A 72,089-nucleotide genomic window follows, 5' to 3' on the forward strand; every position below is an offset into this window, starting at 1 on the left:
CTAACCAATTTGCAGGAACAGAACGTGTGACATTTGCTCCATCAGCAAGTTTACTAATCGCCGCTCTACCTTTAAAATATCCTCTTGGGCTATAATACATTTTTACCATGATAATAATCGTTTGATTAATTACCGGCCCCTAATACTAGTTTACCTTTCATCGCAAATTTTGCCAGAAATCCGGCTAATATTTCTCTGAGAGATTTTTTTAAAATGGAATTTAACGAGTGAATCAACTTCACATCCTCAGTATGTCGTTGTTGTAGATTTTGATTTATATACGCTACATCATGAAAGTGGCACGCTTGGCCAATAGCATTTATTGGATACTCTCCAGGTCTTGGTTGATCTAGCTCGTCAAGTCGGATATCAAGTCGGGTTCCATGACCACAATAATTATATCCTATATCCAGAAAGATGTTTTTCTCCTGGATATTTAGCCCATGGAGCTCCTGGTAATTTTCCCAGTGAAGTAGCGATATCACCACCTATCTTCAAACGACACGAAATAAATTTGTATTTTTTGTACCACATTTTACACACTTACCTGTAAGTGCACGCCTTGTTTTTTTTTTTTGTTTTTTTTTTTTTTGTTTTTTTGTTATCATTGTTGTTAATCCACTTGTCCCACCGATGGTGGGAGTATATGATTTGCATCGAACACAATATAAATCCATATTATTTAAATATTCCTACAACATGGATATCATTCTTTTTCAGCGACTCGAAAGCAAGATTCAGGAAAACATCATCCGGTGCTACCAAATTCTATCTGAGCAATTATCATAAGTCCATCTGGATCTGGTAATACGCAATTATTACTTAATCTGATAATGAGATGGCTCAAGTGGGATAAGTTATTTTTAGTGGCACCATCTGTAGATGATCAGAGATGCTACAATGTGCTTAAAGATTTTAATGAAAATGCAAAATTATTGGACGAGGATTCTATTGATATTGAGTTTATCACCGATATTGATGACGCTCCATCCATAGATGATCTTGATGGATTTATTAATAATCTAGTAGTATATGATGATGTGATCTGGGTAAACAATCAAATCCAGCTAGAATATTTTTTGAGGCAGACATAAAAATACTGATGTAATTTCTGCTACTCAACGATATACACAAATACCTAAAGTGATCAGAGATAAGTGCAATATTTTAGTTGTATTTAATGGTGTTGATACATGGACATTGCTAAACATTCAACATACTTGGTGTAGTGGGGACATGGATATGATTGACTTTAAAAATTTCTTTTCAAAAGCGCAAGTTACCCCAAACGGATTTATGACGATAAATTTATATGATACTCGGTCGCGATATCTTGATAAAATATTTGGATAAAAAGACAGCAGCAGAGAGGATGCGATAAAAAAAAAATGAGTGTCCGACGGGTAAACTAACACACATACAAATTTGAAAACAAACGACGAAGATAAAGTAACAAAATGAGCTAACCCAATTAGAGAAACTCTCGGTCGGTAAGAGGCTTCGGTTTGGCTTTATTACGCTTATATATTTCATTTTCATAGAAAGCTTTATTTTTCATAAATAGACGTTCCAGCAAATGGTCTGTTCACCCTCTCTGTTGCTAAGATCGAAGACCGATCCACCGCCGGCAAAGCTAATGCTAACACGGCGGCAACTTAATAAAATACGACTACAAAAACCGTTTATCTTAAATTTATCAGCGGTGCCAGTTATTACAATGGCCAGATCGCAAGCGATCTGTCACGGTTTTCTGAGACCTCCACTAGCAGTTATTATGAAAACGGTACTACAAAAATTACTTCCAGTTCTAGGAATATTACGGATAGCTGCTGCTTATGGGGAGATATTCGAAGCAACGAAAAAGGCTGTTTCCGATGATGGTATCAAACAGTTAGTAATCTAGTGATTTTATCTAATAACAGCAATAAAAAAAGCATGGTAAACGTAAAGAAACAACGAAACGTAAAACTAAAAAATGGAGAACCTCAAAGACGAACCGGAAAGCGGTCCAAGGTGGATTCACAATGACGCTGATAGCAGGAATAGCTGGAAGTCTACTTCCCAGTCTGCTGTGGATACGACGTGGGAGAGGACTAGTGTTGTCTTGTACCCACCGTTGAGCAGCTTTGAGATTCGATATAAACTTAAAGATATCAGCGGATTTCAAAGAGTATTTTCTACAGATCATTTATCACTTCAACCCAAAACACAAGGGTTTTCGCCAACAGCTTCAGCAAACTGTGTAATAAATATTCAAAATTTCAACGATGGATCTGACACGCATTGGGTAGCGCTTTATAAAAACAACTATTTTCGTTTGGGTGCTCTCTTGATTTGGTGCTGTGAGATTTGATGGAGTCTATTACACTAAGTGAGTCGCTGATGATAACTGCTTTTGGAACTTTTTGGTCTTTAATCCATTTTAATGATTTTATTATTGCCGAGAACTCTGTGGTGAAAGTAGAGAAGTGGCCTGGTAATCTGGATCCCATTTGTATGTTGAATTCGGGAATAACCACTGCAGCTGCTGTTCGGGGGTCGGGGGGGGGGTCGGTTGTTTTGGATCCGTCAGTGAAAATTTACGAAGCCAGAGTAAGTGTCTTGTATTTCCATTGCTAGGATGGTTTTGAGTTTAGATTCTTGTTCCAATTTGTTTCCATAATTGGTGACTGTAGTGTTGATCCTAGGGATAGGGTTTGTCCAAGGGGCGGGGTCAGGGGAATGATTGTACTCCTCTTGTAGAACAAGTGTTGGCAGCTTTTCCCTGAGTTCTATGATTTGTTTGCCACCTGGTGGGTTAAGAACTAGTTTGCGGCTAAACGGTTGGTCGCATTTGCTAATGGTTACTTTTGTAGGATGCTAGTCGGGGTGATTTGTTTATCGATTGGAGTATCGGAGGAGCATTTCCTGTCTTCTTATTTTTAATGGCAGTTCACCGGTGAGGACTTGAAGTTCGTCCAATGATGTCGATGGTATAGTGCCAGTGCAAACAGATAATGCTTTCCTTTGGATGGTATCCAGTTTGTTCAGTAATGTTTTTTTCGCAGAGTTGCAAACTTGGCATCCATAATCTAGCTTCGACCTTATAAGTGATCTATAGATGGTTAAAATGGCTTTTTGATTGGATCGACAGGTGGTCCCTTTAAGATTTCTTGAGAGATTAATATCTTTGTTGCAATTTTGAATTAGTTGTTCAATCTGGTGTTTCCAAGTTAGATGATTATCGAAGAACATACCTAGGAACTTTACTTCCTTAGAATATTTGATTAACTGGTTTTGAATATACAAGTTGGGGGAAATTATCCGGTTATTGCGTTTAGGGGAGAAGATTATTCCTACCGTTTTTTCATGTGAGATCTTAAAACCCCATATATCTGCCCATCTCCCTATGTCATCTAGGCTTTTCTGGATTTCTTTGACAACTTGATTGCTAGCCTGCCCTCCAGATGCCGCTGTCATCAGCGAATTGGGAAATGTTAACCCGTTTCGTCGCTAGATTGAGGTCAAGGTCGTTAATCATAATGTTGAATAGCGTAGGACTGAGTACACTCCTTTGTGTGGTACCGTTTTCAAGGGGTATTCTTTTGAGGTGGCGTTTCCTACTCTAGTGATTATTCTGCGACCTGTTAGGAAGTTTTTGATCCAGTTAAACATGCGTCCAGTAATTCCGAAGTGGTTGAGTTTTGCAATCAATGCTTTGGTCCAGACAAATCAAACGCTTTTTCAAGGTCAAGGAAGACTCTTATAAGTTGTCTGTTTGATTTTCTTTTGGAGTTGAAAGCTAGTTTGATATCCACTTCTAGTCTTAAAAGTTGATATGTGGTGGAACGCCTGTTAAGGAAGCCACATTGGTTTTCTGATAGGAGTTTTGTTACTTTCTAGGTGGCGTTTTAATCTGTTGGCTAGGATTGTTTCCATCATTTTACATTTTATTAGTGAGGGAGATGGGACGATACGGGGAGTTAATATTATCAGGGTCTTTACATAGTTTAGGAATCGGGGTGACAATTGCTTGTTTCCACCTGAGTGGTAGTTTTCCACTTTGCCAAATTTGGTTGAGCAGTTTTATAATGGTTGTTGTAATGTTGGTTGGAAGATTTTTGTATATGATATATCCAATTTGATCTTTCCCAGGTGATGTTTCTATTTTAGACCCTAGCGCTATTTTCCATCTTATAGGTTGATTTCGGAATTTAAATCTGAGTTCTTGAACCCATGGTCTTTAAAAAGGTTAGGAAGTGTGGCTTCAGCTTTCTGTCTGTGTTCTTGGAAGTTCCTAGTGTAGTTGGTATTACTGCTCATGGCCGAGAAATGTTTAGCAATTAGGTCAGCTTTGTCATGGTTGGTTGTAGCATTTTTCAGCTTAGGTGTTAAGTTAATAGCTTTCCCCAGGATAGGTTTTATTTTGTCCCATACTTGTTTAGAGTTAGATTTGAGGTTCAATTTGGAGCAGAAGTGTTGTCATGTTTTTTCTTTGGCTAGTTTTATGATCCCCTTAAGGTGTTTTGTCTTTTTATTGGATGAAATCTATTGTCTCTTGTTCGCTTATATTTGTTAAGTGCTTTTTTTTTTATCTCTGTGTGCTTTTTGACATTGATCATCCTACCATGGTACTAATTGTTTATTTTGAGTGTTTGTTTTGTGGGGAATATTTAGGGTAGCAGCATTAAGTATAGTATTAATTACATTGTCATGGAATATTGGTATTGCTGGGTCTTCGAGCTCTTTGGTATTAATAGCGGCTAGGGTGTTTCTAAAGTTATCCCAATCAGCTTTATCATATCTCCATTTAGGTGGGGCTTCATGGGGTTGTGCTGAACTGATATTTGGAGGGAGACATTGACTCATCATCGTTACACGGGGCTTTGGAATCCACTCAATACACATCTTGATGAAAATGACAATCCAATCCCGGGTCAAAAACCGTATAACCAGGTCAATGCAATCGCAATGCGTCATGACGTATGTTCCCGTAACAACGTAAATAATAAATCTGGTTGCGAGTGTAATATGCTTGATGAGCTAAAAAAAATAAAAAATAATATAAAACCTAGTAGAATAGGAAAGCGAATTGATCGTAAGCTAGTACAAGGTATCAGTGGAGCGAAATATAAACTCGGGCTTGGCAGGGCTCATGCGACTCAACCCCGGCTTGGTTAAAATGCACTGTATGACAGTGGACTGCAGAGCGCTCTAGAACATGAATTTCACATACCAAAAATATTCATCCACGAAGGGGTTATCGCAAATGCAATTTATGATATATGGGCAATAGATCTAGCTGATATGTCAAATATTTCACAGTATAATGACAACAAAAGGTATCTGAGGAGCGTAAATTATATTCTTTAGTAAATACTCGTTTAGTGTACCTGTTGAGGATACAACAGAAGAAAAAAACTAATATTTTGCGAGGTATTATAATCAGCACAGAAACAAAACTAAAAAAAGTAAGGACCAATCACGGGACAGAGTTTTTTTAATACACAATTCGAGAAGTTTATGTAACAAATCAACATTAAACATATCACCGGGAATGAGGGAAAAGATGTTACAGTCAAGAGATTTAATCGCACGTTGAAAGAAAAGATCTACAAACAAGTCATAGCCAAAACACTAACAGATACGTTGATGATCTGCCAAAGATTGTGTCGGATTACTATAACACTTAACATAAAACACCTGGAATGTCGCCCAACGAAGCTGTTCATAATCCAGTACTAGTGAACGAGAATATGTATGGAAGACACAAATATAACGTTGGTGATCGTGTTTGAATTTAGTTACTAAAAATTACGTTTGATAAAGGATTCACTCCGAATTGGTCCGAGAAAGTATTTGTTGTAGATATAATTTTAACAACAATATCAGTAACTTACACAATGAAAGATGCATCAGGTGCAGGAATTACTGGAAGTTTCTGCAAACAAGAGCTTCAGCGGACAGAGCAAGTGAGTGATAGCAAGAAAAAGTGAGTCAAGTTTGGTTAAATGGAGAGAATACTTTGACAGTTTTAATTGCTATATACCAAGTAGCGAAACTAAAATTCTTTAATTAAATCGCTAGCGATCCAATCTGTACATAGTAAATCTTTTCATATTTCAAACGGACATACTTACATTTCCCTGGCCTGCACAACGATAGCAATTGTTGTCTTTTCGTGGAGTGTAAAGCGGAGTGCTTGCACTCTCCCATCAGGTTAAAAATCTTAACAGAAAATCAGATTTTATATTTTCTTGACGGCCATAAACTTCTAACTGTCCACGATTCATGAATAGATTTAACAACTCCCAGAATATATTATGTTCAGAGACAGTAAAATGAAACTTTTTAATCTTTCTGGCGAGGTGATATTTAACATTATACCGTGATTTTTCTGCGATATAAACTTGCTCATATTCTTGTACTATACCTGGCTCAACGGCAAATTTATCCTCAATGACAGGAAACAAATACGTTGCTATATCAAATTCGGAGTGTAAAATAACCAAACTGATTCTTCGAATCCTGATGCGCTGCAGAATTGAGATTGCTGAAGTCCAGTATTGTTTTGCATGACTGTTAATAATATTGGAATTCTAAGAATTCTGATACGCTGCAGTATTCAGATGCTGATGCGCTGTATCACGATTGATATCAGAGTTAAGATCTCACCGTCTTTTCGCGAACAAGACACTTGTTTCAGACATCCTATACACGAGAATTTTATAACATACGAGTGCACATTTATATTTCAGTTCGGGAAAAAAACAAATTAATAAAATGAACCAACCCAATTAGAGAAGCCTCCACTGGTGATTAGAAGGCTTAATTTTAGCGTTATTTACGCCATTTAATAGTCTTTTTTACGAAGGTTTATTTCGGCCTTTGGACCCTTCAAACAAGTGGTATGTCCACCCTCCCTGCTGCTCATAGGGGCAATAGATCTAGCTGATGTCAAATATTTCACAGTACAATGACAACAAAAGGTACCCGATAAACGTAAATGATATTTTTTTAGTAAATACGCGTTTAGTGTTGAGGATACAACAGGAAAAACTGTAACTAATGCTTTGCGATGTATTATAATCAACACAGAAACGAAACCAAATAAAGTATGGTCCGATCACGGGGCGGAGTTTTTTTAATAAACAATTCGACCAGTTTCTGGAGAGAAAAAAATATTAAATATGTAACCGGGAATGAGGGAAAAAAGTGTCACAGTCAAGAGATTTAATAGTATGCTAAAAGAAAAGATCTACAAAACAACTCACAGCCAAAAGCACTAATATACACGTTGATGATCTGACAAAGATTGTGTCGGATTACCATAACACTAAAGATAAAACACTTATAATGTCGCCCAACGAAGCTGTTCATAATCCAGTGCTAGTGAACGAGAATATGTATGGAAGACACAAATATAACGTCGGTGATCGTGTTTAAATTTAGTTACTAAAAATTACGTTTGATAAAGGATTCACTCCGAATTGGTCCGAGAAAGTTTTTGTTGTAGATATAATTTTAACAACAATATCAATAACTTACACAATGAAAGATGTATCAGGTGCAGGAATTACTGGAAGTTTCTGCAAACAAGAGCTTCAGCGGACAGAGCAAGTGAGTGATAGCAAGAAAAGGTGAGCAAAGTTTGGTTAAATGGAGAGAATACTTTGACAGTTTTAATTGGTGGATACCAAGTAGTGAAACTAAAATTCTTTAATTAAATCGCTAGCGATCTAATCTGGACAAAGTAAATCTTTTCGTATTTCAAACGGACAGACTTACACTTCGCTGGCCTGCACAACGACAGCAATTGTTGTCTTTTCGTGGAGTATAATGCGGAGTGCTTGCACTCTCCCATCAGGTTAAAAATCTTAACAGAAAATCAAATTTTATATTTTCTTGACGGCCATAAACTTCTAACTGTCCATGATTTATGAATGGCTTTAACAACTCCCAGAATATATTATGTTCAGAGACAGTAAAATGAAACTTTATCCACCCACCATATGCAAGCTTAAGAATTGGGGTTACCCCCTCCACCCTCCATACATATGTACTAAATGGACAGCCCCTAACTGTAGTGGCCACATTGAAGCACCATTTTATTCATGACCAACTAAATACAAAAAGTAGTTTTATGAAAATCAAATGTTATTTGACCGTCCATTCAGGAGAAGCAGCAATAACAAGATTTTTTTTACGAAGAAAGCTCAATAAATATTTCCTCAAACACTATGGAAATAAATTTTTATTCCTCTCTATTCATAAAATCTAGTTTTCCAGTTTCTCTATTGCGAGGATACCTTTTTAGTTGTGTATTCGAGTAGGTTGTGTGTGTGTGTGTGTGCGATTCAAATTACGATCTCCTATTCTGATCGGGTTGGTGCAAGTTCAAAATTGTGAATTTATACAAGGGTAGAACAAAGTCTACGAAAACCAATGAAGATGCCAATTGCAATTTAAAATGATCAAGGTAAGGAAAATGATATATGGTACAATGGTCTCCCTCATGAACAGCCCTCCTGACCAACAGGCACCCACTTATTACGGCCATAATCCCTTGGCACCTACGAGGTTGTGTTCAAAAGTATCCCTTAAGAAAGGCCACCCCTCTAACCGAACCAGCAGTCAGAATATTAGTGCAAAAATGCCAACTTGATACTTCAGTTCTCCTTCTAATTTATCGGCAGGCATTCCTGCAGCATGGTGCATCATATGACAGGGACAACCTGATTATGTACACTGACAGACATTTTTCAAAATATAGAATGCAACTGCTTTATGAATTCCAGTTATCACAGCTGCACTATCAGTTGAAAGCCTCATACAGTTCTGCCAACTTATGTTTATTAAAAGCATTATTGGAATCTACTGTTAATACTGGTAATGAAAGAAGTGCACTCGGACTTTGTGCTTTTCGTGGTCAAAGTCTCTTACACAGAATGGTTACAACTTTCTGTCATCATAATCACTGCTCCTGTCTGATGCAATACTAAAAGACCAAATTTTCATGGCTTCTGCAATTTTAAGTGAATTATCTTCTGCTAAACACCAAACAATATTAGATGATTTTGTTCTTGCACATGCATATTTTCTGCAATTTTGGAATCAGGAAACATTCGTTGGAACAAACCAACGTAGTCTTCTATTGCTAGGGGTAGTCAGAATTCTATTTCAAAATTGATAAATAACACCTCTGCATTTATAAAATTCGTGTCCACAATTTCGTTCTGCTGTAAAACAGAAGTTACCTTAGTACTGGAGTTAGTAAAACGAGCTAATTCAAGATTTCCTTGTTTTTACCAACATGACCAATACTAAAATCCTTTCCACACTGCCTTTAATGGGCATGAAGCTGCCCTAAAATGGAATGCTGAATAGGGTAATTCATGCATTCATCTTTGAATTGGTTTTTCATCTTTTTCTAATCCATCTGTGAAATTAATTTAAAAACATTTTTTCTCTAACACATGCATCGACTGGAATATTTTCAGCGCCAAATACCTACAGACTGGTTCTGTACTAGATTTGAATTAGAACAAAAAATCTGCGAGCAAAGATTAAAAGTTAGAAAACCAGTCAGTTCTCTCCTAAGCCACACAGCTGCTATAAATAGAAATCAGCAAGTTTCTTGGAAATAGGGCAGCTGCTATAAATAGAACATAATACTGTCAGAAAAGTGCATGCGTACTCTTATGTTGTAGTTACATAGAAACGCTCTTTTCTAGAATACGGTCTGAAAGATTAATAGGATGTTAATAAAAATGAGAAAACAAAGTATTAATTTGTTTGGAAGGGAGATTTACTGAAAATGCTGAATCCAAATACATTTACACGTAAGGCGTAATTTAGTATAAAAAACAATGATTATGCCAAAAATGTAATAGTTGGCATGTATGACACTCGTAATAATTTCATGTGGAATCCAGTGTCTCTTCTGCATCCATATTCTTGTTGGTACAACCAATGTTTCTGTCAAACCTTTAACAATGTTGATATAGACACCAACAATGGAAATGTGACTACTATATTTTACTATGCTTATCCAGATGAAACAAAAAGCACTCCTAAAACATGAAAAATTTATCTGACAAAGACAACAATGTTCAACTCTCTCTTCCACACTGATAAATAAATAAGAATCTTTCAAAATCAAAAAGCAGCACCCCAAGATCATCCCAAACACTGGAATCTATAACATCAATATCCAAAGTCTTGGATGAATGACATATACTGCAACTTGATGAACATGTGCTTTTCTTTACTTACTGACAGGATACAGCTCTCCATCATTATAACAGTAGTTGGGGTCCATAACTGACAGAACTATAGCAGAGCAAAAATTATCAAAGTGTGTATGTGTTTGTGTGTGCATGCATGCACACAAACAAAATGCCAGATAAACATAAAGTAATAATTTTAATTTATGCAAGTGAAATGTATTTTTTTTTTACTGGTATTTTTACATTTCATTTTGTAAGCTGTTAGTATCATTTTTACAAGTCTTTGGTACGACTCTGCTGGGGTTCAAACCTGTGACCTCCTAGGTGGACGCTCTGACGACTAAGCCACCGAAGTGGTCAATACAACAGTCCAATTCAGGCCCATGATTATTACAACAGAGTGTTATAGTGAGTATAAAATGTAATGTCAGTACCAACAAAAACACATTTTATGTCTTATTTACTGAGGCAAGTTTCGTCTGGCACTAAGATTCAGTGCTTGCTGTATGCAGGGACATTTCCAGATTCATCTACAAATGTTTCATTTTGTAAAGTATGTGCATTTTTTTGCCTGCAATTCAGAACTTTTTAACGTAAAGTGTACTAATTCAGGTGAATGTTTACACAACACGTGCAAAAATAACCCCTGCAGACAGTACCTTATCAGTGACAGAAAAATGGAGTGCTACCTGGTTCATGTTATTCTCTTCTTCCTACAAGAAAAACCCAAAGACATATTAACTGCCAATAACTTGAAAACATCCTATAAAATCTCTTGTCTCTTTCCAATCCCATTTGCATTTCTCTTTCCATCTACAAGACCATTTGTTCCGATAGAAAAACACGTATACTTACAATCATGAGAAAAGAAAGTTCCACAGGTATAAAAATGAAAAATTATCTACCAATGGTCTCTAAAGTACAATCTTCAAACTGAATTCAGCCACTGTTGCAGCTGTACAAGTGTTTGTCAGGTCATAAGACATTAGCAGTCAACTAATTGGATTAAAATTTATTACCGGTTTTAATGTCTGGTCAATCAACCTCTAATGATGTAGCATATCACAATTAGCTGATTACTCCAGTACATGCTATTCATTTGCTATGCTTTATGTTTAACTTGTCCAACATGTTCAATGCAAGACATTGTCCTAATATCAATGCAAGACCTAGTCCTAGTATCATTGCAAGACCTTTTCTTAATAAAACTGCAAGACATAGTCCAAATGTCAATGCAAAACAGTCCTTATGTCAATGCAAGACATAGTCCAAATGTCAATGCAAGACATAGTCCAAATGTCAATACAAAACAGAGTCCTACTGTCAATGCAAGACATAGTCCAAATGTCAATGCAAAAGTCCTAATGTCAATGCAAGACAGTCCAAATGTTAATGCAAGACAGTCCAAATGTCAATGCAAGACAGTCCAAATGTCAATGCAAGTCAGTCCAAATGTTAATGCAAGAAAGTCTTAATATCTATGCACAACATAGTCCTAACATTAGTGCCAAGACATAGTACCAAAATCACTGCAAGACAGTCAAAATGTCACCACAAGTGTACTAATATCACAGTAAGACAGTCCTAATACTGATGCAAGACAAAGTCCTAATATTCAATGCAAGAGAGTCCTAATATCTATGAAAGACTTAGACCAATATCAATACAAGCCATAGTCCAATGTTGTTTTTTTAAACCTTTCATTTTCCAAGTTACTCAATCATAAGAGAATTTTGAGAAGGCATGAACTTTCCAGATTCTTTCCCACATGAGACATCGCAAATTGAGAAACCAATTATAATATATATTTCAAAAACTGACACAACTCCATCTCCCAAAAGGTTATTTAAGCTGGACTGCAAAGTTAAAATTTTGAGAAAGATGATCATTCTGATGCAAATAAGTTATCGATACTGAAAACATTGTCTTTTTAAAAAATTCAAACCATGAGATGTATTAAATATATATGATGAAAGTTTACATCATGAATGTAATGATTATTACAATGGTTATTCAACAGAGAGTTGCCTAAAAATGAAATTACAAGATTCATTCCAATTTTCAAAAATACTTCAATTCTGAAGATTTTCCATGTATTAGTATGATGTCCATTCATACAAAAAAGGACATAATATATTTACATTTAAAATATGTACAAATAAGACAATCATTAAATTTCATTTTTTTTAATAGAGCATTTTTTTTCACCATAATTAGGTCCTTTGTTCAAACAAGGGACCTAAGTGGGTCAGAGACTGCTCACCTACATGATATCCAACATACAGACAAATGCAAGAATAGTTGAAGAAATCTGATCAGTACAATGCTTGAAATTTCTTTTACTGATGTTGACTCTTTGAAGGTTTCTCCAGTTTTCATATCTTCATGTATATTTGATTGTATATCAGCATCATTTGCCTTATACTGAGCCCTTTATGCCAGGACACATTGTCAAACCTTGACAATTTCTGACAAAGCTTTTTTTAAAAAAAAAAGTAATACATCTGTTTGCTAAATTTTTAAATAATGGCAGCCATATTTGAAGATGGCTCGATATTATTTCGAACAAGAGTTCCTTGAAGGGCATGATGTTCCATAGGCTGAAAGAACTTCAGGAATTCAAGACCACTTCTTCCATTTAACTACTGAGTGCTGAAACCATCTGATATTCTTCACTGATAAACATTTTTTCATTAGTGGTTGTGGAGGATATAATCAATGTCAGACTAGCACCATTTTTATTTTAAGACCAACAAAACAAGACATCATGAAAAGTCTTCTAATGAAAACCCCATGATGATATGACTCCCTTTTTTGGACTAGTACCAACAAGATTTTCGAGATAGCTCCATATAATGGATTTCTGATAGGTGCACTTTTCATTAAAAACCAACTAGATATAAGTAACACTAATAAGATTTTTCAAGATGGCTGCTGTACAAGACATATTGGATATCAAATCAGTACCATTTGCATTTAGGACCAAGGAGATATCATAAGAAGACTTTTCTTTAGTGACAACCTTATTTCAATACACCCATCCATTCAGAAGGAGTAGTGCCAGCAAGATTTTCAAAATGGCCTCTGCGGCAGCCTTATTGGACATCAGACTGGCACCATTTTCATTTATAATTGACTAGCACCATACCATAATGCAAATTTTCTGTGATCTTCACCCCAGTGTCAATGGGACAGGTGAGTGTGTCACTGAATAAATTGTCTATAATCCATAAAAAATAATAAAGAAAAACTATAAAGACTTTGACCCCAATGAAAAAGGGGTGAGCAAACATGTAGCAGAATGAACTGTCAGAGCTTTTTAATGACCCCTGCCAAGTATGATGTGAAATCTATCAAAAGATGCATAAAATACATACATATGAAAAACTTCAGCCAAAATCATAACTTTTGATCTGGACTTCTGCAGCCCATTTACCACGTTAAATAGAACCTGGATGAGGAAAATAGTATCTAGATCAAGAGTACCTAATGAATATGCGCAGATCTCACTTATCATACAACTTGTTTGAAACCCTAATACGAGTATATTTACCAAGGTGGAGCAAATCCAACTGAATTCGGTTTCCAGAGTGGTTAACATGCTTAGTTAAATATAAGATTACCTCACTAAAATGTCTCAATCTTGATAATAACCAAACACATCCAATAAGACTTTAACAAGCTGGATCAAAATCTAATCAGCTGTCAGAATGTTCACAAGGTCTGCCAATCAAATGTAGGGTCACAACATTAATATGCACAAGTTTCATTCATAATCACACTCAACCAAGATCTTGATGACTTGCCAAGTCTGATCAAAATACTATCAAAATTACTGCCTTGATAGTTATAAAAACTCAATCAGATTCAAGATCATCTCATAAATACAGACCGTTATTGCTCATAATAAAACATGTTATAATGTACCTTTATCCAAGTTCAATAAAAACAGGTATCATCATAGTCGCCATAGTGTTGAAAGGCAGAGCCAATCAGATTTAAAATCACATGATAAATCTGACAAGCTCAGCCAATCACATGCAAGATCATCTTAATATACACAGATCCTATGTACGATCACATCATTAGTATGTATATCATGCATTATCAAACTGCTCTGAGCACTGATTTATATAAGCAAATAATTCAAGTTTTACCAAAATCAGATTATAAATATGGACTTGAGATAGTCATCAGATAATTACTGCCAGACAAACCAAAAAATGACTGAGGACAAATGATGCACGATGGATACAGGTTTATACCACAAGTCTGATGCCAGGTTGGCTGAAAAGCTTGTGACAAAAGTCAAATGGCAACTATTAAAAGTATGAAAAAGAATACTATGGTCATGAACTCCTTCCTCTAGGTCTGTAAAATATGAGCCTCAATAAACAGAACTTCTGTTATCGAAGATAAGTATTGGATAAAATTAAAATCACAAAAAAGCTTTGCTGACATAACTTTACTCTTGCCTCCTCCTGCATCCCAACTCTACCCCAATTATCGAGATGAATCAATCGACAAACAATGAACATGACCAATGAAAAGAGCGCAAGTAAAATGATTTGCAAATATCCTTGTCTCTGATGACCATATGTACTAGGTTTTACAGCAATCCACTAAAAACTGCAAGAGAAGCTGCATTCACAAAATTATGATTCACATAGCATCCAGCAAGTCAAGATAGGCAATAACTCTTAATAAAATCATGACAGCAAAATGATTTGTCCAATATGTGCATCTTCAGATGATGAACATGTGTACCAAATTTCACAGCAATTCCCAAACACCACCAAGATAGCTGTCCTTCCCAAACACCACCAAGATAGCTGTCCTTCCCAAACACCATCAAGAGAGCTGTCCTTCCCAAACACCATCAAGATAGCTGTCCTTCCCAAACACCACCAAGATAGCTGTCCTTCACAAACACCACCAAGATAGCTGTCCTTCCCAAACACCATCAAGATAGCTGTCCTTCCCAAACACCATCAAGACAGCTGTCCTTCCCAAACACCACCAAGAGAGCTGTCCTTCCCAAACACCATCAAGATAGCTGTCCTTCCCAAACACCATCAAGATAGCTGTCCTTCACAAACACCATCAAGATAGCTGTCCTTCACAAACACCATCAAGATAGCTGTCATTCAGTGGTTCTGCCTTACATGGCATTCAGCTCCAAAACATAAAGAGCAAAATAATGACCATCCATTGAGGGGGAGGGACAAAAATTATTTACAAGACGGCCTTGCTGGCAAAGAGCACCTTGTTCATTAAGGACCAACTAGACATCATTAAAAGTCTCCTGGTGAAAACCCAATGACAATATTACTTTCTCTCTGGAGGAGTAGTAATACATTTTTTTTTAAAATGGCTACATTGTTGACCATACTGACCTTTTTGATCGGCATCATTCTCATTCAGGACAAACTAGACACGGTGTTGACAGGCAGAGCCAATCAAAATCACATCACAAATCTGCCAAGATCTTGGACATAACTGTACTTATCCAAGATCTTGACGACTTAAGCCTATGTACTAAAACTGGAAATAGTCATTTGAGTGGTAACAACAAGATTTTCAAGCCAACTCCTGCGGTAGCCATTTGGGCACCAGATCAGCTCTTTTAATTCACGGCCAACTAGACAACATATATGAAGTCTTCTGGTGAAAACCTCATTTCAGTATACAGAGTAGCAATACAATTTTCAAAATGGCTGCTTTGGCAGCTGTATTGAACATCAGATCATGACCTTTTTCATTTAGGTCAAACTAGACATCATCAGAAGTCTTTCCTTAAAAACCCATGTTGATATGACCATCCATCCAGGTGAAGTAGCCATAACAAGATTTATGAGATGACAACTTTAACAACAACATTGGACGTAGAAGTGGCACTATTTTCATTAAGCACCAACCAGATCATGAAATTAACGTGTGCAGTGTCATGGCAATTCTCCAAGAAGTGTAGGAAGAGTTCTGATAAACGTATTCTAGTGGATAGATAGACAATGAGACAACATACCATCATAAAAAGTCTTCAGCTCTATGGCCGATAGAACTAAACACCTCCAAGAATCAACAGAGATTTAAATTTCAGAACATGAACATCTTTAAATGCTCGGGTGTAATTACAATAATTTCACACTAACCTTTTATGCATTCTATGAAGAAAAAAAATATAAAATTGTCTAGACAGTAAACCTGTAGCAGTTGGTAGAAAAAATGAACCAAAAAATTCATCTGGCAATCTGAAATGAGCTACAAATTTCTATTTTGAAAAAAAAAGGGGAGAAAACTAAATACACTAAGGGAGAGAAGAGAAAATGAATACAGATGCATCATTTTGTTCAGTGGCTACTGTATTTTTGTTTGCATTATACATTGTGGCTGAGATGAAGTATCATTTTTAATCATTTAATAAAAGTGACTTAATAAATATGATTTTTTTTCCTTTCCTGCTTCTATTCAGAAAACAGAATTAGTATAAAACATTTTTTCCATCATGCTGTAATGGAGGAAACTCGACCCTGGGATGCATCCCTTGATTAAAGTTCCAGCTTAGAACATCTATACCTTTTTAAGAGTTAATGTATTAAAAAAAATGACTTTGCATTTAAGGATTGTATCCATTTTGCCTTTGTTTTGAATGCCTTTTAAGGATACCTAAATTTACACAGTACCATACAGATAGGACTGTGTTGATGTGCCACTGAATCATATATATTTCTCTTTGTCAAGAGGAATAAATGAAAGCAGACTAATGAGCCTCCATCGGTAGAAGGCAGAGTTCTAATCTGAACTTTATCAAAGTTTTTCATTAAAGAAACTACAGAGCAAGAGAAGGAAATATATCACAGCCAAAAAGGCATGTAACCCTTCGTTTTAATGTACAAGGAATTTTTTAATGTCTAAGAACAACATTCATCATTGATGTGCACACTGAACTTGTGGACCGGAATGAGCTTCATCTTGGTCTTCATCATATGCCTCACCCCTCCGGCCACTTGCACCATCCTGTGATCTGTCCCACTCCACCATATTCACTTCTTCAACATGCTCTCCTTCAGGGATTGTTACCTTTTCTCTAACTGGAAGTAGTTTCTCAAGTTTCTACAGGAAGAGAAAAAGTATCATTCATGGGACTACTGTATCAAACATATAGATCTGTTTAATTTCAACAGATGATCACCTTATTTTTTTCAGAATTTCCTGAAGACAACCAAATGCAAAGTCTGATCAATTCACAAGTCACTGTGTTCATAACTTCAACAAAGTACAAAATTGCAAATAAAGGCATTTGACTTGACCCCAAGGTCAATTATGTCTGGTTTTTAAAACTCCTTCATAAAAGTGCTGATATGTTGAAGGTCATATCTGTGCCATTTTCATACAGAAACAATTAAATATTGCAAGAAATGTTTTAGTGCAAAACCCAGATGTCAATAAAACTAATCATAAAAGAGCAGTAATATTAACAAGATTTTTGTACTGGCCATGTAGGAGGTCAGATGAGCACATTTTGCAAAGGACCAACCAAAAATGGTGGGAAAAAGATTATATCAGTTTACAGGGATCGTCCTGGGCTTCGCCAATGTCGCAAATTGCGATTTTTTTTCCTTATTGGCGACAAAAATATCCCATCTGGCGATTTTTTTGGCGACATACTTTTTGGTTATTTAATTTGTACATACAATCATGGATTTGGACTGGATAAATTAAAAGGCAGAACGAAAGGAAGCCACAAACTTGACTAAGCAATGCATTGGAATCAATCTGTTACACAAACGATCCTTTGTTCTTATTGACAACCCCATCTTTACAGTGCATTGTTACATCATAATCTGCTTATGCTGACATCTGGGCTGAGGACTGTATGCTGCGATACAGTCAATCATGCTACCGCATTATACCTACAACTGACCGACTTCTGAAGACGCGAATAGAACAGATACAATTAATTGTATGGCTAATCCTTCTGTTTTTTTTATACATATACCAATACAATAGTTTTGCTGAACCTTCATAGAAAACTGATAACCTTTGAAGTACCGACTACTGTGTATAAATACAAAGCAAATGGAAAAAAATCTCAATCACATTACATCTGTCGCCAGTGCAGCATTTTACTCATTGATCTTTTCCTTTTGCCATCAGTCCCGTGTTACGGCTGCAGAGACTTAAACTCCGCAACAAGAAATAGCAAAAAAAAAAAAAAAAAACAGTTTTGCATAATTAATAATAATTATTTATTTCTCAAAATACAGGAGTGAAAGAATCCCTAAATTGGGTGTGAATTTATGCTTATATATACGGTCCAGTATTGCCAGGTGTTGACTCGTGTACGTTTCATTCGTGGGAATGGAGATCCTATTTTTCTTGTTGAGAAAATTTATACAGCATTCAGTGATCATTCTTGGGAGTTAGGAAGCAATTCGCTACAAGCTTTGTAAAGCTAGCCATGGGGGACGGGGCTGCTGAGAGACTACTGGTGTCACCTGTCAGCACTGTAGACTGTGAACGTGGATTCCGTATGATGAACCTCATAAAAACTGACATCAGAAATAAGCTCTGCATCTCATCTCTCGAGAATTTAATGAGAATCAGCATGTACAGATGTGAAAAATTAGACTTTGAAACTGCATTCAACAAGTGGGCAGCCCTAAAATTGCGACGGATCTTCATGTAACACTTTGTAACATTTTGTTAATGCTTGTTGTAATTAAAGTATTAACTAACCCATCTTTTGTAATTTTCATTGCCTGTTACATTAATAGACTAAATTAACACTTGGAAAAATGTACACTACTTGTTTTGGCGACACTTTTTGAAAATTGGCGACAAAATATTGAGGTTGGTGATTTTTTTTGCGACAGCTTTTTAAAAGCCAGGACCATCCCTGGTTTATCTGCGAAGGTGGACCAAAATCCTATATAGATCTGGTCTCCAGACTGCTAACTTGCTTACCCAATCAGAGTATCTTATTATTATGAATAGATCTTGCTCATAATCACTCATCCAATATCTTGAGAATACAAGACTACTTATATGAATTTTAGACAAGATTATATTCAACTAAAACCTTCATTACACAGGCCTATTTACCAACTATGTTCAAAAACCCAAGGAAAAAAATCTTAAATGGTCAAAAAAGACCATCAATCAGATGGAAGATGTAATTAATATGCACGTCTCATTTAAAACAAAAATCATCCAACATCTTGACAATAATAGCTTAGTTACGAAATTTTATTACTATCCAGCTCATGTGAGTTCCTGATCATATAAGCCAATGTTTGAAGTCTGTTATAAAACAAATCAAAACACATTGCTTCCAGAGTGACAAGCAGCTTAGCCAATCAGAAGCAAGATCATCTGATTAATATGCACGGATCTTGCACATTATCAAACTTGCCCAAGATTTTGATGATATAAGCACATACTCAAGAGTGTGATCAAAGACTTCTGATCAAAGTGAGATCAGAAATACAACTTCCAGAGTGAAAACAAACCTGTGGCAATCGCATACAAAATCACTTTATTAGTATGCAGAAGTCTCACTGATTATCTAACTCATCTGAGATTTTGACGATACAAGCATCCAATCAGAAATCTGGCCTCCATAGTAACAAGGTCAGCCAATAAGCTGCAAGATTACCCCATTTATATCTGTGAATCTTGCTATTAATGAACCAGTACAAGGTCTTTACAATATAAGCACATATTTACAAATTAGAATAGAAATTTGGCATCCTGAATCGTAACAGTTTCAGTCAATCAGATGCAAGATAACCACAATAAAATGCATGGAGTTCCCTTATTAATGAACTCATCCCAAGATTTTGATGTTGTTGTTGTGGGTTTTAATGCAATTTTTCAGCACACGATAAGCTATGCATCCCGGGAAGAACCACCGACCGACGAGAAATTACTGGCAAGCTTTCTCACATGCCCACATTGGTTGAATCCTAGACTTGAACCCATGCAGACAGAGGTGAGATGGCAGTGATCCGTAATGGAAAGCACTTTAGACCACTTGGCGCCCCAGATTTTGATGATATAAACCCATTCAAATTTTTATCAAAACTGTATTAAGAAATATGGACATCTGAGTGTAAACAAGCAGTTGGTGATTAAAGATTGATGAATGACATACTTGTGCCTGACACATGGTCATACCAATGGCAAATTAAAAAATCAAATTTAATGGCATGGAAACAAAATAATTCATAGCATTCATAACAGCAGTCCCTCAAAGGAACTGGTGCTCTATGGATAAAAAGAATGTACAGGGGGTTTAATTTCTGTTCCGTTTTCAACATGTACTGCTTGCTGATGCTATTTCTTCAAATTCTATAATCAACAGTTTGATCATGCAGACGCTTTGCATGAAAAATGTGTGCAGTTTAACGTTAGTCTGGTTCCCTGCTTCATGTCACTAATATGAAACAGGGATCCAAATCAAATATGGATGAACCAATTATCCAGACTTTTCAGCAACAATCATTTTTCCACAGTTTTTGCTTTTATTCATAAGTCTGTATTTTAAGGGTCATTTTCATAAGTCTTACGGCAAAATCATAAGAACTGGCAGGTTTGTAAAGGTAGTGAAATTAAATGTGAACTATTATTACCTGTAAAAGGTAGAACTGAACAATGATGTCATAAGAGAAGAAAAACTGGTGATTACAGGATTATAAGGCCTAAGGCAAATGTATGAAATTTTGTAATCTACATGCAATGAAAAGGTATGTACCTTGATTTTTTCCTCTGTTGTAAAGTTCTGAGGTGGGAAAACAACATCAAATTTGATAATGAGATTCCCCTTCTCAAAAGGGTTTTTGAAGATTGGAAAACCTTCTCCTGGGATACATTTTACTGCTCCTACAACAAAAATTGCATAATGATGTACAAAACAACCAAGGCTAATAAATCTGTATAAAATATATTAATGACTTCAGGTATGAGTTGTAAAATACAACAGATGCATATTACAAATGCTGCATAGTTACCAGATTCATCTATTGAATAACAACAGTCATGTTTATCTGAACAATGTCTATCAATAATTTGTCACAGTCTATTCGTAAATTTAACAACTTGTCCGTACCTATGCAAAAACTAATAGTTTGTCCATCATAAACAATCTGAAAGTGTATCATGAAATACCAATGTGGTTAACTTCAGTGTTTCAATTTTCTACATAATCTGCGAGTGTAGTGTAGTGACACTGCAATGTCAAAATGGGTATTTATCTTCCAAAATAAATACATATTTTCAAGTACAGTAAAAACTGCTATGAGCGACCCCGTCATTTCCGACCACAATCGTAATGCATGGATCGATTTTATTATATAAATGCTGTTATGAGCGACCACCTGCAGAATGCAACCAGCAGCAGCAATGTCTTGGCTAAATATGTATTTTTACACTGCTATGAACGACCACATCTCAAAAACAAGGACACACTCGACCAACCTTTATTTAATCCCTGGAAAAACAAACGCTCATACCATTCTAAATTTTAAAAAAATTTAAAAAATAGGCTGGCTAACGATGTCTGAATTTGTTTTAGCTATGCTTATAGTGTTTTATACTTTTTGTTGTAAATGAGACTGAAGTTTATGAAGATTATTTCCAAGTCTGGTTCCCTGCTTTGTATGCTCCCTGCATTATTCTCTGCTATTTGCTATGGGGTGAGCAACACAGGGAACATAAAAACTAGGGAATCAGTCTAATTATTCCCAAACTTAACCTGCTTCCCCACCTTATCATAGGACCCGGCATCCCTATCAACGACCGTATCATGAGAACAGACAGACACTACTGACCTATATGTAACCAAATGTTACAATGACCAAAATCAAACATAAAAGGTATATAAACAAAAAGATTGTTGCTACCAGTGATAGATGCAGCAGCTGTATACCAGGCTAATGTACATGTCATTAATTGCCATTATAGTGCCAAAATTGACATATTATTCACGCATATTGTTTATCTTTAGAGTTAATTGTATTGCTGGGGATGAATAAGGTCATTGTCTATTAAACCAGCAAGAGAAAATCATTTGTGGGATTCGATTGATAGTGTTCAAGACTTGTGATGTTTGTTGTATTTCCCTGATGTTAAGTGATTACATCCCAATCACAAAGCTGTTGTCTATTCAAGTTGGCGCAACCAGGTTACACACTTTGCTTTAGAGTTAATCCCTGTATGTCATCTTTGAATTAAGCCACTGACTTTTGTCTGAGTAAATGGTTCTGTTTCTAGATGAGATAACTGTTTCTTTTTATTTCATTAATTGTTAGATATGCAACGCACATGTATAGATTTTTCATGTTTTCCCACAGCCCAGTCAAATAATTATTGTAACTGCAGAAAGTGAAAAAGGGCAGACCACTCGCAAAAAAGTGGTTTAAATGTCGGTAAACAAATTTAGGTTGTTATAAAGGAAAACTAGTGATTCAGAAACGATTTCACATGCTAAAATATGTGATCTTCAAATGTAAATGTGATTTCATGTTTAATGATAGAAGTATATCTTTATTGCTATATAATTTTGTTTTTAGATAAATAAATACAATATTTTAGCAAGAACTATTAATAAAGAATAGGAGATAAGTACAGTGACTGTGGTTATTTTTCTTGAAATTGTTCTGAAACATGACCTTGGAAACTTGTTCTTTTCGTACTACCTGCTATGAGAGACCACCTGTCTTGAGAGACTGCTTTTTGTTGGAAGAAGGGGTGGTCTCTCATAACAGGTTTTACTGAGCAAAACATCACATATCTATTGTCATTATGTCAAAATATAAAGTCTTGGCAATACACCAATCAATTCAAGTTTTGGGCAATGTTATTGCTTTAGATAAATTTCAGAATTTTCCATTGCCCACAATACACCCATGTCATTTTTGACATCTACATAAGGAAACAAATGAATGATTATATCACTATGTTAAATAATGCAGGATATGGGTCAGAATTAAATCACATGTATTTGTTGTACCTGGATGTATGATTTCTCCTGGTGGGTTTTTGATTAACAAGTCTCGACCATCCAGCTGTTTGATTGTAAACTGGAATCCACAGAGGGCATCCGTCAGGCTAATACTGTGTTTGCAGATCAAGTTATCACGGTCACGAGTGAACAAGTCATGATCTTTCTGTTGCAGCATAATTATCACATCACCAGGCTCTACGTCGGGCTGCAATGTAACAAAAGTATCATCTTTAAGACGATTTTCTGCTTCAGTCATTTACTGCTTTTGTAATTTAAACAGATCCCTGAAAAGCCTTGACCAAAAACAAATCTGAATGAACCCACAAGAAATCCATTTCTTCCATTGTATTCTTGATAAATGACATATGAAATCCTTTCAATTTTCATTTAAATATCAAATCTGGTCACAGAAGTATTCTATGCCAGTGTGCTATCAAATTTAATGTGATGTGATTTGGAGTTTTAACATAGCTTTAACAATTTTTCTGTCATATCGCTACAATGTCTGCAGTGTATGGTGACGTCTAGCACTGGGGCATCATAACACAGACATGTAGCATGATGTAACACCCAGTCACATTATCCTGACACTAGGCCCACCTCTTAATGCTGAGAGCCAAGCGAGGTAACTGCTAGTAGCATCTTTAAAAGCCTTTGGTACGACTCGGCCATGGTTCGAACCCACAACCTCCTGCATCTGAGGCGGACACTCTAACCACTAGGCCATTGGAGTGGTCATCAGATTTAATAAAATTTTGTTAAACAGTTTTAGATAATGAGTTGTTGAAAGGTTGGTCTATTTTTAGTAATGGTGGTGGATTAGTATCATGTATGTGCAAGGTCTTCAAGACAGGATGCTATCTGCAAACTTTGAAATTTGTTATGCGTGTGGTACTGGAGAAGATGAAAACAGCAACTGTTGAAGGCAAGACATAACATGCACAGGCCCATTAGGCAAAAAGAAAATGTTTCCAGTCATGCTGGTTTTAAAATTATGGTAGGTAGATTACATTTTTTCTTTTCTTTTTTTATAGACATAATACATATTATAATGATAAGTATATAAAATGTACTAAGCACTTCTAAGTACTGGACAAAAACAAATCTATTTAGGGAATTTTTTTTAAGCATCGGGGAAAAAGTGATACGGTCAGCAATGAGAAATTGCAATGGTCAGCCAACCAAAAATACACAAATAGATTTGGGGAGGCTTGATTTTTACAAGGGCATTTTGAGAGGCCACAATGACAAAATTAAAGATGTCAGTGGGTATCCAAATACATGGGTACCTGCCCGTTGATAATAATGCGGATAATAAAATGAGCCATAGTGTATCCATTCACCACATACAAGTTTTCTGCCAGTGCTTGTTAAAGCTGCACTCACTTTGCTTTCACACTGACAACCCTTTTGACTGAGCCATAAATATGTGTACATTTTCAGTGCCAAGCAAACGTCTGACTCTTCCAGTAAATAATTGAACTTGATCCCATAGCTTGCTTTCCTGTATGACAACCCCTGAGATACATCTTTTCAGTCTTCTGTCTGAAGGGGTATAGCTACCCTAGCCGATTTCAACTACTTGGGAAACTGCTCTATAGGGTTGTTATTTTCCACAGTTCAAAGGTATTGTCTGTTTGTTATCTCTGCTCCAAAATAAGATTTTTCACTATAAGTACAAGTTTCATTAATCTGAGCATTGCTGACTACTCTTCCAGTTTTATTATCTGCTCCACAATGTATTAGGGTCTTAAGTAATATCAATTTTAAAGATTACTAACATGAAAACTATTTGGTGAAGTCAAGCTAACACCATTACATCCTGAACAAACTATTCACCCTAAGAAAAGTTCCTTAGAAACCCCACGTCAATAATGCCATGCATTCAAGAGAAGTGGCAATAAAAAGATTTGCCATGGTGGCCACTGTCTGGTCAGATTCACACGAGTTTCATTTGGAACCAAACAAAAGGCATAGATTACCTTTTTTTGACCACATATACTTGCATTTTTTTCACGAGTAAAGATATCAACTTGCAAAAATGTTATTTCTAATGGCAATTATTTTACGCAAGTTACTTTTAATATTCTTTAATGTAATCCTGCAGTAAGAAGAAACCATAGGTGAAATTGTATAAAACCGCTAATACCAAAAACCCAATGCCTCCTCATGGTCAAGATGCTGGTAATTCTGAACCCTAACTTGGCTAATTTTTAAGGCATTCTGGAAAACCACTTTTTGGAGAAAAATGTTTCTTTCATAACACTTAATCATAATACATTAGGAATATGACCTCGCAAGACAGCCCTCCCAAACAAAAGTTTAGTCATAAGAAAGGTAAAAGCGATCTCCTGTTGGATAGTGGGATTGGCACCAAATACAGTCAATACATAAATTAATGGCAGAGTGGAATGCAAGCTCTACCAGTAAATGTAATACAGTGGTTGGTAACCTATTTTACATAGCATGCCACTTTTTTTCCTGGATTAAATACAAAATGAATGAGCACATGCCACCAGTAAGAGAGTAACACTGTTCAAATTGATGTTTTTTGCTGCCCTTCACATGCCACACAAAACCTCTTGAAGTGACACTTTGTTGCATGTGTGCCATAGGTTGCCGACCCCCTGATGTAATGGCTGGGTGGTTGGAAGGGTGTATCATTATCGTGTTTGGTTAAGTATTATTAAAAAAACATTTTATTCCAAAAAATTCATATCTGGTATATTTTACCTGGTCATAAGGACCATAGGAGAATCGATAACATGTGGAAGAGGTCACAACCCAGATCTGCCAACCCCGACGAGTCGATCTCAGTAAGGGATCTGATTTTTTTCCGCAAGATTGACCAGTTTTCAGTAAGGTGTAAAAAAAAAATACCAATAACTGCTATTTTAAAGTGGGAAAACATAATTAAAAGTTTGAAGCTGCAACGATAACATTAAATTCAATTGAAAAGTTTTGTAAAGTATGTGTAAGCCTTATTTACCACTAGTACAGTTGCACAAACTTTAGTTCCAAACTTAATGCAACTCTATGGCTTGTTGCTATCTCTCAACTTTACATAATTCTTGAATTCTTTTTCCATTTCATAGAACAACGGCAATCATATCTCCTGCCACAAGACATACTCAAATTGGCACGTAATGTCCAATAAACATAACTGTGTTCATAAGAATCTAAATATTCCTTTTATTCTTCTGTGTTGATTATTAACACTTTCTAGAGGCTTACTTTCCATTTCATCTTAAACAAGCATCACTTTCAGGATGCCATTTTTAAAAAATTCTATAATCAACAGTTTGATCATGCAGACGTTTCACATGAACAAATAGGTAGCTTAAAGTGTCTGGGGTGCTTCTGTAAAGTTAGTCTGGTTCCCTAACTAATTTCAATAATTCTAATATGAAACCTGGATCCAAATAAAACACAGATGAATCAACTATCCGGATTTTTCGGCAACGATCATTTTCCATAGTTTTTGCGTGTATTCCTTAAGTTTGTATTTTAAGGGCAATTTTTGTAAGACTTGCAGCAAAATCATAAGAATTGGCAAGTCTGACAACCACTTACCTACGAGAAGGCCTATCTCAAGTCCCCTAATGTATGTAATGCAGTTTCAACTACTGTTGTTGTTGTTGTTGTTGTAGGGTTTAACGCCATTTTTCAGAACAAGATAGGCTATACATGGCGGCCAGTATAATTGGTGGAGGAAGAACCCTGGAAAACCCCGGGAAGAACCACCAATCCACGATAAGCTACTGGCAGGCTTTCTCACGTACCAACGTTAGCCGAGGCTGAGACTCGAACTCACGCAGACAGAGGTGAGATGGCAGTGATCCATAACGGTGAGCACTTTAGACCACTCAGCCACTCGGGGCCCCCATTTCAACTACTGAAATATAACTATGCCCAATATGCCTCAAAAACAGCTCAATGGGAAACATTCTTCATCTGCAAATTTGGCAGCCAGTTGTGTTGCTGCTATAGGTCCCACAAGGTCAAGCTAGTCCCTTGGAGATGAAAGATCTCAGATTAAGCTAAAGAAAGTTGCCTCTGACCCCTCTCCTACAGCTTATAAAATATCCGTTAGGGAACAGTTGCATTCTAATGCAATGATGCTGGTGATTACCCTAGCCTAAAAAAATGCAAAATAATTTTGTTTGATCTTGGCCTATTCTCTGAATGGAGAGCAAATAACCCATCTTATCCAAATCAAAACAGCCTGAGCTGAGATATCTACCTTTCCCTCATTCAAATGTAATAATAGAAAAGGTCTCCTTAGGTCCAGCAGATAGCACCAAGTGAGGAGTCCAACATGGAAAAGTAGTTTCACCATAAAAGACAGAATGCCCAGAAATGGGAACCTGTTCTCGATAATGCAGGGGCCATTATATGAAAATCGATTCATCCTCATGGAGCTATAGATAATTTGGGTCATCTGACATTGCATTTCACTTATCCTGCCTGATGTGGCTAGGATATCTAGGAAGCAGGTCTTATAAAAGTAATGAACTAATAATACGCTAGATGGCAGTTCAAATGATGCCTTATTCGATAATATCATAACCCATTGTTGATTCCTTTTTGTGCACAGGGTGATAGTTTCCAGTCATGATAGATCAAAGTTCACCAGAACGTTGGAGAGATTGCTGCTTTGTCCTATATCCTCCCTTCAGTGATTATGCAACATGTCTGAGGTTGTGGAATGGCAATCTTTTGGCATCATGGAAACTAACTTCTTCACAATGAGGGAAAATTGTCCACTTCCCCTTGTATACTTTCAAAGTCATAGGCCTTCTTGCCAAAGTAATTTTCTGCACCACTTGCTCTGAGTACTGTTCAGCAATGAAGGCTTGTTTGGTATGATACAGATGTACTGGTTCAACAGATGCATCTGCAAGATTCTAGTTTTTATATAGCAGTATCCACAAAACATGACATAAATCTATGTGGTCATGAACTAAATGCAACAACATAAGCCAATCAAATGTGAAACATAGGCTATAGTAACCTTTTTTTTATATGAGTATGATATATGCATTAAAAACACCTAGTTTATGAAATACATCATAAACAGTAAAAAAAAGAAGAAAAACTCCAACTCAGATCCAAAGTCAGTAAAATGTGAAATATGGGTCACAGTGCACAATTCTTATGATGATGGTGAAGTACTTATCAAGATGTACACTTCTGCTAAGTATCATGAATCAAGGTACAGCAGTATAATAGAGTAGATAAACACTAAGGTGGCTAAATGCAAAAAAAAACATAAGCCACAAAAAAGTTAAATGCTTGTCACAATAACATACTGTTGTAATAATGTTATACAAACAGTAATGTATACATAATAATGTTATACAAACAGTAATGCATACAATGACCTGGTTGGATGATTATGGCATAAACAATGCTCCAGACTGAAACCATGGCAATGAAACATGAAGTACAGGTCAATGACCTATTTTTGTGATAAGGGTTTAGTACTCATGAAGATACATGCCCTAACAAAATTTTATATATCTGTTACATATGTATAGTGGGAAATTTTTTAAAAAATTGTTTGCTTTTGAGCCTAACCTCCCTAAATTTAATCTAAGCAAGTGAAATGTAGGTCAGTGACATTCTTTTGTGGTATGGATGTGGTCATAACATACATGCATATATAATCATCCAGTCTGAAGGATCTAGCATACAGTAAGGTTGAGAAATAAAGGTGACAATTAAGTAAAGTCAAACTAGCATGAAATATAAGTAATGGTAACCTACTTCTGTGACAATGATCTACTCAGATGCAGATCCCCATACCAACTTTCATGAATCTATATACACATGAAGCTAACAATCTATTGTTTTTGGTCACATTCTAAATGCAAAAACTTTGCCGGTGTCATGTGAAATGTTGGTCACTGGAACATTCTTCCAAGGTGAAGATATGTTACTAACAGAGAGATATATGATCATCTTGTTTGATGATTCTAGCATGAACAGAGCTTGAGAAATAAACTTACAAACAGTTTAGCCAAAGTTAATGTGAATGAAAAATATGACACAGTGACCTACTTTTGAAATTAAAAGAAGAAAAAATCTTTTCAGACTGTTAGCAAATTCCTGGAAATGATGCAGCAATGTGACAATACCCAGACATGATTTTGGTCTTTGATAAAAAAGATGAACAATGGGGGGTTTGGAATGGGGCCTTGAGGGTCAGTGCTGCCGATCCAGGGGTCCAGATTAAAAATGGATTTTACACTCATAACAACTGCTCCTAGTGCAACTTATAATAATAATTATAAAAAAAAATAATCATTTGAAAAACTAATAAACTTACCAATAATGTTCAACTTGAGTTCAATAATTTCACAATATTTATTTTCACATGAATTTGTTCTCCAATACTATTGATGCTGAAGTTATTTCATGTGCATGTCAGTGTTCACATCGTAATTCACAATAATTTGTTAATTTTTACAGCAAATATATTATACTTTTCTCCTTTCGTAACAAATCTGTAAAATAAACACCCAAGTACATCAACTATATAAAAAAAATCCCATACATTCACTTGTCTTTTTCTCTAATGGACACAACTGTTGATATGCCAGTTGAGCTCTTTTTGCAGCTTTGGCAACGATTTCTTTAGCCTTCCTTTTGGTCACCACTGACTTTTTGTGCTCAATGTGCACAAACCTTCTCAATGAGAGCATTTTTCATTTCAAGCTGGCGCTTGTATTGGCATCATGCAGTGTGCATATTCTGACAGAGGGCTACATCTGTTCTATCATGCAAGAAATCTTTCTTCTTATAGTAATTAATTGCACTTTTTCCTGATGCCTTCAATTATGCAGCTTCTTTTATAGGTGCTGTTCCAAACTCTTCCAACTGCCATTACCGTAATTCAGATCTTTCTTGCAGAGGTCACAAAATGCCAGTCCTCCAACATTCAGTTTTCTTATAAACTGACAAACAAAATTGCCATTAACGTTTTGCTCCAGACATTCCCATTTCCATAAGTTTTTATAAACCTTTATCTGAACTTTTCTTGTCATGGTCTCTCTCAACAACTTGGGATGCCATGTTTTGCAAGCATGCTTCTTCTTTCCATTGCCATCAGTTTCCATTACATGAAGATTCATTGGATGAATTTTTGACCAATCAGAATACTCCTTACGAGAGTAGTGTGCTAACTAATATATGGACCGAATAATTTAAAAGGGTCGTTGTGGAATGAGACCATACAGACCATTTTTAAAAACAAGATTGGAGAGGATATAAAAAATGGACTATATCAAGAAAAATTTGATTCAAATCAGGAGAAAAGCAGAATTCCACTTTAAAATGGAGAAAAATCATGCCTGAATACTAAGTAATGTATTACAGCTATTAAATTTTTGTTTTTATTTATTATTTCTGAAAATTACGTCTCAACTGGCTTTTGAACAATCTCGATTTTCCCCCAACTGTAAGTTATTTTTGCAAATTACAATGCTCTTCCATCTGGGGCTAAACCTGTTCTTATTCCAGACTTTTTCCAATTTTGCTAGTGGCATTGGAACCATATGTAATTCAGGAGTTCATTTAAATGTACGCAAAACACCCCTCATACCACCTTCACAAGCTCCCTCTCAGGATCCATTTGAAAATGTTAAAACCAGTGTGCACATCTAAAGACACTACAATTCCTATTTCAATGCTGAAGTCTTTATCTTGAACAGTGTAGGAGGGATGTGAATAACTCTTTTACACACATCCAGGTGGGCAGTATAATATAATCCATAACTTTTCTTCAAAAAACACAGAGCTAAATATACAGAATTTACGTCACTGGTATGCTGAAATTACTTAATTTTAACAATTTCATTATGTATGTTCCACTGAAACATACAGAATCCAAGGAAGTAAACTTTTTGAGAAAAAAACCGTATGCCAAGGTATTCTGATCAATCAAATAGTTCGAAAAAATGAAACAAAACTCTCAATTGTATCCATAAGTGACTATTGCACACAGAAAGTGCCCTCCCTGTGTTTACAAGAATGCTTTACCGAACAGCCATGAAGCAAAGTCATGATTTACAACATTATGAATGTTCAGCACTGTATCAACAATCTGAGAAGAAAAAAAAAAACTTGTTACTAGGGTTATGCATTTGTAGATAAATTAAGATGACACCATAACCACAACTTCTGAGCGCTAGAAATGTGTTCATGGAAGATAGAAAGCACATGAAAAATGACAAAAAAAAGTTTTTAAGAAAAGGATGGACAATGGGTAAAACCAAAATATTTATAGTGGGACTTGAAAATCTCTTGTAACCCATATCCTACAACCAAAGCAAACAAATCTCCTACCAGCTGATCACCCTCTCCACGGAATGTTATCCTCTGGCCATCCTTCATCCCTTTATCAACATGGACTTCCAAAATTTTTGTTTCAGTTGTGACCTTCTTGCCTTTACATGCTTTGCATTTGTCTTTTTCATTGATCACTTCACCTGAAAGATGTAGGGAGACAGTGTATTTTCTGCTGCTTGTTTTCTAGGTAAGAACAATGCCATTTTAATCAAAGTGTTTTCAAATCACATATAACATTCTACCCCCAATTTGTTCCCATGATCATCCCAAAGCATGTGAATCTATGGTCAAGTACATAGAGATGAGGTTGGTCATCACACACCAATTTGCCTCTGTAAATTTATGAAAAACAAAGCCCACACTTTTTGGCTGTTTCAAAATGTAAAAATCCCTGTTGATGTCTACAGACAATCCCTAATAATATCCCAAAATTTGAAGTCTGTATGTCAAAAAAATGCAGGAGCTGCATGTCAATCAAAATATCTGAAATTAATACACCTAATATACAAATTTTACATGGCATCTTAAGTGTTATAATCTGCTTCCAAAATTCCACCCTCTCTGGTGGATAAAACACTGAACTGTTCAACACATATAATGACTAAGCTAATCATATCCTAAGGTCTCAGCTATCTGAATGGTATGTGAGGAGTTGTGTCACTACAAATGCATGCATGCATTAGACTGTTAATTTTTTTTAATTATGTTACAAAGTAAATGAATGCTACGTTAAGTAAAATGGTTACCTTCTCCATGACACTCAGGGCACACAGACTGCATTTGCTGTACCATACCAGGCCCAAGTTGTCTTATTGTAACTTTCACACCACGACCACTGCAGACTTTACACCGCAAAGTAGCCCCAGCTTTGCCACCCATACTGCAAATGAAAATAATATGCAACTGTACCTTCTGCTAAAGACATGTTCATAAAACACATCCCTGTACACCCATTCCATCAATCTGTACTCATGACTGGCAATGATACACTGATGTGCCTATGTATATATATATATATATATATTTTTTAGTTATGACCCAGTGGCACATTCCCATCCAACACAGGCTCCAATCACTTATGGTAGATCATAATTCTCTCACAAGGTTCATACGGTCCTTAAGGAACTTTTTTTGCAGAGTCAACACACCGTAACATATGAAATTTAAAAGCAAAACAAAACATGAACAACAATAGCTCTAGTTTTGTGACTTGTCATATGAAATGGACTTACCAAGAAACTCTGATGTACTTGGTGGATAGCATTATTCCAGAATCTTTCCAGACCTGCCATCTCCAGCAGCGGAATGAAAATCAGAATGCCAAAGGAAAATATCAGAATTTATGGGGAAAAAAGAAAGAAAGGATCAGTGTTTATGGCCACAAAAACTGATGCACATTTAAACAATATCATTGTTCTCTTTTCATCTTTTCTGCTGATATTTAGTGTTAATTCAATTAACACATCAATGATTGATCACTTTTGCTCTTTTTGAAGGAGATGCAACCACTGGAATAAAATTAATGTTTTGCCTTTTTTTATATAAAAAATAAGTGAGTTTGGGTAACAAATATCTGAAAAACAAAATCTGGGTTTATCCTGAGTAAATTAGGATAGGTAGCAGGTCTGTCTTACATCTACATCTGTGCTTCCTGAGACCTTTTGTTCAAGTTCTCAACTAAAATATAATTATGGTTCTTTAATATCATTTCTTAGCAACTATCTGGAAAATGTTCAGCTAATTATTAGCACATGTATGGAACTTCAATCTCCACCTGAAATACTCTGAGCTATATCATGATCAAGAAACATTACTTGGAACAGTTCTTTTTCCTACAATGGTACGAACAGTGTTCAGTCAATGGTTCTCAAATTCCATAATATTCTGCATTACAAAAATACATCATCCTTCATTACGCAATTATCAGTAACACCAGAAGGCAGAGCAGACTTGGTTGACAGAAGTGGCAGGGCTTTATTAACCTTTCACTCAAGACAGAGGGTAAAGTTCCAGAAGCCTCACTTTCCCTCACAGTTCTATAAAATGAATGCAACACAACAGATGAACTTCTCTCTTTGTTGCTCACTTTTCTTATGAAGCTTGACAACACTTTCCCTCATGCTGGACCCATACAATAATACCTGGTCTCAGGTCTTCAAATCTCCTTGCTGCACCCATACAATACCTGGTCTCAGGCCTTACAAATCTCTTTGATGGACCCATACAATATATGGTCTCAGGCCTTATAAATTTCCTTGCTGGACCCATACAATAATGCCAAGTCTCAGGCCTTAAAAATTGCCTTGCTTTCATCTTTCATACCTTCCCCCAACTGCTATAAAGCAGATCACATTGATATCTTCTATACACACAATTCATGGTAGGTTAACTGTGAACTCGGATAGACAACAGCATTGCAAGTTCAACTTCACAGAAAACAAAACAAAGGAATACAACCCATTCCATTAGCTGCAAGTCTTGTGTACATATTCACCAACTCAAATTTATTGTACTGTGTTCTCTAAAAAGCATTCTTTTCTTTCTTAATTACATTGAGTATAATGGTTTTGACAGTACTAATAAATTCCAGACAGGTTGGAAAAAAATTCAAACACATTTCAAAAACATTATCAACTCCTGAAACACCAGATGCATTCCCATTTATTTTCACCTGCTGCTCATGTAATTGGTCAAGAGAGAGAAAAGAGAACTGGATCCACTGGGATAAATCTGAGATGAACCGACATGATGGCCAACAAACCAACAGAGTTGGTGGGGTGCAGACTTAATATAATTTATATTGTCAATCTCTCCAACAATTGATAAAGTCTTGTCAGTTTTACCATTAAGGAGAGAGAGAAAGAGAGTGAGCGACAGACAGAATGTGTTGTTGTTGTTGTTGTTGTTGTTGTTGTTTTGGGGCTTAACGCCATTTTTCAGCACACGATAGGCTATACATGGCGGCCAGTATTAATGGTGGAGGAAGAACCCGGGAAAACCCCAGAAAGAACCACCGACCCATGAGAAGCTACTGGCAAGCTTTCTCACATACCCACATTGGCTGAATCCTAGACTCGAACCGCCGCAGACAGAGGTGAGATGGCAGTGATCCGTAACGAAGAGCGCTTTAGACCACTTGGCCACTCGGGGCCCCGACAGAATGTGAAGTTCAATGTGTAGCATATGAAAAGCAAGAATGAATAAGAATGTTTCTTTACAACTGATAATACAAAATAATGCTTAGTCTTTATTTACAATGTCACTGACACTTCATCAATATCTATCTCATTTTTGGTCAAAACATTTCGTCAATACCTTCCTGAAATCAAAATTCTCAACACTGGGCCCATGAATAGAAATTCTCATTAAATTTGTCAGAGTAGATATACTCATAGAATTTTGTAAGTTTGTTTTGATCAGATTCTGGCTACTGACCCTCCCCCCGCCCAGTCTGCAGTAGAAATTGGGACAAATAACCTGGTAGTTGACTCATACGAAGCTGGATATAAATCTTTGTTTTTTAGAGCTGGATTAGCCATATTCTATGGGCTTGATACAGACTTGTTTTATAAAGATAATTTTTAATTTTTCATTGATGTAAGCGACTCTGGCCCTTTACAGTCAACGACTGGCATCCTTATGGCAGGATCCTGTGTTTCTCAGTTAAGTTTAGACCACAAAAATGTGTTATCCAAGTAAATAATCCCTAAAACACTAAGCAGTCCCAAGTGCATCTCACACTGACAGTTTGCAACAAACATAAATTAACAATGCATGCAAATGACACTGAATCCTTTTGCCAACCTGTTCAACAATAAAGTATATCCCCTTGTCATTCCTTATTTCCTACTAATCCCATTTAACTGCTTCTCAAAACCGACTGACAGCTTGCAGTTAGCTGCAATCATGTCTGAATAACGTCTTATTCATCATCTACTGATATGACTGCCATAGATAACGAAAACTAGTACTAAGTGCCCCACGTCACTTATATCAATGAAAAATTAACAATGCACTTTATAAAAATTTATCATCAGCAATTTTTGTCAGTCAGTAAAAACTAGTGCCACTTTCAAAATTCTTTGGCATTTGGCAACAGATGCGAAGCCTAGTGGAGGCCCTGTATATACACCATGGCCAATGAACTTGGCACAACTACTTTAAACTATTAGCCATCAACACTAAAAGTCAAACTCTGTATGAAACAGGCAAACACATAAAACTGCATCAATTCCTGCATTCTATTCTTAATGTTCAGGAAAGATTTCCCCTGTCCCACACCAGTGCATCTTAATTTTCTATCCACAAAACAAAGACATTTTCATGAATTGGTTTTCTTTGCATGCTGTCAATTAACAGTATTTCTAACAACTTACTCATTACATTTTACACAGATCACAGTCCTGCTAAGCTGTAATTTGGATGTTTTCCCATTGTAAAGATCTTCTAACAACTTACCCATTACATTTTACACAGATCACAGTCCTGCTAAGCTGTAATTTGGATGTTTTCCCATTGTAAAGATCTTCTAACAACTTACCCATTACATTTTACACAGATCACAGTCCTGCTAAGCTGTAGTTTGGATGTTTTCCCATTGTAAAGATCTTCTAGTGTAACCCTAGCAAAGACAGAAATTTGTTTGTAAAAATAACAGCTATGATACTAACAATCGTCACAGGTGGTTTTGCACTTCTATTAAACATGGTGGAAATGTTTGTAAATGCTATTGGTCTTTAACTTTTAGCAAGATCTTAGACAAATAATACACACTGGATCTTTTAAAACAAATTTGATCACTCAGTTACTTTATCACACATACTGACAGGAGTTACTGGAACACTGTATTACCTGATAACATGGCTATTAGTGACATTATATGACTTCCATCAACATCAACAAAATGTCTTCACAAGCTAATAATTACACGTTTTACTTAATCCGTACACCTGCATGATGATACAATGTTGGTATGTATTAAATAATTGTCAAGTACAATATATTTTAAAACACGACAGTCACAACAACAGAATACCTAAGTGGATGAATAGTATCTTCTCCTCTCCTCCTTCCCCTGCGCATACTTCCTCCCCCAAAGCCAAACGGGCTACCTCCCATACCAAACAGACCACCAAACAAATCTCCAAATATATCAAGCCCACCTATGTAAAGAAACGGTAATAAACTATTAAACAAAAGTAAGTTTAGTTAATATTAAAATACGTAAATCTTAATTTTGGACTGAGTAAGTTAGCTTTTAAACATACATGGTACAGCATCTATGAATCTTTAAGACAATGAACCAATATTTGTTCACTATATCCGTCAAAAAGCCAACAAAATATCTTAGCATATCTCGTTCCAATTACACAAATTAAAACTCTTATATATATTTTTTTCAAGTCTTTTTAAATGATGAAAATACCCTTATGTGGAAAAAATGGTGTTCATGTGGATTCTCTCCGACATGAAAAAAGTAATTAAAATGAATAAATTAGTGACCATTTTTCTTGTCAACGCAGAAAATGAGAACACAATATATGACCAAAATTACCACATATATGTAGTAGTTTGCTTGAAGTAGAGTCCAGCTGTAAAGAACATGGACCATGATCAATATAACGTAATTATAGCAGACCAGGGCATGTTTTTGTTCTAATAATTACTTCAAACAAATTGCCAAGAACCAGACCTGCCAACACATTATGCAAAGGCAGATCTGGGTCTGTTCTGTTTGCAGATGGACTTGACTTTAAAGCATGTATATACATGGTATGTATCACATACAAGTAGGCGTGTTTGACCACTGCATAGTAATTTGTAGCATTCTGTGCCCCTCAAACAAGAATGGTACAAGTTAACTACCTCCTCCCCCTCCACCTCCTTCTTTAAGACCCTGTATTCCAAAGCGATCATAAGTCTCCTTCTTCTCAGGGTTGGACAAAACTTCATAGGCAAAGCTTATCTCTTTGAACTGAAAGAAAATAACCAAGAGTAACTAACTGGCAAAATAAACAAAAAATACAAGTGATGTTGGAACTATACAATTGTCTGATGATCCGCATTGATTGCTCACATTTCATGTTTTCATTTCAATAAATTTAAATATAAATAAAGGTACAGGTTCTGTTCTCATTTCATTTGTGTACACAGACATAGTTCTTTTGAGAACCTAGTGCAATATTATTGCACATATGCCATCACAACATATATAGCATGTAGGTGTAGTTTTGCAGTCTTAATCTTATGTTCACATGATCTGTTTTATCACACTGTCTTAACAAAACAAAAAAACTAATTACAATTTTGTACCATCCCTCTTAAGTAACCATGTCCACAAGTGAATGTTTGAGATAGTAAGCAAGATTCCTGGATGGAATCAATAACAAGAATAAGGGTAGAGTATTGAAGCCAACTCTGATATTCTTGAGGAAGTCCAGGATACCAAATATTTCTTACATGTCCAAGTCAACATGCTCAAAAGATATCTAAGTGCAGTATAAAATGTTTGTCATGGTCATAGACCTTGACCAACAGAGAGAAAATTATTCAACTGGACAGTTTCAAGATGCATCCACACCCTAATTCTATTAAATCAACATAGCTGCCAACCTTCCAGGCTCACAATTAGTGAAAATAGGGATAAAAAGTCATGAATTTGGACATGAATTCGTGAAAAATACCATGACAATAACTCCATCCACTCCGACCATCAATACTACACTATATCAAGTTCGTAAAATAAAAATAAAACACTACATATATGCAGAAATAGTTCTTTATCAAGACATGATACTGTGGCAGACTTGAACTTCCTCAACTGCTTGATTGTAAATTTGTTTTCTAAACAGTTCCGACTTCTTGCCTGCTGGTTGATCTTGGTGACTAAAATTGCTGACAAATTTTCTGCAGCTAAGGAGGCCCTAAAGTCTGTCTTATTTTTCCTCACTAAAGAAAATACTCTTTCGCTGTCACTGTTGCTGTGAGGAATGCACAGGATCTGCAGCATATTTGGTTCTTCCACAGGAAAATTTGGAAGCGATTTTCGAGTCCGGGAACATTTGTCAGAACAAATGTTTAGCATGGTCTCCAGCTGATAAAGGTAGATTGTGTTCGACAAGAAAACTCACAAATAATGCTTCAGCACTGGTAGCCTGCAGGTCTTCCACCAATGGTTTAAAATATTCCAGAGCTGAAATCTGCGAATTCTTAATTTTCCCAACTTCTACGTGTTTTCTGCAACCGACATTCTTCCTCACATCGTCTCTGCGATGGCACACTTCAGTGCAAAAAGCATGAATGAATATCAATGTGTAATGGCAGAATGCACAGCCAATTTTTGATATATTCCAAATTAAACTTCACTTTTTGAGTAATACATTTCTTTTTCCTTGGTGGTGAAGACATTTTCAAGATCTTACATGCGATGCTGAAAGGTAACTCAAATCAGTGTTTTGATGCATGCGCGGAGCAAATTTCCAGTTAGGCCCCAGTTTCTCTCAAAAGCATTTGCTGTTGTTGTTGTTGTTGTTGTAGGGTTTAACGCCATTTTTCAGCACACGATAGGCTACAAATGGCGGCCAGTATTAATGGTGGAGGAAGAACCCGGAAAACCCCGGAAAGAACCACCGACCCACGAGAAGCTACTGGCAAGCTTTCTCAAATACCCACATTAGCCGAATCCAAGACTCGAACACACGCAGACCGAGGTGAGATGGCAGTGATCCGTAACGGAGAGCGCTTTAGACCTCTCAGGGCCCTGACCAAAAGCATTTGTAAAACTACTCTTATACATATAGATTAAAATAGGCTAAAATGCTTGCTACCGGGCCAACTGTACTAATTGGCTGTAGATCTACTAATATCGTGACCAGCAGTACCGGACCGTTTCGGCAACTGCGAATATCACAACTAGCGCTTAACAGGAAATCGGTTATTTTATTAAAGATTTAAAATAATTGAAGATTTGAAAATTCGTGAATTTTTGGCTTACGGCATTAATCCGTGAATCGTTGAAAAAGTCATGAAATTCACACCAAATTCATGAGGGTTGGCAGCTATGAATCAAGCACTAAAACATTTTTTTTAAAACTAGTGGCATTATTCAAGGGGTTCATTAAAAATATCTGTAAATCGAATCTTATAAATACCCGAGCACAGTTGCTGCCCATGTGGGTTTGATAGTCAGGCTTGGTTAATGCGGATGGGTTTGTGGTTTTTCCCAGGGTTTTCTTGGGTTCTTCCTTAACAGTTAAACTGCTTGCCATGTATGGCCAATCAGGTGCTGAAAAACTGTTAAACCCACATCACCATCATGCATATAAGCCTTGTCTATGATTTTGTCAGTGTAGCTTGTCTACCTCTGCATGGATGTTACTTTAAACAATTCAAAGGTATTACAACAGCATAGTAAGAACTTCTAAAGGCCACCCCACAGGAGGCAGACACTCTTTGAAGATCCCATCCCCTCTGTTGTAACACAGGATTTGAAGGATCACCAACACCGGTCCCATGCATCCATTTCTGGCTCTTTGAAACCAGCCAAGAACCAATTTCTGCCTGACAATGCACAGGACTCATTAGTTCATTTTTTTTTTAAAGCTGCACAGCCCAAGGTGAAGCAACAAAGTCCATTCAGAGCTTCCCTTCGGCAGTCAGGCCCCAAAAACGGACACTACAAAAGGCCCACTTAAGAAGTTCACAGGGCCTTCCTCTCCTGCTAAACATAACTCTTCCTTACATTCCTGTGGGGCACCAGACTAGACTTGGTAAGACATAACGGTCAATGGCTGAGTTTTTTCTAACAGGATGGCTAACAGGTTTGGTTCCAGGATCCCCTTTCCCTCAGAAGTTCCCCCATTTGCTTCCACCAGTCAAAGCTGGGTCACTTAAAGGGAGAGGTTCATTCCCTTCTGAGGAAAGTACAGTAGAGATTGTTTTAAAAAACAAATCTCTTGCTTTCTACTCCAAGATTTACCTGTCAAAAAATGGGGGATCGCTTTGTCTAATTATCTACTTTTCTGCCCTAAAACAGATTTCTGCATGAGGATCTTTTCAAGATGGAGACACATCCTCAGTCTTGAATACCATAAGACCAGGCAAATGGGCAGTCTCCATGGACCTTCAGGACGCATATGTGCACATCCCTATTTTTCGTCCACACAGGAAGTACCTCCAGCTTTGTTTGGATAGAAGTCTTCCAATTCTGAGCTCTGCCATTTGGCCAAGCCTCCACTCTAGAGTTGTTACCAGGGTCACAGGAGTAATTCTAACTGATATGAGATCACTGGGTATCTAACTCTTCCAGTATTTCAATGATTGGTTGATCCACAAAGTCAGTAAATAGTTCTTCAGACTAGACCTGGCTCATATTGACCAGGTGGGTTTTTTGACCAAATCTGGAGATTTTGGAGCTCACTCCATCTCATGATTTTGTCTACATGGAAATGAATTTCCTCCCAAACAGTGGGTTATTTTGTGTCCCTCTGGTGAGAATAGAAAAGATCATGTCCTTGCTGGATTACCTGAGAGTAAAGACCACGTTGATAGCTCATCTTTTTCTAAATCTGCCAGGGACTTTGAACACTGCAGAAGACTTGGTTCACCTAGACAGGCTGCATCTATGTCTTCTCCAGTTTCTCCTCTTAGCTGTGTGGAAACCACGCAGGGACCCTCTGAATACACAGGTTTCTCAGAGTTAGGACTTTCACCGTCATCTAAATTGGTCAACAAACTGGGTATGGTTTTGGGCCAGATCAACCATGAACCCTTAGAACTCCAATCCTATCTGTTGACAGATGTATCAGATTCAGGGTTGGGCACTCACCTAGAGCCATAGGACCCAAATTCATCAGGGCTTATGGCCCTGGGAAGAATCGACTCTCTACTTAAATGATTTGGAAATGAGGGCAGTATTTTTAGGCCATTAGGGTGTGTCCACCAAATAAAGCTCACTGTGTGACAGTCTCCTCCAACAACACACCAGTGGTTACATACCTCAGGAGACAAAGACGTACACATACACTTCCCTCTGTGTTCACCTCAGAATGAATTTTCATCTGTGTTCACCATTTTTGTGACTGGAAAAACATTTTGGCTGACAGTCTGTTCAGGAAAGGGAAGACAGTCATTACGGAATTGTCCAGGCCCCAGTCCACAGCTGATTCCCTGTCTAATTTTGCGAAACTTCCCAGTGGATTTGTCTGCCACCATGTTGAACAACAAGCTCCCATTTTATTTCCCCAGTTCCTGAACAGAGGGCATGGGCTGTGGATGCTTTCAGCCTGAACTGGATTGTCTGTTCACAGACACCTTCACTCCATTCAGGTCAATTCCACAGGTCCTTGACAAAGTCAGGCACTCTACAATCCAGCCCATTTTGTTAGCCCCAGTGGATCCAACAATTGTGGTTGTGAGTTTCTTGACCTGCTGGTGGACCATCCACAGACTTTGCCTAAGAGGAAGAACCTCACGTCTCAACATAGGGGCTCTCTCAAATCATAAAGGTTCTCAGATCTGTGAAAGCAGTATTTTGGTATTCTCACACTACTTTTTCCTGCTTTTAGCTTTGCTTGTTGGCCCACTAAAGCAAAAACAAAAGATTCTACAAGGCTATGTTGTTGGAAATAAATTGCATTCTACTTTTAAATTGTCTATAATGCTTGGTATTAGGTCTTTTCTACATTTATTTTTTAAATACTACTAAAAAGAGGGGTTGAATGGCATGCCAACAGTTTTTTTTCTTCTTCATCATACATTGCATTTATATTTTCAGGTTCAAAACCAATTACTGGTATATCCACAAACACTTACCCAGCTCTGATACTGATATGCTTCCTAACTTTAGTAAAATATAAATTGCATTCATCACCATCATGTATTTGCCAAAAAATTCATCATCGAAAGATGAACCACGCTTGGAATCTGCCATTTTGGGTTTGCTAAGTAGCCCGTAGTATAACTGTGTGTGATGTGGTTTTCTAACACCACTTCAAACTACAACAAAAAGCGTGTTCTGGGGATAAATGTGCCAATCAAATTTAGTTTAATAACCTTTCATGTCAGGCTGCAGAAAGCAGATGTGTAAACAGTTATGAAAAAAGATATCGTGACAAGCAATTTATGGGTGAACAGCTAAATAAAAAAATGTACAAGTTAAAAAACTCAAACAAGCAATGCAAATACCGTAGAATAGGATAGTGGCTGTTTCAATTTCATAAGTGCGTCCAACAAAATCAGGAAATTAAATAAGCAAGTATAAGAATTAAGCGAGAGATGGGTGAAAGACAACATCAAGCAGCTAATTTCTGATAGCAGACCATATTTTTCAAGCTATACAAAAGATGTAAGGGACTTATATTTTTCATACAATGAAATGTGTAACAATATGTAATTTCATAAGAAATCAAATATTGATGGAACTGAAACATAAAATGACAATATGAAAGAAAGTACAAGTGTATAATGTTTAACAACGAAAGATGAGTAGGAGACAAAATCACAGTGGAAAACTCCAAACAACAAAGGTCTCAGTCCTGTTGTTTGTTCTACTGATTGCTCCCAACAAACTGCATAGACCCAGACCAGCCAGCACATTACGTGACAGCAGATCTGGGTCTGTGCAGTTTGCAGTTGGACTAGACTTGTCAGTGAATAAATACATGCCCTCACCTGACTTGGTACACTAAATAATAAAATATGCCAGCATATTTTAGAGCTAAATTTAGCAACTACTTCACTAATTCTTGTGCTAACACTGTTTTCATTGCTAAAATCATAGTGCATCGACCACGTCAACAACTGAAGAAAATGGTAAACTGCATGCCTAGCATGATTATTCAGAACAAATGGTATCATTTTCACCTTTTCTCCAGAAGCAGGATTCTTGTCAGGATGATGCTCTTTTGCCAACTTGTAATATGCCTGAAAGAATAAGAAATAAAGTTACATTTGTATTTGGTATAACTTTGTTTTGAACATTTAATTTGAATTTCCATGCACAAACTTTTGATAATTTCTGCATGTTCTGGTTATATGACTTTTCCTGAATTAAGACAATTCATACATTTTAATTTTTTAGTTCTGGGATTCAGTTAGTGTGCACCAGGACTGAAATGGACCCTTTTCTTAATCAAAAACATTTCACGATCATTCCCAACCATAAAAATGTATACCTGTAGAAAATTACAATTGGTCTCCCCACACTAAAACTAACAATGGGCTCTGTAGATAACCCTAACAAAAATACTTTTCATGCTATGAAAGTTTAAATACTGCCAAACAGCGAAGTCCAGGTCTCCGTAACAGTATAGTTTGAATATAAAGAAAGACTTTTCTGATGTGTCTGGTTGTTAATCAACTCAAGTCCTCCTTTCAGACTTGTCTAAAGATTAGATTTTCCTTGCAGGAGGAAACTGCATTAATTATTTTCTTGTGAAGATAACATTGTAATACCTTCCAAATTTAAGTGAGGACATTAAATAAGATGTTTTTAAAGCATCTATCTGAGAAAAACAAATGGTGTGGTAACCAAAATGAGTCCTCCAACTGATTAAATGGAGCAACCTGAAATGGCCAAATACATTTAATTGCTACACACACACACATATACATATATGGGAGCCATCTATGCAAGGACACTTTCTATCAAATCTGGAGTAAATCTGCAGGTTTCTCAACAGATTTCAAAAACTGATGAGCCATTTGACCAGATACCAAAATCTTGAGTCATTTGTTCTGGAGCAGTGAGCTCATAGGTGGAATAGTTCCTTAGCCATTGAGCAAACTGACGCTAAAGGTTTCTTATAACTTTATCAGATTTATTCCTGAGTTTCATATTTATTATCCAGTTTTTCTTTTATCATAGGAGAAAGCTTATGTTCAGCATTTTGACAAAAATTTAACTAAAACATATCAACTGCTTTTACATATTTTTCTAAAAAAATATTGTGAACAAAAAAAATATTAACTCTTGTTTCCAATAATTCTTTGGCTGACCTCTCCTTTTTATCTCATTCCTAACAAATAGCAGCTGATTTTTATTATAAGACTTGAAAGCAAACAATACCTTTGATCCTTTTATTACTTAAAAAAAACTTTGTAGAATTTGCTGCATTTAGCCTTAAACTCTAAAGATTAAATCAGCAAAGTAACCAATTAGCAGGTTATGTACAATTGTTAGCCCCTGTAATCTGATGAATGAGCCACATATAACTGCAATGGTTAAGATTTCCAGTCCTCAGATGTCTAGTTTCCACTAATTTCTGTAATGTGGTGATAGAACACATATACAGATTTTGGGGTCTTAAAATAATAAAAATGATAATCTTTTATTTTTCAAAAGCAATATACAGCCTTTAAAACAGTATTTTTGTCATATCACAGGTACAATGTTGCTTGACAACAAAATTAATGCCGTTATTGGATCAATAGGTAACATAAAGATAATCACAAAACCATCCAACAATGATTTAGTTATGCCCACCTAAGTGTGACCCCATCATATTAATTTTGCATGTGTGTGATATTGGCTGACAAGGTGTAAACAGTAGGCTATGCCAAACAGCAATTTGCTATGGACAGCATATACTCTGTAGGGAATTAAGCCCCAAGTTAATCAAGGGTAATTGGGACTGATGTTACGACCCCAATCAATGTGCACAATAAACACGCACTGGATGGAACTTCCATGCATCAGTAATTCCAAGCATCAAAACCTGGTGGGGGATGCATCTATTGTGAACTATGAGATGTTGTGCATTTTTTTTTTTTTTACAAAGTTGTTTAAGTTTGTCTACATTTTTAGTATCAGTGGCTATTTCATGGTGGATTGGCTTCTTCTACAGAAATTTTAGAGGTCTCTGGCCATCATACTCCCTATCAGGTTCTGTCACATTTTATTCAACAGCTTTGGAAAAGGAACACAATTTTTCAATTTTGTAGGAACAGTGGCCATTTCTTTGGTATGACTCAGCCAGGGATCAAACCCATGACCTCCCACATCTGAGGTGGACACTCTAACTAGGCCACTGGAGTGGTAAGTTACATGTAAATTCAAAGCATTTAGAAGTATAATTAATTATGAAAAGGTTCTTATTGTCTTAATCAGCAATTTACATATTTCAAATAAAAGCTGAATGAAAATTTTATTTCTAAATCTTTTTAGTAGAACTTTCAAAAATGGAGATAAATCTAGCACATTAAAAAAAAAATGCATACTCTCTAATTAGCAATGCCTGTTTCCAAGTTAGCAATAACAGTTATGTGCAAGCAAAGTTCATCAAAACTTGTATTGCATAATCTCACTTTCTTTCTCTCTTGTGCTAGTTTGCAAGTAATAAATGTATTTTTATTACAAAGAGTGTTTTTTCAAATAAAAAAAGCATGTAGTGTAATACAGCTTTCATAAACATATTTTTGAGCTGATGGGATAGATGTATATTATATAGTGTACTGATAGACTAATGGGGAGAATAAACATCTGATATGGTATGTGTTATATACCACTAAATAAGAAGTTTATGTGAAAATATAACTTTACAACATCCCATTTCTAAGTCAATATTACAAGTGCAAAAAGTGTTTTTCTACAAATATCAACAAAAAAATTTTGAGAAGTTAACTTCTCTTGAAACATCGGTGCTAAATAACAGCATCAAGGTTTAACACCTTCCTGACTGGTCAGTTTTAGCAAGCGGAATGGAAGACTTCGAAAGTAGTAGTCCCTCATTGGCTGATGCTTGATGACAGACCCACAAAAGTGATGAAGAAAGTAATCTTTTCATATAATCACTTCGTGTATGTCATGAACAGCCACTTAATAGATAGTAGCTTTCAATACCATGTAGACAAATTTGGTAAACATTATCACAAACTAATATCTTAGTTTTAAGTCATTTGATTTTGTGATAACATGCAACTGTTTCATTCAACATTCTTTATTTTGAAATACTGATGCACAACACTGACCAGTAGCTGCTAGGAACAGGCTTAATTTAAGGCATTTAAGACTTTACTCTATTTGCTTTGATTACTTCAGAGTGGAGGGTGTAGGTTCAGTGCTAAAAGAAATGAAAAGAGCCAAACACCTGGGGTCCCTCTAAGTTCAGCTCAGACCTGTCCTTTATTTTAAAGAGGTGCCCATCTGGCTTATAAATGATATAATCAAATCTGAAAATGTATTTTCAAGATGTTGACATTCCTGTCATAACACAGCACAATCTGAGTAATATCAGACTGCCACCATCCAACACTAAGAGATCTGATTTCAATCAAATGATAACATGGCATGTGATGCTAAAAACATGATTTTGTACTCTCAAAATCTCCTTACAGTCATGATTAGAGAAAACAATTAAAATTAAGAGAAAACACCACTATCAGTATATGCTCGTTAAATGTAGCATATATAAACAGTAAAACAGCCATGACTTAAGCTGATGTAAAGCTATCCTTTGGCCAGTTTGAACAGTGATAATTAAAAGGCAAAGCAGTAACATATAAACCACCATTACTTATCTGGCTAGCAATAGCTAGTGAGATGTATCTGAAGACTGCAGTGGGTGAGCCCATTGTGCTAATTTGCATAGGTATGCTCAGGACATGGAACAACCCAATAGGTAAATCAAAGTGTGATTCATTTCTGAAGTCCATTTAGGAAGCAATCAGCTAACAATAGTATCAGCAAAAGCCAAACAAATATAAATTTTAGAACTGGTCAACTGAGTTTTACTTTGTGAAACACACCAGCAAAAAATAATTATGGTGGGTGAGAGACAATTATTTTATGCATGTACTGAAAACAACATACTGACATACATTAACTTGGTTCTGACAATTATTTATGCATGTACTGCAGACAACACACTGACGTTCATTAACTTGGTTCTGACTGTGATTGGCTCAAAGAATCCAGGAAAGAAGTTTGAACACCAAGACAATCCAGTCTCTAGTGAGTGTGGTGATGAACATTAATAACACTTGCATTACCTTACAGATCCTCGCTGAATATATATTTGAACTGTAGCAATTGCAATGCTGAGTGACAAATATTACAACCGGGGAAATTTTGGGCATACTGAAATTGGAGTCCGGGATTGTGGAATTTCAGTCAGAGTTTTTGATTTTATTGAGTCACTATCCCTGAGCATGTGTCTAAAAACTTTCTTCCTTGAGCACTAAGGCTGGGAGATAACAAAAACAGAGAGGATTGGATATATCATAATGTAGTCCTACAAAAACAGAGGATTGGATATATCATAATGTAGTCCTACAAAAACAGAGAGGATTGGATATACCATAATGTAGTCCTACAAAAACAGACAGGATTGGATATACCATAATGTAGTCCTACAAAAACAGAGAAGATTGGATATATCATAATGTAGTCCTATAATATGAGATATTGACCCTGATGTTTATGTTTTGGGGTTGGAGGTCTTACTGCCCTAGAAACGTCACTGTGTAGCGTGTTCTGATGTTGATAAACATCTGAATGATGCCTCAAATTTTCAGGAATATCTCACAACTTGGCAACCCATATCAGCGCTTTTCAACAAATTAGAGTCAATGTTTTACTCAGACTTGACTTACTGTCTTTTTTCTAATAAATTCAAATTCTTACACCAGCAAACGGACATGTATTCTAGTTCCTTTGGTCTGCATTTCAGTTGGCTGGAATGTTACGATAGACAGTTATTCCAAAATCTGTTAAAAGGATCGTAAGAATCATAAGGAAATGAAGCTATCTAACCACTTTCTTGGATCCTAACCCATTTTATCCTGAATACGACTACAGTCATAATACCTCATTCTATCCTGAATATGCCTGTGGTCATAGCATCCCATTTTATCCTGAATATGACTACAGTTGTACTTTGCTATGTATGTGTGTAATGTCTCTAGAAACATCACAAATATTTGTGTACTTCTTCACCAACACAGGAAATGGTTAAAGCACGCATGCGCAGTGAAATTTAAAAATAACGTGGTAGAAAAAGGAAATTGTTGGCTTGAAAATCGATCAATAAAATGACGGAATACAACTCAGATATAAACATCGATGTTGATAGCAAGGGTATCAAAACTAAGTTGATGATTTGTACAATTCCGATAACAGTATTGATTTATATGATGGGTTAGAATTGAATCAAGTTGATGAAAGATATGGTGTGTGGCTTCATGCACTTTTCGACACTGATTCAGAGAATGAAACTGTGAAGGCTTTCAAGAGGAAAGGGTCCAGGATAATTTTTCACCTTGGCAATGTGATGTGGACATTTTCATTGACCACTGAAGTAATATTGTTATTTCTGACTTCAAAATTTTGACAAAAATTGTACTGAATAATTATCTTTACCTTAATGAAGGATTTCCAGGACTAATTTGTAACAAATTTTTATGAGAAACTGCACGCTGAAGTACTTATTCTAAAATGTGAAGCAAGCAAATTGTTCCAGGTGTTTCGTTGTCAAATTTTAGTAAAATTATTATAACTTTTGAACAGTGCAAGTGCTAGAAACATCAAATTTGGACCAAAATACTAGAAATTGATTTATCTTTATTTTATTCACATACTATTAGGAGCATTTCATTCATCTTCATGAACAGAAGATTCACTGAACATTATGGTAAGTTTTTTCTTTTTTTTTATCAAGCAAGATTTCAAAATACAGTTGTGAGCATGTACATTGGTAAATGATAACAAAACATACATCACTGTGTTGCAAATTTGATTACCTTTTCAGAGATACATAGTTTTAAATATTTTAAAAAAGAAATAACAAAGTTACATTTTTAATAAACATGGTGAAAGTCACTACAATATCTACAAGCTGCTGCTGTTTGATGCTCCATTTTACCACAATGTATTTAGAATTGCTTCTCATGAAACAGGCACTGCAGCTGAAACTGGTGAACAGGATAAAATGGGTTAATAAACTTCTATTTGCTCTCTTAAAGAGACAAACTTCAACTTAATCTGCTTTTAGCATTCCCGATTTATTTCAGGCAAACAAAATGTACGCCAACGGAACTGAACACAGGTACATTTGCTTGAGTGAGAATTTAAATTTACTGGAATAAAGACATCAGAGTAAGTACAGTCAGACCAAAACATTGACTTTAATCTGTAAAAAAGTGTCAACGAGGGCTGCAAAGATTTTCCTGAAAATCTGACTTCTCATCACAATGTGAGTCGACATCAGAACAGGCCACTAAGCACCATTTACACCTTGACGCCCAAAACATAAGTATCAGGATTGATGTCTTAAGTTGTAAGACTGAGCTTGAAGCAAACACTTGTTCTGATTATTAGACAAAAAGAACCAGTTTAGTGTCCATCAAGGCCATTCAAAAATTTCATTTTTTTTTTAATCATTGATCATTTTTAAAAAATTTAATGGTAGGTCTCGAATAGGAAAAATTAAAGTTAAATTTACACCATGTCTAGTTTTCTTTTTCTCGATTGAATTTCTAATCGTATTTCTGTCCAATGAACCATCTTTTTTGAAACTATAATTTTAAAAAATTAGCTACACTTGGAGGCCAGAACCCAAATTCTCCTATACATTCAAGCAAAGATTCAGTTCTAATTTTCCAAAGTGAGAAGACGCTCAACTCTCTTTGTCATGGTGTTTAATGATTTAAGCGGCACTGGTCTACAGCAATCCCATGCTGTTTGGGCATGACTCGAGAAAACTCGAATGAAAGCTTTTCAGTTTCTCACAGGATTGAAAGCAATTTGATACACTGTTGATTATTAACGAAAGAGAAAAAAAATGTGTAATAATTTGATTAAGTGGCTTTCTCAACTACATTCGTAATTCATGCTAAACCATGTCAGTCACGAGAAAGATACACTACTGAAGGTGAAGCTTCTTTCAGTGAATTAATATTCTTTTCAGCACTTCCTGCCTAGTGATACAGTTTTCAAATAGTTACCATATAAATGTCTTATTTATCAGTTATACCTTTTTAATTTCACTTTCGGAGGCACTTCGACTGACGCCCAAGATTGCATAGAGGTCTGGCTCGGCCATTTTCCTAGAATGATGGTGGATGTGACGTCATTCATTACACGCGCCCTCTGTTAGAAAAGAGTTGTAGGGGTAACAACTCTTCCACATGCACGTTATTAAGTCCTTTCTTGCTTGTACACGATACACCGTAGATTTTACCGTCTTTGTCGAATTTCGAGACATTTCAATTTAAATATACCAGGGACACTGCTACCATGTAGCTAGTGTATGAACAGCCTAGGGGCCCAGGAATTATTTTTTACACTGCAAATTAGCCAGGTGCCTAATATATATACAAGCCCGGCACTCTAGCTTAAAGGGGAATTTAACATGGGAAAAAGTCTTGGGCAACTCTAGCCTCAAGGGGAATTTAACATGGGAAAAAGTCTTGGGGCAACTCTAGCCTCAAAGGGAATTTAACATGGGAATAGATGGTGGGATTATAAACATATAGACAACATTTTTAAAAAAAAAAAATAAATAATTTTTGAAAGGCAATGAAAGTCAAGGTCTTTTCGAGGCATTGAAGGAGCCCTGAAAAGGGCCTTTGGGTTTCTTCTTCTTCTTGTTCTTCTTTTATTTTCTCCAGTTCTTTATCCAGTTCCTGACTTTTTCCACTATTCCTTTCTTTTTCTTCTTCTTCTGCTTCTCATCATTTTCCGGCATCCAGTCAGGATGACCCAACGCTCTGAACTTAGTCTGTATCTTTATCCAATTATTGTTAAGCCGCTCAAACTCTTCCTTTTTCTTTTTGTTTTCTTTTTCTTTTCTTTTTTTTACTCCATTTCTCTTTGATGTTCTTGACTTCTTCCTCCATTACCATTCTCATGAGATCTTCCCCTTTCTTCAACTTGTCCAACCCCCATTTTACCTTCCTTCACTCCGTCCAATACAGTAGGTTCTCTAGGAAGCACCGGACTTGGATGACATGATCCAGTGCTTCTTTCAAACTTCCCACTCTGATATAAGGTGGGTCAATAAATCCTCTCGACTTATTCACTTCTTCTTCTATCATCCCTACAATGAGATCTTCGGCTACCTTTAGACTCTTTTCAATGGTTAACAAGCCTTTCCTATCTCCATCACTCTTGTATTCTTTCTACAACATATTCAACATCCATTATCCAGAAATAGATATCTCTTAACAGACTGAATAATTTTGTCACATCCATGTTCTCTGTTTATTCCGTGGAATGGTTCGAACGACTAACGCCGTCAGTTCTTATAGGTAAAGCGCGGACGTGAAGGAAAACATCCCTTACTTTTCTCATCTCATATTATCTATTATCCACACATGATAAGCATCAAAATCAAACCCAAATATACTATCCACACACGGTAAGCAGCTTAAAAAAAAAAAAAAAAAATCATAATCTACTATTCACACACAGGAGAAGCTTTAAATCAAACCCATGATCTACTATTCACACACGCAAGCAGCTAAAAACATTACCATACTCTACTATTCACACAAACGTACGTGATCGCTTACAAAACCCAATAATCTATCATTCACACAAACCCACCTCAGCGCTTACAAACAAACACACACACACACAATCACACATAAACACATACAATCACACTAGGAAAGGAGTGACTTTATATTTACACTACTCCACATACACACATTGGCAAATCGATTGCTGTCTCTTTTCTAGAGTATGGAGTAGCCCTGAAAAGGGCTGTTTTTTTTTTTCCAACTCCACAGACACCTGTTAGTGGTTGCACCTCTCCGGCCTGGCACCGCACACGCATCTCCTACTCCAGTCTCCTTTCACTCTTTTCGCTGGGAGTGCAGAGGCGGGATGAGTGGCTTCAGAATCCCAATCTTCTGTCTCTGGGATTCTGAAATTTCCTTGTTGTGGCTGTGGTACAGCCATTCCTCTCTCCTTTTCCTCCTCTTCTTTTTTTCTTTTCTCCTCCTCTTTCATCCTTCCTTCTTCCACTATAGCCTCTGCGGCCAGCTCATTCAGTATGAGCCTGGCATATTCCAGGTGCACATGGAGTTCAAGAAGTTTATCTAGCCTTCTGCTCATTTTGTGGTGTTGATCAATCAACATGAGTAGCTAGACTGCCGAGCAGTTTCTTATTTATACGAAAAGCACGGACGTGAAGGAAAACATCCCCCTAAGACACAAAACTTATATTACTTAGATCATGACCAAACAACACGCGGACCTAAAAGAAACACTCACTCACTTTTTTATACTACCCATCACTATTCTAAAAAATTTTGACAAGCCACTTAAAGAAAATACTTACACACACACACACACACACACACACACACACACACACACACACTTTCCAAGCAAGATAAAGAATTCATGTGCTTATACACGCACTTCTATTTTTTTAACTTATTATAGGCAATCGATTGTTATTTCTTTTCTAGAGTATGGGGTAGCCCTGAAAAGGGCTGTTTGTTTATTTTTGTGTGTGAACTTGAAGCTATGGGAATCTTTTAGGTTCTAAGATTGCGGCCTCCTCTGACGATAGGCTTTCTCCCAGAATAAGGTCTGCTTCTTCGGAAAGAGAAGAAGAACTCCTTGGTATCGATAAGACAGTCGAAAAGGCTCTGTCAGGTTCAGGTTGCTGCTGCTGCTGTTGTTGCTGTTGCTGCTCTCTCTGCTGTTTCTGAAGTCGGTACTTCTCTGTCCATTCTTCTTTCTCCCTGTTCACTTCTTCTCTGAAGAGTTCTTCTATCAGGTCTTCAGTGACTTTTAACATTCTAACATTCTCTATCTCTTCTGGCTTCGATATCAGACTGTGTCTGACCCTATGCAAATTCACGTAGGCTTCGTTTAGCTTAGCTAGTCTGGAGCACATCTTCGTAGGAGGATTAGTCGACAATGGATGGTCAGACTGGAGACTACCCCGCTTTTATTGTCAAAGCGCGGACGTGAAGGAAAACATCCCTACAAGGTTTTCGAGACGGAACGTTCAATGAGTGTCATGGGAGGGATAGTAAGAAGTCAAAGAGCATGAATCAGGATACCTATAGTCAAACAAACCACAAAGACATTTTTTCTTCAAAGCACAACATTTTTATTCAAAAACACTAAACACTAACAAGTAACTATAACAATTTAACAATAACTATTCAATTTAACATTAAACATTTTTTCAAATAAAAAACATTTTTTTCTCAAATCAATAACACTATTTTGGACAGGGCTGACAACGTTGTGAATGAAATCAAAATGATTCACTAAATGTTCTAAAGAATAGTCCAGACTGCGATGATGAAGAAAATACACACAATATTGTCCACACACCAAGGAATCTGTGCCTTGTAATTTCACATTATTGAATCGGGTGGTCTGAGCATTTCTTCTCATAAAGTCAATGATATCGTCTTCCAAAGGAGGCAATCCATACGAATCAAAATATTCCACACATCCTTCTTGAGGAAAGTAGACGGCTACCCAGTGGGTTTCTGGGAGATGACTGTCGTCCGTGTTGATCACATAAGCTTGATGGTCTTGAGGTTTGCGATGAGGGAGTTCATCTTTAGCACATGCGACAGGATTCCAAGAAGCAGTATACGAACTGTGGTTCAAAAGATAATAAAGTTCCCAGGTATCCATTTATTTGTGTGGTTTTTTTCATCACAGGTAATGATAAGTGATCAATTCGATCCTGACTTTCTCTTGGAAAATGTCTGACAAGTAAAAGGCGTTTAGCTCCGGTTTTGGACCCTGGTTCACAAGAGTTTCAATGCGACGGATCTCCAGAGGTGTTAATGGAGGACAAGAATGTTCACGCAAGCCTTTATACCACTCTCGAGATGAGACCCCAAGCTTCATCCAGATATTCGTCCAATTTCTCTTCTTGACTCAGCGTCAGACATTTATCGTGTTGAATTTGACTGGGATGATCGTTGTAACATCCATAGTAATCTTCCTTGATCAATTCCTTCACTTTTTCTGCCAGGACAGTAGCAAAACAGGAGACTAAATGTGCTTCTTGTTCTGGCCATCTTGACTTCATCATGATGACTTCTTCCTCTTTGCCTTGAGGTTCTCCTTCCATGGTCTCCTCACATTCCATGTCCCAAGTTTCTCCACTAGGTAAAGAGGGATAACAGTCTTCCATGGCTTTTAATAGTCTAGAATGACTTCTCTCAAACTGTTGATTTCTATGGTATTATCGAATTCTGCATACAGGATGACGTTCACCGTTACATCAGGCTCTCGGTTTGCAAACTGAATTTCCACTCGAATCTGGCCGGATTTTATAGGGTGGAAATGTCCCTCGTAATACCTTGGTCTGGAGTGAAATCAAAAGCCCACAAAGTATAGCCTCCTGCATAATCTTCGTACGTAATGCCGTGACTGGTGTTAGTTCCTAACTGTCCGGTGGCTTCGTACAGAGACAGGTACGATCTCAAGTAATTCTTCTCGTCACCAAACTTAGGTTCAAAGGGTCGGGTACACAAGGTCTTGCCATCGCGACTGACTTCGATCTTGGACACGACAAAGTGTTGAAAGTTGAAAGGATTTTTATCGACAGCTCCGTTGAAGGCTGTATTCTCGACCATACCAATAATCAAACGTTTGGGTAGCTGTCCTTGGAACAGATGATCTTCGATCATGGATCGTTGTCCCCTGGGAATGGTGAAGGTTTTCACTTCCACTCGTCGGATCGGATACTTGGCGGTCGTTCAGCTCAATGTGTGACTGATGTCGTTTCCCACCTTAGGTAACACTTCCTCGCGTCGTACGTAGAGTCTGGCTTCTTGGATGACAGTTTTCTAATCACTAGCATTAGACAACAGATGGAAAGCGGTACTGCTGAGATTCAGTCTCAAGAGGACATCCACTACGTTCAGCAAATACTTTTCTTGTAACCACATGTCCAAATGCAAACGATCCATCAGTTATAAACTACGACTTAGTGCAATTTTCTTTCTTCGTTCTATAAATCCCGATAAATTTTGAGCATCCCCATCAATTGTAGTGCTGTCGAACTTTGCACCTAATGCGTCAGGCTTCCATACCACGAAAGCATCCAGATGAGAGCTTTTGGTTTCTTTTCCGCACGTCAAAGGATTTTCCAGGTACGCTCGGTAAGGGTAAGTATCCATGCTGCTGCTGACCAGTTTATTATTCAAATACAAGTCCACTCCACTTAACAAGGAATGCATGAAATTGTTGACAGGAGCTACTCTGGACGTATTAATGAGAGGGTCACCGTCCACTTCGGTTGCTTTGACTTTCAAGTACAGGTAACTGCTATTCAGATCGATGTAATCTTCAGGTTGTTCTTTGATTTCAAACTCGATAGGAGCGGAATCCGTCAAAGAGGAGACGGGATGAAATTCCACCCATTGTGGGTGGCATGGCAAACAAATCCAGTTCTGACTTGGAACAAGCGCAAGATTCTCGGTGCATCATTTTTCTCTTTCTCAATTATTTAATAATCGAAAACGTCTAAGTCTCGGACGGTTCTTCTTTTCTTTGCCTTTCTAGATTTAGAAGTGTGAAGACTGGTGAAAGGGTGTTTTCTTCGTCGTCTCTTTCTACCTTGTCCTTGCTGTGGCGTCAAGGAAGTAGGAATGCCTGACTCGGTAGCGTGCAGGGCATTTATAGGTGTGTCTCGTCGACCCAAAAGATCTTTGCCCATTTGCAAAAAGACATTTTTGCCTGCCCTCAGGAAGGCTTCTTTTGGCTTTTGCTTTTCGATGATGACATTTTGGAGAAATTCATTGCCTTGTGTCAGTACGGCATCTTTCAAGGCGTGCAATCCGCGTGTCACCATCGGTTTCAACACCAGAGCCACCGAACGAAAAGCAGATTTTAGCATATCTCCTAAACCGTGTCCTCGCTGTCGAGCAACGTCTCGGTACACTGGATACATGACTTACAAGTCGTTAGAGAACCGTTTTCGAAAATGGAGTTTCACCGTGACTTTCCCTTTGGTGAATGAAATATTTTGTCCCAGATCTCCTTTTATAGCAATGTTGACCGTGTCCAAATAAGACTTGCTGATAGGCAAATAGTGAGGATGTACAAATTCGCGGTGTACGTGATAAGTTTTTCCACCTTCCTCGTCAGCGTTCGTGACAGAATCCACTTTGAAAGGAATGACACGCAGTAACGGTACGGACGTGTGTCCCACTACGTTATACTCCACCACATCGGAGTACACAAAGATCAAATTCAGTCCTTCGTTCAGTTATACCGGGGCACGAAAAAACTTGGCAAAAGAATCGTTGTCGTAAATGACTGGTAATTCGTTTTTCTTGAGCATGACCATCCTCATCTCCATGTCCCCACCTAACATGGCAAACAATTGAGGACAAAATAAAATGGACATAATTTTTCCCCCTCAGGAAGTTTCATCAGTAAGCGACGAACTACTTTATGGTACTCCAGTGTGACATTTTTTTGGGCACTCTCCAAAGCTTTAAGAAACACGACATTAAACCTGGAGGCTATGGTGCTGACCAAATGTTGACCACTAAAATAATAGCCTGGGGGAATGAACAAGTGATAGGTGGTCCACTTTTGACTTTTTGTGCCAGGGGTTTTCTTGTCATATTTGAGATGGGTATCCAAGTACTGTTGCAATTGTTCGTCATGAACTTCCACCGTAAAAGAATTTTGATTGGAAGGACATTGAAGACTTGGGTCGGGTGAATGATTTCCACTAAAGCCACTTCTCAATGGGCTTCGTGATCTAAGGGGATGGCCTGAGGTAATTTGGCCGTGTAACAGGACAAAGTGTTCTTGGGAAACGCCTCCATGGAACTGTCACTGGGTAAGGTTAAGTAAAATTGGTCAGGGTGACTCATAATTCCAGAGTTCTGTGACTGTCCGAGGGGTTACAGAAAGTCAAAAGAGTGTCTCCGCTCAAAATGGGGATGTTGTTATTGTTGTTGTTGGAGTGGCGACTGACACTGGCACTGGACACAAGGTTTCCGTTGTTCCCGTTCGAGGTGAATTTCAGGGAGGGATTAGGAAGAAGGTAACCGATGCAACTGCTCAATAAAATGGTCCACAATTGTTTGTCTCCTTGTTGCAAACTCAAATTGGCAATGGCTGTATCGATGACACAATACACCACAAAGAACTGGCAGAAAAAGACGATTTGCGTTTTAGGCACACGTTCTCCACACCACACCCACAAGGGTTGTTTCTGTAAATCTTGCAGAGAAGAACTAGGTGAAGGAGTGGTCGCAGTAGCTGAGTCTGTGTGAAAGGGCATGATGGTCACTTCTTTTTATAGTCGATGACTTGCGAAGCGTCGATCCAAGAATCAAAACTGGGTGGATATCCTTTCCAACGTACTTTGACTTCTTTGACACGTCGTTTGCCTACTTTACGGGTTCTGCGTTCGAGAATGCTTTCGATGTCGTACACGTCGTCTTCTTTTTTGGTGACACGTTGTAACTCGCGCAAATAAAACGTTCCTTTGAGCACTTCTCCGTTCATGTCTTCCAATTTATAGACGGCAGGATCACGACCATGCACTCGTCCAGTGACACGAAACAATTCGGTGGTCCAGTTAGGCAAGTAACCTTTGTGGTAAGTGCGTTTGGTTTTGCCAGTGCGTACCCAATCTCCTACGGCCAACACTCCACTTTTCTTGGGGACAGCCCTCGTCGGGGACGTACCAGACAGGCGATCAGACACCAGCACTTCGTTGTCGGGAGTCACCTCTTGCGGGGCACGTCCAATGCTTCGATGGTAAGATGTCGATGTACTTCAGAGTGTGGTGATGCGTAAAATATTTCCACATGCGTTCTTTCAAAGTGCGTTGAAAACGTTCCACGATGCTGGCCTTGGTCTCAGGATTCTCGGTGGTAAAAAAATGAACGTCACGTTTCTTTAATTCTTTTTGGAAAGCTTGGTTCAGAAATTCGGTGCCTTTGTGCATTTGCCATCGAAGAGGGTGACGACCGCTTTGTTTCAACACCCGTTGCAATGCTATCACTAACTCACTGTTCGATTTGGAAGTCAATGGTACGACCCAGGCAAATTTGGAAAAGACGTCGATGACACAAAACAAATATTTGTAGCCACGATTGTAGCTGGCCAAATGAGAGACATCGGCTAAATCGGCTTGACATTGATGATCGATGCCTTCCACTCGGGTGCGACTTCTGGAAAACTTGCGTCGAATGGGTTTGTCTAAAGTGTAAGTAGCATGTTCTTGTAACCATCGTTGCACTTGAGGCAAACAGAGACTTTTCAGTCCAGTTTTGGCATCACGATACAATTTTTGAACATCTCCGTAACCTGCATGATGGGATGGACCGTAGCAAATGTTGGCTAACACCATCTCCATTTTTTTTTTTTTTTGTTTCTTAATAAGGCACCCACTCTTCGATGATACTACTTTCGGCGGGACGAAAGGGTGGTTTGGAAACGGATTTCCGTGTACGATGGGCTACGGGAGTAGAAGTCGAAAGTAGTGGTGGAGGTGGTAATGGAATGACTTTGGTCTTCTTTTCTTTTTTTCACTTCTGGTTTCTCTTCTTTCTCTTTCACTTCTATCGAAGGAGGAGTGGACATCATCTTTTTAACCCAAGCTTTCATTTCTTCTCGTTGGGGTGTGGGGGAAGGGGTCAACAAGGACGCTGAAATCTTACTAGAAATGGGAGCTGCTGACGGTGTTTGAAAAACTTCTCGTATCTCTTCTTCCTCAGGCCTTCGTGGGGTAGCGTCTCTGGTGACCCCTGGGTATGGAAGTAGTGGTGGTGGTAGTGGTGGTAGTGTGGGGGATGGACTTTTCATCAAGGTCTTAAAATCTTTCAGAGTGGGTAGAGCTGTTTCGTCTAAAGCTTTTTGGTGAAAAAGTTGCAGTCGTTGCAAGAGTTCCCCGTACTTTTGCGATTTTTCTGTTTCGGACAAATCTTGGCGATCCATCAACGACTGCAATTCTTGTTGTAACTGGGACATCTCGCTCAAATTGGGATTGGGAGGTAAATGCGGGGTCCACTGTTCTTGCCAACGATGGTGTTCCATCCATCGTTTGTAAGGCACTAAAGCTAGTTTTCGTCCTTCCATTGGATGTCAAGGGTCAATTCTGAGATCTAGGGTATCCAGAGGACCTTTTCATCTTGTTCCCACCAGTCCTCCCAACATGGTTCCCAAGACTCCTTTCAGCAATGGGCCTAACAACAGGGGTAAAATTCCTCCACGTTGGACCAACATCTTCAACTTTTGTCCAAGAGGGATTTTCTTTGAACCATTTGGCGAAGACCGTGACGATGTTTGCCTAAGCATTGTTTCTGGTGTTTGGACAAAGGGATCGTGCCTTTCAAAACGTTCAAACAACATTCGCACACGGTATCGATGACCTCTTTGGAGGCTGTTTGAATGAGTTTTTTTCGTAGGGGTGGAGAAGCTTTGCACAGGACAGATAACATGTCCCCATGTTTGACTAAACGAGGAGGCAGTCCTTTCCTTTTCTTTCCTTGGGGTTTAGAAGAGGGATGTTTTCTGGAGGGTGACATCTTTGAGTCTTCAGGAGCACCAAAACACTGATACCCCTACTTTGTCACAGACCTTTTTTATACTGGAACGCGTCGCCCGTGATTGCCTTTACGTCGTATTAACTTAAAGACAGGCATGACACGTCGTGCAGTGGTACGCAACGGACTAAATCGAGCCAGTTCTTGCTTGGACAAATCCAGTAAACTTTGTAACATGCCCGATCTCTCTTGGACTTTGATTTTGGGAGAAGGTACTTTGTGCGCAGCTGCCACTGCCGCTAAAGAGGAGGGTCCTGCCACTGGAGAAGTTCTTGGTGTCATCAACGGAGAAGTTCTTGGTGTCATCAACGTCTCCAAGTACTTCTCAGTTCTTGGTGTCATCAACGGAGAAGTGAATGAACCTGAGGCTAACGGAGACGCGGTCACCGTCCTTGCAGGTCGTGGTTTGCGAGTGTAAGGTTGTGTCCGGGCCGAAGTGCCTTTCTTGCGACTAGTTTTCTGTGGGCTTTTCTTTTTCTGGGGACGTGTTCTCTGTTTCTTTTTCTGTGGGCTTTTCTTTTTCCGGGGTGGTGACCGGTAAGAGGAGGGTCCCCCCACTGGAGAAGTTCTTGGAGACACATGTCTCCTTGGGGACCTAGCATTGACACCGTGGCTCTTTTACTTCTTGGAGCTTCGTTTAGCTTTTTTCTTGGAGAGAACTTTGGGAGCATTAGGATCCCATCTTAAAAAAGAGCGAATGATGATACCTCCTAGAGTACCGCTCCCTGCAGGTTTCAAAATGATTTGTTTTTTGGTTTGAGTGTCGATGCGGGGATCGGCCAGTTGGGTCAAAGCGACTTTGTTTCGATCAAAAAGGTTTGATGAGGAATCTGAATGATCCCTTGTAGTAATTGACGTACTGTCGCTGTGAACCATTGTAAGACTTCTTTGAGACTGGCTTCTAAGACACGAGCCCGTATTTGTGGATTTTTTTCGCGAATGATGCCATACAAGGCACGAATCAATTTGACGGGAAGATGCGACTGAAGGGACGTCATGTTGAGACTGTGTGAGACAGACGAAAAGTGTCTAAGGTTTTTATAGATTTTTTGTGGGGTTAAGTCGAGGACGGAGACGTGTACACGACAGGTCCTCCGTCTTGACACCAGTGGTGAAACAATGAAACAATTGGGCATGAAATCGCAAATCATCAGGAATAGTAGGTTTCAAATCCACGAGTAAATAGGCGTGTAGAGTTTGAGTGGCATCGTCGTACGCCTGAGTGAGCCAAGGCGTTCCTAACTGTATGGCCAAGACTTGCACTAGCGATTTATCTCGAGGGCTTTTAAACAAGACCACTTAATGAGCATTGAGACTGATGGTGCGATGGGCTTTACTTTGTTGAAACAAATTTTGAGTGATGCAAACAACACTGGCATTACGATGATGCACTTTGCGTGTAAACCAAAGTTTAATTTCTTCTTCGTCTTCTCCTAACATGTCGTCGAAAATGACCAAATGGGTTTGACGGGAGCCAGACACGATTCCGTCGTCTTCTTTAGGAATGCCTTCCACAAACACGATGGAATCGCCTTGACTTTCTCGCAAGAGGCTGTACGCCGATTGCCACTCTTTGTAACACCACACGATGCGTCGAGGTGGACGATCGGTCAAATGATGTTTATGTTCGATCGAATGTTTGACAAATTCGGTTTTGCCTGAACCGCTAGGTCCAGCAATGAGCATGTTAAAGGGATGGCGAAGATACAAAGCCTCCCAACTGGCACGATCTAAGTGTTCGTCGTTGACACTGACAGTGGAAGAAGAGGGAGCAGAGGCAGCAGAGGTAGCCATATTGTTAGGAATGTCACTTGTGACACGAAAACAGACAAGACAAGAGTTTATATACTTTTTTCAGGACTCGTTTATTGAATGTTTTAAACGTGAACACGAAAGACAAAAATACATAAAAGCCAAAGGCTTAAGTACAACGATAAAAGGCACATGAAAACGATCAACGTGGAATAGAAACAAGTTTCTGTACAACATGTTTTGGGTAATGTTCTGACCAGTTTAACAGGGGGTAAGGTACCACAAGTGTCCTCCTGAAAGCGCCTTTCAGGAATGTCCACGACAGTTCTGTCCTGGATGACGAGTTCTTCTTCTGGTACTGTCACTAGCACAGGTTGAAAAGTGACTTTTTTGGACGTTGAAAGGAAGGATCACAACTCTCGAGCATACTGGGCCACTTCTTGGGTCCAAGCCTCAAAACCCCCTTTTTTCCAGGTACGTACATCTGTCCAATCGGGGTGTAAGTCACAAGCTTCACACACATCGTCATACACTTCTTTGGTAGCTAAAAGTTGACGAATCTTTTTTTCCTGTAGAGGTCAAGAAGTATCCAGATGAAAACGCAAGGCCTTGAGCAAAATGAGTCTTTCTTGACCATTTAAAGGCACGACTTTCATGTTGAATTGGGTGTTAAGTACTGTTCGTAAAGAGTCCACAAGGAATCGGCTGGTAAACGAAATCCCAGAAAACAAGTCACTAAGACACACACTATGCGTCGACCCAAATTGAATGGATACAGTTCTTGTACTAAGTGTTGGTGATTTTCCATGGTTTGAATATGGTCATTGATCTCCTTCCACGGAATCTGTTCAAGCACATGTGATAAAAACCTTGGCATGACAGCCTGTTTTTATATTCTCTTTTTTTTTTTTTTTGATGCAATACACGTACTTTCTACCCAGAGATCTTCGTTCTCCAGTAGGAAATTTAAATGCTCCAAACTGTAACCTACAGTTCAGAGTTCGTTTAGAAGTTTCCTCTTCCACAAAGCAGATTCCACGTAAGATATGTTGGTAATCCTTTAACTCGTCTTCCTCAATTCGTTGCTCTAGGTGAATCTCGAAGTAACCAAAATTATGAACATGTTGATCATTGGCGACCTCAAAGTGTTGAAGAATGTCTGACCACTGAAACAATTTCTGACGAATCAGTTCTCTTATAGCATTCAGGTACCAGTGGTTCAAACACCGATGACGTAACGGATGAAATTGTTCTTTACGTTTGACTTATATTTTGATCAGTTCTCGGTAAATGCGTTCTCTCAACTCCACAGGCAAAGCACGAATGTTCTCTTCTAAAGTATCCATGAATAGGTCAGTCCGTACGATTGAATCAACAATCTTCTCCTAGAGCAAAAGTAATCCACATAGTAAGTAATTTCTGACCACTGCCACTCAGGGTAACGTCAAAGAATGTCATTGAAATCTTTTGATGTAAACGGTCTAAAGCGGTATAATAGGATGAACGCACCCTTGATCCAGAGAAATCTAACACATTGATTGACTTTTTTCACTTTCCTCTTGTGAATTACACGGCACAAAAGTTCTACAGTTACCCATTGAGATTTCACTCAGGCAAGTCCCTGCCAATCTTCATTGTAAATCTTCTCTTGCAGTTCTTTAGGTAATGATTCAATATCATTTTTGAAATCAAGTTTAAATACTGGTCTCGGTGATGTCCAACATTTGACTCCTAGCCAATCTGGTTTCTTCAACGACATGGTAAGTTACTTCAATGTCTCGGTCCCACTAAGGGTAAGTAATGACAATTCGGTGACCATCGAGCATGTTCTACGTAGGCCGAATCTTGTGATTCCCAGTGGTGAAGTGACACACCGCAACTGAAGCACTTGACTTTATCCCCTTCGCCCAAGTAGAAAAATCCGGCTCTGGCTAATTCTTCGGGGGTTGGTCCTCCCAGCTACTTAGGCCATTTTCCTTTGAACGATTGAAGACGATTTTCAAAGTCGCAGTATTCAGGCAAACGCACAGGAAACGAATATTCGTCTTTCACAGGATCTCAATGAGGGTAGGGTGACATCAATAGGTGTTTGCTCAGGGCTGGATGACATCCGTAGGGGGGTAGACGTGAAGGTTGACATCCACATTTAAAATGAAACCCAGTAAAGTGTCCAAAAGGACGAGTGGCATCGCTTTCACATCCATCAGGTTTGACACGCACAGCATCACTTTCCATGATAGGGGTAGTGAGAACAAAGTTCCCATGATGCCTCACGGCATCACTAAGGTCACAACGTACAGCATCGTTCCCATCGCAAGGCTCACAATCGCACTCGTCTGCAAACTCCGTTACGCAGTTACAGTGGTAACGGCATGGACAATCGCAGTTTCCTTCCGGACATTTTCCGTCGCAATGCATGGGTCTTATCCATCCAATATTAGTCACACAAAGGAAGGTAAAACTTGTTTACAATCCCCAAACTGGAACGATGTCTCTTTCAAAGGATTCATCTTGTTCGCTTGGTCTTGGTAGTCACAATGAACTATCGATCTTGCCTATGGTTCCTTTTTATACTAGTCGCAATGAAGTCTCAAGCTTGTACATCGTTCCTTTTTTATGTCTAGTTTTGGAAGGTACCGTCTCTAAGGTGCCGTCATAATTGTACCGTAGTGTAATGGGTAGAAAGGCCATAGAAAGGTAAGGACAGTGAGGAGACCATCGAGTATGTTCCAGAATAGCTGAATCTTTATAGATACATAGATCCATTCGTAACTTCAGGACACAACTGAAACACTGTACTTCGTATCCCAATCCAGTCTCAGGTCCCAAGTAGACAAATCCTGTTCTAGCTAAACTATTCGAAGTAGGTAATCCTTCCCTACCCGTAGGCCATTTTTGAAACGTTTCCAATCGACGGGCACAATCACAATAGTTAGGCAAGAAGACCGGAAAATGGTAGGGTTTGAACTTGGAGTTCTCATTGGGTTTCTCACTCGATTCTTGCTGTGTCGAAGTCATCCTTCTGGTGAGTGGCTATCCTCTTACAACCAATGTTTTATACCAACATGTCCATAAGGCAAAGTAAAGTGATTGGGGAGTCGCACTCGCTTCTGGTACACAATTTGATAGACTTTTTCCAAGGGTCGACTGACGATCTGGTGAGTTGGTAAACGTACAATCTTGTTTGGCTGATAGGTGGTCACTTTAAAGTTGTCATCTTCTCCAGAGTGCAAGGCTTCCTTCAAAACCCCCAAGTTGACCACTCGACTGGTGCGATAATTCAGAGTCAGTCCTTTCACTTTGCACTCGGTGTGCACTTCTCCTTGTTTCTCCAGGTATTCATAGCCGTAATTCTTAGGACCATCACTCGCGACACTTAGAATCTTGTTGTCGGGGTGCTCGTCTGTCCAGGCTCCTAAACGGTCTCCTTCGATGTTAGGGTGCTGTTGACTCGGGTGATCGATGTAAATGCATCTGTCCTTGTCAAAGTACAGGACGCGTTCCCCTAACAGTTCTAAAGCTTCGTACAATTTTAAGCGAGCATGAGCTGTCACGTAAGCCGCTATGATGACATTTCCAAATTCGTCATCTTCCACAAAGTCCAAATCTTCTTCGTAATTCACTAAAATCAAATCCTAGTGAACGACGTCCACGTGTTTGATGTATTTGGTTTTGTCGTGAATCATCTGAAAGTAGCGGGAAGGTTCTGTCAAATATTCCGTCTTGGGTAAACACAGTCGTTGTGCCATTTTACCCCACAAGCAATTTAACATCACTTTGGCAAACGATCGCCTGCCTTCGTTTTTCTCGATGTGGTCTAAAGTAATGCCTTCTTGTGCCCAGTATTTCTCTTTGAATGTCTTTTCGTATTCGGAAGTGTGACACCAGGAAGGTTAGCCACTGGCTTCTTGTTTCAGTTTCAAAAAGGCATCCACATAGTGGGCGAAAATGCCTTCCTGAGTTGGGTCACCCTTGTGATATTGTTGTGTCTTGGGAAAGTGATAAATTTCGTACACTTCTAACAGTTGGAATCCCATGTCCAGAGCTTTGAACAATTCCACGCTGACCCACGTCCCCGTCAAGGCACGTTCTTCCTGGGTGTGCTGACAAGGCTGGTCTTGGTTGCACGTTTCAGCACAAGTACGGCACAAGGGAAACATCAGTTTGCCTTGACAATGGTGAGGTAACACGGGATGGTACAAGTCCGTGGGAGGAAAGACTTTGATCAAACCTTCGTATTGTCGAATGTGGTCCAGGTCGATGTGTTCCGTCAGCAATTGCGGGTGCCCTGCAGGAAAGCGACAATATTTGCATACGTAGGGATACAGCGAACACACGTCCAAGTATTTGATTTCTTCTCCTTTCTCTTCATCGGCTTGATACAGCAAACAGGTGGCATTGGTTCTTCCTCCGTACAAACTATCCTTCGGATTCAGGGGGTCCATGAACTGGTAACTTTCTACGATGCGTTTAAATTCGGGATCGATTTTCAAACGGTGATCGTACTCGTGTTCCCACATTTCCACCACTTGGTATCCTTGCTGTTCTAACTTAAGGCGTCGCTGACAAGTGTCCTGGTACAAGTCTTCCATGGTTCGTTGTAAAAACTAATTTTTAGTGCCACGATCAGGGTAGCAGACAGGACACCCGTGAAATAAGCAACCGTTGAACTCGTACATGATCTTGGGGTTTTCTAAGTCCCAGCCATCGACCGAATACGTTCCGATGGTCTTTTCGCCCCCTCCGTTGCGGGCATGCTGAATCCATTTGTCTTCCTTGTCGCACAACTAATGTAACCAACGTAGGGCTTTGACCAAATATTGACGTTTGACAAAGTTGGTCGTTTGAGGACTGATGACAGCCACGGTGTTTTCAGGCATGAATCGTTGCCGGTACACTAAGGAACACGCTTTGGCAATGGAGCAAGCTTCTTTCAAAGGATCGACCCCTCCGTGTTCCATGAACAGTTCTCGAAATTTTCCACAGCATCGCCGTAAAATGTCCACGTCGGAACGACACTACTTTAGCATTTCTTCCTGAAAGTCAAAAGGTTCCGAGGCGTGAGCCTGGTACCAAGCGTAGAAAGCTTCTCGCTGTTCGGTAAGCATGTTGTCGGGGTCGTAATAGTGAGCCTGAGGCAAATGGGGTAGAACGGCATGTTGATTAGCTTCGGTATTGAAAAAGTGTGGAAAGTACCCTTTAGCCATTTCTGTCATTCCAAACGTTTTAGGCATTCGACTCAAAGGCATGGCCAAGTAACTCATCGAATCTTTAAACTGCACTTGTCCCACTTGCATGGAAATGATTTTGGCTCCGTTCAAAGTGACTTTAGGACGTTCAGTACCATGTTCCGTATAGCATCTCAAAAGAAAATGTCCATCGTATCCTGAGAAATTGTGAGCCATCACTGTGGCATGACAATGACAATCTCCGTAGCGTTCGATGTCCTCTTGACTCCACGTCTTGTCGATGGGGTCTATGACCCATCGGGCAAAATCGGCTAGCGTGTTAGGTCCCCGAAAGATTTTTTCACGTTTTCCAGGAATCTTGCTACAGTGAGGGCAATAACTCAAGATAGGTTCTTGAATGCACTTCTCGCACGCTCGATGAGCCACGCAAAAATTAGGAATGTGAATGCCGGTCTCTTGTATGCATTCAAAATAGAAAAAGATGAAATTCCCTTTCTTCTTGTGGACATCGTTTTTCTCTTGTTAGGGTTGGTATGTTTGCATGTACCATTGATGTTCCAAGTCCATGATTCGGTGACAAATGTGACATCGTTTCTTTCCTGGACAGACGTGTGCCTTGGTATTATTGGTACGTATGCCTTGTCCACACGTAGGGCACAATCTCAGGAGTTGACAAGCACATTTGTGTTGTGAACCGTGTGTCTTGAGATGTTGTTGGTAACAGGTAGGGCTGACAAACGTCCACAGACAAGTAGGACAATGTACTCGTTCTTGTCCTTCGTCCAGACAGGGTTGAGAGGCCAAACATCCTGAGCATTTCGATCCACAATGCTTGTGTTGCTCTCGATTGTTATAGCCATAGTCACATTTTTCACAGTAATAACTGTACCCCAGAAATCCAGGAACACTGGTAATGGTATCGAAATGCTCATCGTGATGATAGAGGTGAATGTATTTTCCAGCCTTAAAATATTGGCCTCGAAACAACAGAGACCCACGCACTTCTTAAGGGTGCACTTTCAAGGTGTAGCGCGGAGCTAGGGCATCTTGCAATTTTTGCATTTCAGGAATACCACAAAGTGTGTCTTTGGTCAGGCCAGCTTGTTGTAACAGGAGTTCTGCTTCACTTCGTTGTTTGGCTCGGTCCGATTGTCGAATAGTTTTCCAGGCTCTTTTCCATTCTGCTGTGTCGTTCTTGTTGGCATAGGTTCGTCCCACCACGATAGCCCTGGCTAAACACATCTGGTCTTAAGGGTTGTTAGTTCGGACGAGACTTGTTTTGGTGCTTGAGGAGGAGAGACGTGGGTCATAAACAGTGTGGCTTTTCCATCGGTGATGTCAAACTGGTCATTAGATTGTTGTACGTGTTGAATTTTGTCCATGACTTTGGAAGGGGTCAATTCTGCAGGGCTACTAAACCCGATCCAAACAGGGGATTTCAAGCCGTCGTGTTGTATGGAAAGTCTCAAACGATCATCTTCTTTGGCTTGACATTGGTGTTTCAGTGTGGTGAGCAAAGAATCCCACACCTCGGTGTTGAAGCCCTCTGCTTTCTCTAACGGTTCGTCGGACTTTAAATCTTTAAACTTCACCGTGTACGTGTAAGCCGTGGTTCTAAATTTTCTAGAGGAGCGCTTTTCTGTCTCTCGAATGGAATAGTACCTTTCAGGGTTGACTAAGGGTGGTGAACTTTGTCTAGAGGAAGACTCTCTGGGCTTGGATTCTGGTTCACTCATGTCCTCTTCAAAATCACTGGCAGGAATTTGTGCCAAGACTGCATTGATGGTACGAGGCAATATATCACGTTTCTGCCTCTTACTTTCTTCTTTCTTCTCAATTGGATTGGAACGTTTCATCTTGACTGCAAGAAGTCAAATGACTAAAGTTTAAGCACCATGGGTCACTTTATAGCCATGACAGACCAGCGTATATAAAGGGCGTGTGTCTTGTCCTTCCACTATTCATTTCACTTTCAAGCTGAGCAGAACAATAGAAGAGACTACACAGATCGAACTTTTCATCAGAGCTTTGTGAAGGGTCATCAGAAAATTCTCTTCAGACCAGTCGAGGGACTACTCACCCTCCTTTCGAGATAAAAGTCAAGATACTTGCTATATCTGTCAGAAGAAAGGGCATTGATCTTCAGAGTGTCCAGACCGTCAAAAAAAAACAGGGGCTAAAAGAGACAAAAGTCAAGATACCTGTTATCATTGTCAAGAAAAAGGGCATTGGTCTCCAGATTGCCCTAAGAAACAACAGGAGCAAGAAGAAGAAGAGGGGAGTTATGGAGAGGAAGAAGAGGAAGAAAGAAGACAGGTGAAGAAACAGAAATAGGAGAAAAAAAGAAGGGAAGAAAGTGAGGATGAAGAGGAGGAAAAAGCTGTGAAAGTGCAGACATTTAAAAAAAAGAGAGAGTGAAGAAAGACAAAAGCAGAAGCCTATATACTTTTTAAAGTGATGTGTTGTGAATTGAATTGTAAGATTTGTACCAGAATAGACAGTCTATAAAAAGTAAGTGTCTCTTGGTTATGATTTTTAGAATAAGAATCTACACTCACACGCACTCAATCATTCTCACGTACTATAGGGGTAAAAAAGGTTCTTTTTTTTAGTTTTAATTGATGTTGGCAAATTGAAACACTATCTCTTTTCGAGAGACATGGGTGGCCCTGAAAAGGACCTTTGGGGGTATTTGTTGGTTTATATTAACTTTAACTGCCTTAAGCCTTTGCCACGGCTAAGGCCTACTTCTGGGCTGCGTACTGTCGATGATGATGATGATTTGGTAGAAATAAGTAAGGGTGGCACAGTAGGTGTTGTCACAGGGTTGGGTTGTTTAGCTCGGGAAGGTTTTTGTCTCTTCGGACGTAATAAAGAAGTCTGATACATTTGTTTCAGACTTCTTAACTCCGCTAAAATGTCCAACAGTATCGTGACCGTTTGACTTTCACCCCTTTGTTTCTTTGCTGCTGCTTCTTCTTGTTGTTTCTTTCTTACCTCTTCTTCTTGCTGCTGTTGCTGTAGGAGAAAAGCTTGTTCCATTTCCTTTTGTTGTTGTACAAATCTCTCCAATTCTTCTTTCTGTCTTTGTTTAAAATTCTCCACGTGCGGTAATGAAGGAGAAGGTGGCGAAGGTTCCGTAACAAATTCTTGCGAAAGAAAATCCACAAAATCCCAATTCACCTCTTCTGAAAGTAAGTCCGGGTTCACTTGGGTAGTCTCCACGACTGGTGCACCCCAATTCACTGTCTTCTGAGTTTGCGCCATGTTTATGCTCACTGTGTCGCATGGATTGACTGCGAACAAACGCTAGTGCCTCTATATAGGACATGTCACGTCACGGACTGCTTTCTTCCGATTGGACGAATGGTGACTGAATTTTGTAACGCGTGTTTGGATTGGTCAATGAACTCAATCCGTTTCAATCCTCCCTCTCCCTATAAAAACCCACAGTTTGCTGCATTCCTTCACTTGTTCTCGTCACCAAGATGTGGACCGACGTGGAATCATCAACTCTTGTCTCTTCCATGATGTTTAGAACGGACTTACCCATGTACGTCCGATCCTCGTGGACTATTGTTAGAATGACAGAAACCTGTGTGTGGAAAAGAAGAATATACGTGGAGAGGCAAGGATGTTTATAGAGGGTTCTCATTTATGGCCCTGAAGTAAGACAGAGTTTGAGGACAAGAAGAAGACCAATACGATGCCTTCTATGTTAACAGAATGGTATGTTAACATAAACCCAAAGGCCCTTTTCAGGGCCCCTTCAATGCCTCGAAAAGACCTTGACTTTCATTGCCTTTCAAAAAAATTTTTTTTACAAATGTTGTCTTTATGTTTATAATCCCACCATCTATTCCCATGTTAAATTCCCCTTGAGGCCAGAGTTGCCCAAAGACTTTTTCCCATGTTAAATTCCCCTTGAGGCTAGAGTTGCCCAAGACTTTTTCCCATGTTAAATTCCCCTTGAGGCTAGAGTGCCTAGCTTATTTTCCCCATGTTAAATTTCCATTGAGGCCAGAGTACCGGGACACTATTTTAACGTTAAACTCCCATTGAGGCTAGGCTCCACCACTACACTACTCTCGAGTTTCCTTCCTTCTCACTGAGTCACTAAATGTCAAGCCTATCCACTCTCGAATGTTATCTTCCCACCTCTTTCTTTGCCTGGCTCTCTTTCTTCTTTCTTGTACAGTTCTTTGCATGATTGGCTTGTCAAGTCCTGATGATCGTGAGACATGCCCATACTACTGCAGTTTACGTTTCTTCACTGTGATTAGGAGGTCATCGTGTATTTCTTCATTGGAGACATGGTCTTTGTATGTGACACCGAGGATCTTTCGGAAACATCTCATCTAAGTGGCTTGTATCCTTTTCTCTAAGCCAGCTGTTATGGTCCATGATTCGCAGGCGTAGGTAAATATGGAGATCACCAGTGAGTGCATCAGTCTGACCTTTGAACTGAGTGCGATGTTCTTGTCGTTCTAGATGGGCTTCAGTTTTGTCAGCTCTATTGTTGTCCGTACAATCTTGGAGAGTACTTAAGGCTTCGATCCTTCAACTGTTACAGTTACCCCCAAATACTTGAAGCTGTGGACTCATGTCAGAGCTGATGCCCTTGGTGTTGTTGGTCACCGTTTTGGTCTTCTCTGCACTAATTTGCATGCCGTAGGCTGTAGAGGTTTTGTCGAGGCTCTCTACTAAGCTAGCTAATTCTTGCTCATTTCCTGCTAGTCCATCAGTGTCGTCGGCAAAATTAAGTTGGTTATTGTTCTGCCTCTTATGCTGACCGTCCCTTCATGCTTTTCAAGCGCGTCTGCCATGATTCTCTCCAGGAGAATGTTGAATAGTGTGGGAGAGGGCAAACGTCCTTGTGTGACTTCCACTGTCATTCTGAACCAGTCTCCTATGCTGCCGTTGAAGCATACTGCACCGGTTGCTTTGCCATAGAGGTGATCTATTACTGTGATGAGGTTAGTATTGATGTTGTACAGTCTCATGGTCGCCCACAAGGCTGCATGCCCTACCTTGTCAAATGCCTTCTTGAAATCCACGAAGACATGGTACATATGCCGG

General features: G+C 38.4%; 1 protein-coding gene across 1 annotated transcript; it reads right to left on the reverse strand.

The window, feature by feature from the left end:
* Nucleotides 1–9,765: 9,765 nt before the first annotated feature.
* LOC149787342 (dnaJ homolog subfamily A member 2-like) lies at nucleotides 9,766–50,642 on the reverse strand. The gene is made up of 10 exons (XM_089977895.1): nucleotides 50,535–50,642; nucleotides 43,429–43,488; nucleotides 37,432–37,540; nucleotides 36,602–36,728; nucleotides 36,107–36,187; nucleotides 32,313–32,446; nucleotides 31,564–31,706; nucleotides 23,221–23,419; nucleotides 20,965–21,092; nucleotides 9,766–17,321 (listed from the first exon to the last, which is right to left on the reverse strand). The coding sequence occupies exons 1-10, from the start codon at nucleotides 50,601–50,603 to the stop codon at nucleotides 17,136–17,138; spliced, it is 1,236 nt and encodes a 411-aa protein (XP_089834021.1). The 5' UTR covers nucleotides 50,604–50,642; the 3' UTR covers nucleotides 9,766–17,135.
* Nucleotides 50,643–72,089: the final 21,447 nt, after the last annotated feature.

Source organism: Sinohyriopsis cumingii, chromosome 12 (genome assembly GCF_028554795.1).
Source record: "Sinohyriopsis cumingii isolate HCF-2022 chromosome 12, ASM2855479v2, whole genome shotgun sequence".
Classification (NCBI taxonomy): domain Eukaryota; kingdom Metazoa; phylum Mollusca; class Bivalvia; order Unionida; family Unionidae; genus Sinohyriopsis; species Sinohyriopsis cumingii.

Coding starts and splice junctions, on each gene's coding strand:
- LOC149787342 (XM_089977895.1), bottom strand. CDS start 50,603: ATGGCCGAGCCAGACCTCTATGCAATCTTGGGCGTCAGTCGAAGTGCC. Junction 23,420..31,563: donor GTGGAGAGGGTGATCAGCTG/GTAGGAGATTTG, acceptor GTTACATTGCAG/CCCGACGTAGAGCCTGGTGA. Junction 21,093..23,220: donor AGGAGAAATCATACATCCAG/GTACAACAAATA, acceptor TTTTTGTTGTAG/GAGCAGTAAAATGTATCCCA.